Source organism: Astatotilapia calliptera, chromosome 6, assembly GCF_964374335.1.
Source record: "Astatotilapia calliptera chromosome 6, fAstCal68.1, whole genome shotgun sequence".
Lineage (NCBI taxonomy): Eukaryota > Metazoa > Chordata > Actinopteri > Cichliformes > Cichlidae > Astatotilapia > Astatotilapia calliptera.
Window position 1 is genome coordinate 44110884 of NC_137427.1, and position 70200 is coordinate 44181083.

Consider the following 70200-nt stretch of genomic DNA (forward strand, 5'->3'; position numbering starts at 1 on the left):
CAGGATGGGATGGCTGCTTGATCCAGTGAGAGGTTGAAGATTCTGGTGAAGATGAGGGTGAGCTGGTGGGCACATGCTCTTAGCACTTTACCACGTACTCCATCTGGACCGGCCGCCTTCCTGGGGTTCACTGCTAGGAACACACATCTGACATCGTGCTCCGTTACAGTGAATGGAGCGGTGCAGGAACCAGGTGAGGATGAGGATGGGAGCAGGGCTGAGGCAGATGAATGCTGCTGTTGTGGTGTTTCAAAGCGGGCGAAGAAGCTGTTTATGTCCTCTGCTAGCTGCACACTCAGGTTTTCTGTTTTCACAGTTCTGCCTCTGTGGTTTATGTTGTCTATTATTCCATGCCACACCTCTCGTGTGTTGTTGCTGGACAGGTGGGACCCCTTTTCAGGTCAGCTCGAGCAGCTCACCTGACCTAAAGTTGGCATTGTGGGCTTTGAGGAGTGTGCAGACCTCGCTGGTCATCCAGGGTTTTTGGTTTGGGAAAACCTGAATGCTTTTGTCCACAGTCACATTTGCAATACAGAACTTGATATAGTCCAGTACTGATCCTGTGAAAGTTTCTAATGCAATATATTATACTTTACTAATGTAACACTGCATGCCAAATCAATTTCGAAAATATCTGAATTTTGTATTGAAAAATGCAGGTTTCTTTCAGAATTTATTTTTATGTTATCAAAAATGTATTAAAAGTACAAGCATGTAAAATTACAAGAATGCAATCGAAAAAAATATGACCAAACAAGCTTAATTTACAGTTTACAGTTTGAAATACAGAACATAATGAAAATATATAAATAACTACCTATTCGTACCCTAAAGCAGATGACTCGTAAGCTGGAGAGGAAATGGCGTGTCACAAATTTAGAGGATCATCATTTAGCCTGGAGAAATAGTTTGCTGCTTTATAAGAAAGCCCTCCGCAAAGCCAGAACATCTTACTATTCATCACTGATTGAAGTAAATAAGAACAACCCCAGGTTTCTCTTCAGCTCTGTAGCCAGGCTGACAAACAGTCAGAGCTCTGTTGAGCCAACCATCCCTTTAACGTTAACTAGTAATGACTTCATGAACTTCTTCACAAATAACATTTTTATCATTAGAGAAAAAATTACCAGTAATCATCCCACAGATGTAATATTATCTACAGCTACTCTTAGTACCATTGATGTTAAGTTAGACTCTTTTTCTCTAATTGATCTTTCTGAGTTAACTTCAATAATTACTTCCTCCAAGACATCAACGTGTCTTTTAGACCCCATTCCTACAAAACTGCTCAAAGAAGTCCTGCCATTAATTAATTCTTCGATCTTAAATATGATCAACCTATCTCTAATGATCGGAGTCATTTTTGACCAGGACATGACCTTCAACGCACATATTAAACACATATGTAAGACTGCTTTCTTCCATTTGTGCAACATCTCTAAAGTTAGAAATATCCTGTCTCAGAGTGACGCTGAAAAACTAGTTCATGCATTTATTACTTCCAGGCTGGACGACTGTAATTCATTATTATCAGGAAGTCCTAAAAACTCCCTGAAAAGCCTTCAGCTGATCCAAAATGCTGCAGCAAGAGTCCTGACAGGGACTAGAAAGAGAGAGCAGATTTCTCCTGTTTTGGCTTCCTGTTAAATCCAGAATTCAAAATCCTGCTCCTCACATACAAGGTCTTAAATAATCAGGCCCCATCTTATCTTAATGACCTTGTAGTACCATATCACCCTATTAGAGCGCTCCGCTCTCGCTCTGCAGGCCTACTTGTTGTTCCTAGAGTATTTAAAAGTAGAATGGGAGGCAGAGCCTTCAGTTTTCAGGCCCATCTTCTGTGGAACCAGCTTCCAGTTTGGATTCAGGAGACAGACACTATCTCTACTTTTAAGATTAGGCTTCAAACTTTCCTTTTTGCTAAAGCATATAGTTAGGGCTGGACCAGGTGACCCTGAATTGTCCCTTAGTTATGCTGCAATAGACGTAGGCTGCCGGGGGATTCCCATGATGCATTGAGTTTTTCCTTTCCAGTCACCTTTCTCACTCACTATGTGTTAACAGACCTCTCTGCATTGAATCATATCTGTTATTAACCTCTGTCTCTCTTCCACAGCATGTCTTTATCCTGTCTTCCTTCTCTCACCCCAACCAATCACAGCAGATGGCCCCGCCCCTCCCTGAGCCTGGTTCTGCTGGAGGTTTCTTCCTGTTAAAAGGGAGTTTTTCCTTCCCACTGTCGCATGATTGTTGGGTTTTTCTCTGTATCTATTATTGTACGATCTACTGTACAATATAAAGCGCCTTGAGGCGACTGTTGTTGTGATTTGGCGCTGTATAAATAAAATTGAATTGAATTGAATACGTTACTCTCATTCAGTAACGTAACGAAATCTATTCTGTAATCTGTAGTGGAATACATTTTAAAAGTAACCTTTCCAACACTGCTTGTAGATCTGCCCCTGAACAATAGGATTTTACACCTTTATGATTAGAACTACAGTATGGGCAGAAATCTGTGCCATCAGAAACTGAATTTGAATAGTTACATTTGAATTGCTCAGATTGAACTCAATTCAATTCAACTGAATTCAACTTATGGTTTCTGAATGATCGTCACTAAATTGAAATTGAATTCAATTGCTTTGAAACTGTATTATATCCTTTAAAAATGTAGCTCTCGAATAATTTCAGTTTCACTTCTCACCATTCAGTTTCAGTTCCAAAATTCAGTTATTTGGAACTTACATCCGGTTCCGGTTCAAGACTAATCAAGCGGAGAGTAATCGAACTTCGTTTTACCAGCGGACCGAAAGTGGCAATCTTGAGCTGGACCTGGAGTTTCCGAACCATAAATTGAATTTCAAATTAGACTAATTCAAATTCAGTTTTCAAAAGCATTTATTCAAGTTACAATTCAGATTCAATCTGAGCCACGTGATGTTTCTGTTTTATTAGGAGACTGTCTCACCCCAACATCGTCAGACTCATGACAGTTGCCCGCACTGAGTCCTGCTTTTTGTTGGCAACTGAATACATTCATGGTGCAACCCTGCAGCAAGTGCTTCACACAGACAGCTGCTACTCTAATAGTCTGTGTTATTGAAGGATTCAGCACTTCTTTTGGGTTTTTTAATCCATTTTTAGACAGCGATGAGATCAGCTGCACACTCCACAGAGGCCCAGAGTTACTGTTAATATCAAAAATATAACGCTGTCCTTTGAGATTTTAACATAAGACTGTGAGTGTGATGGATCTAAAACTGTTTAAATCTCTACAGCCTGGTAACATGGAAACTTTAAAAACATCAGCAGAAGGTTTCAGTAGTGTAGTGTGAGTTGTTCTTTTTATTTAATAATAGTCTATATTATCTATAACAGCTACATTCACCCTGGAGAGAAACTAGTGAGGGAGACCATCAGGACCAAGCTGGGTTTCTGGGTCCAGAGGTTTGGAGAAACTTCTTCCCGTTCTTTCATCACAGCTGTCCTGTGCCAGAAGTTCTGTTGACCCACTGAAAGAGGCATCATTTCAGAAACACCAGGAACACTGAAGCTCATCGCATTGATCAAGCAGGACTCATGATCTTCACCAGCAGCTCCCTCACAGGGAAATCTTCAGAGCTCCTCTGTAGGCCCGCCCCAGGAGATGCATTTCATGAACACTGTGATGAGACCTTTGCTTTGTGTAATGTTATAAATACTCGGATACTCCCCAGAGGCTCCGGACTTTTACATAAAGATATTATATTCAGTCCTGTAGAAAGTTATATATTTAAAAAGATATGATCCTCTCTGGTTACTCTGGTATGAATAACTCTGCATCACTTTATGGTAAATAACACACTATCTGCAAAAAACTGTGAAAACTGTGACCTTTGACCTTCATCAGGTTTTATTTAATTGTGTTAGAGAAACTCAAACACGCTCTTCATGCAGCTGAGTACATCAAGTGTTTAAAACGGAAGCTGTGCAGGTCTGAGATACAAACTGAGGTCCTGTTAATGCTGATGTATAGTGACACAGTTACAGGGGTGATTAATCCTTTTGTTTTTTTGTCCTTAACTTTATCAATAAAACAGCTGCAGCTTTCACTACAGCACATGTGGTACTTTAACCTTTGTACCGTTTTCATCAGTTCATTTTGCAGTTAAAAATTTAAAGATGCCGAGGAGCAGCTCAGCAAAACCTTAAAAGAACTGAAGGCAAAAGAAAAGAAATCACAAAGCAGGAACTCCAGCAACACTTGAGGGAAGATGAACAACTTTAATAATAGACCACTGCGTTTCGGCTTGTGGCCTTCATCAGGGTCATAGTAGAACATTTTAAAATTGCTTAAATACAAGACAGGAAACAGAAAAAAATTCCAAATTAACCAGTCAAAACTTCATAGATAGGTCAGCTGACATATAATAGGTAGGTATTGGTTAATTGGCTAAGTCACGCCCAAGAAAATACCGGACTAGATCATTACTGATGAGGAGGAGGGGGGGTGACATAACCCCCATACGTCTGAAAATAACACATGCATGAAATGCATAAGGAGGATGCTATAAATATACACACAGGTTTAAAAAAAAAGGGGGGGGGGGGGGGGTTGAATGGTAAAAGCACGTTTGAATTAGAAAACAAGATTACATCATCACATGGGAACACATTTGTTAAAAGATCCTTATTTATGTCTCTAAAATGTAAAATATCTAAAATTTAGACTTGAATTGTAGACTTAAGATGAGATGTCTGAAGCGCTACTTCTTCTTTGGCTAAAATAATAAGATTAATTAAATAAATATTACTCACGTGAGAGTAATTTAACTGGTTAAAAAAAAGGGAGATGTAGCTCATAAAAACTCTTTGATAGAAAAATCCTCATTCATACCTCTGGGGTGCAGACTCTTAAAACGGAATATCCAAGATGCTTCTCTTTTTTTCCAGATAAAATTTATGTTGCCACCTCTTTGGTTTAGTTTAATGGCTTCTATGCCGGAAAAATAATGGTGAATTTGGATGTTTATCATTGAAGTGTCTTGCAACAGGGCTGGTTAAATCATTCCTCTTGATTGAACTTCTGTGTTCATTAATTCGATCTTTAAGAGGGCGGGATGTTTCTCCTATATATATTTTATTGCATGGGCACTGTATCATGTAGATTACATTGTTAGTTCTGCATGTGATAAAGCCCTTTATGGCAATGGTTTTGTCACCTATAGCGTCTTTGAATGATTTAACATTTTTGGTATATTGGCAATTAATGCATGCCCCACACTTGAAATTACCATGTAGGTTATGAGTTATCAGGGTTTTATCTGGAGTGATAGGGTCCTGGCAGGCTCTAACAAGCCTATCTACCTATTAAGACGCACTTAAAGAAATAGGAAAGCTCAAAAAGGAAGCTAAAGAGCTCCTCAAACACAAAGTGAAACTGGCCAAACAGCAGCTGAAAGAAACATTTAAAGATGCCGAGGAGCAGCTCAACAAGACCTTAAAAGAACTGAAGGCAAAAGAAAAGCAAGCCAAGGACAGGAGGGGATTCTGGAGCAGCCTGCTGAGAAAGAACTGACCCAGCAGCATCCAGTTTGAGGACATCAATAGTTTCTTCCTCCTCTCTCCACCTTTCTTTCTCCCCATCCTTCTTCTTGGGACGTTTGTTTGTTTTTTAAAAACTCTAATCTAAATACATGCACTGAAACACACAAATAAAATTGCCATAACTTGACCTCATGTTGCCTGCTTGTGTGTCTGTGGATGTAAAACAGTAACACACCTCCTGCTCTGTGTGTCTTTAATTGTAAATAAATGCAATATGTTTTCATTTTAAAATGCAGTGCCAAAAACTTCTGCTCCCACGTCTAACAGGCAAAGGAAGCTTTGGAGCACACTTGTAATCTTACGCTGTCAGAAGATAAACAAATGGAGAATGGTAAATTTACATGGACCTCACTCTAAATGGGTTTATATAAATCTCATATCTACTATGGCAGTGACAAACCTTAGCAGACTCTGTGGGTCCAGCTTGTGAAGCACGAGCGATTTGCTGCTGCACTGGGCTTTCAAATGTCCAATGTTTTTTCTTGAGAACTGAGACCTGACATTTTTTTGTCTGATACCTGACAAATTTTTTCTTGAGACCTGACGATGTCCTAAAATGTACACGGTACCAAAGGCATCCGCAGGTGACGACGTTTCGTCAACATTGTTGTTTGTTGGGGAGGAAACTTACAAACATACAGTACAGCACTTCAGAGTCACACTGCTAGCGATCGAAGATTTATGTAAATTTGACAATCTGAACACACTCTGTACTGTACAGGAGACACGGCATGAGATTGATTGACAATTGTCTACAGCCAATCAGGACGCAGAACACAATGCGCTGTTAAAAAATAAAACATAAAAAAAGCATGCAAAAAAATCCGCAAAACAGCGAGTCTGCAAAAGGTGAACTGCGTTATAGCGAGGGACCACTGTACTTAGAGTGGCTCTTATTTATGCAACACTGATCAAATGAAAGGAGGCTGTCCCACACATTTATTTACAGAGGGGTACATCCTGGAGAGGAGTGCACCAGGTCACCAGTCTACTGTTCAATACAAAGATAGCAGTACAACACTTTATTGTACACACAGTGCAGTTTGGGGTTTGGGTTTTTTTTGTTTTCATACTGGAGAACAATAGCATGTCACACCAGGTCTGTGGATGGTAATATTCAAATGAAATAATGATCTATGCCAATAAAGTTTTACACTGTATTTAGACATTACATGGACCACATCCTAAACATGGTGGCTGTGGCTACAATGTAGCTGCCATCACCAGTGTGTGAATGTGTGCGTGAATGGGTGGATGACTGGATGTGTAAAGCGCTTTGGGGTCCTTAGGGACTAGTAAAGCGCTATATAAATACAGGCCATTTTAAACATGGAAATTCAGCTGAATGTCCTCAATTTATCGAGTTTCGGAGAGAAAAAAAATCCTGATTGTGATTTGATTAAATGGTTTGATGAACATGTTGGCTGTTAGGTCTTCCGTACCTGAGGAAAATGGCTTCAAATAAGCGAGAACTTCAGTTACACCAGTTGTTTATCTTTAATCATCACTGAAAAATGGAGCACAGACTGGAGGTAGAGTTCAACAGGAGCACTGTTTCACACACCGTCACAGCAATCACCATCATCAGGTAGATCTCAGGCTTACATCAGCACCATTTAAACAAGACAGAATACTGTTGGCATATTGGGTAAATATTTACATTCATATAAAAATACACTGCGGGGTTTAGAACAAACAGAATAAATGTTTGTCACAGGCTCCCTGTTAGAGGTCCACCTGCAGAATCACTGAGTATGTTAGTCCTGCCGAAAAGTCACATTTCATCATGTAAGGTTGCTGAGCTATATAATCATGTCACATTGGTACAGTTGAACTGAAGAAATGCTGTATGAAACTAACAGTTATTCCATTTGTTTCCTGTAAATGAAGCAGAAGCACTAACTCACTAGTGTGAAAATCCAGGAGTCAAACCTGAGACAAACCCGTCAAAGCAGGGAAACACTGTTCACAAAACTCGGAGGCACTGTGGTCATCACTAACTCCAGAAGAATATTTGACACAAAAACCTTTTAGAGCACATCTATCAGAAAGCAACAAGCAGACTGAAAGTACACAATATAAACTATAAACAACGGTACCTTGTCACATATTCATCACCCAATCAGGTAAATCTGTGTTTTTCACTTTGGACTGCAACAATCAGCAGATGTGAGAACCAGTGAGGACAGACACAGTGAGGTTTGAACAGCTTTCAAAAGCTCATAAGACTCTAAAATGACTACAGAAATGTTAAAGTTCAAGTAAGAAAAGTTGAAATCGTCCCGTCGTCTTCAGCTCACAGGACCTTCTCCTCGCACTGACCGTCAGTCGCGTCCGGGCAGCGACAGGAGAGCCCTCCAAGCCGTGGCAGGCACAGGTGAGAACATCCGCCGTTGTCAGCGCAGTAGTTATACACTAAAGCATCAAAGGGAAGACAATGCAACAATGTCACAAAGGTCTTTACAGAAAGGCTCTTACTTTGACCGTACAGGATGTCTGAAAGGCCATGGTGGCAGAGGACTGATGATGTCACCCATGTGCACCACTGTTGCTGTCAAATGTCATTTTAGTTACATTGTATTCACATGTGTTCTCAAACTAAATGCAAAGAGAGCTTAGAGCAGCACAACAGTGTAAAAACAAAAACAGTAATGGGCAACAGAGCAGAGTTCTGATTGGCTGCTCTTTCATCGAGTTTGTGTGTGAAGGCCAGCAGTAGCAAAAAGAGATCTGTGTTACGTACGTGTTTGAAATAAAGATTTCACATCAGAGTTAGCGTGCCCGTCTTTTATACTGGGAAGAACCCATAATGTTTTCATGTGGACTGAAACAGCCAAAAGTGAAAATACCTCAGAGTTCTCATGTGTGTGTTAACAGAAGGGCCAGCTGGCGGGACGAGTGCATAAACATGACTATATGACTAGAGGATCTGCAGCCTCAGGAAGTGCCTGAACACTTCATCATCCGTTTGTGTTGCACCGAAACCAGCAGGTGAAGCAGTTTCTCATCGTGGCCTGTTGTACAGTTCTGGGCTCTGAGCCAGTCTCCATATCCACAGCTGGCTTCTCTGAGGTCATGTCAGCCTGAAATTCCCATGCTTCACATGCTATGGAATCTGGAATCAATTATTCCCACTATTCCCACTGCATTAAACTGCTGTGAAACAAACTCCACAGAGCTCGAAACTCTCAGCCCACAAAGTTCCAACGAACGGGAAACTTCTCTGCTTACAAAAAGACAACATGGGAAAATCACCACCACCTTTAGGGATGTAAGAAAATATCGATACAACCAAATATCGCGATATTTCGCGCAATGATACTGAATCGATATTTAAAATCACTGTTATCGATTTTTTTAATTGAAAAAGGACATGCATTTACTGTTTATTTCTTTTGTATGTTGGAATTCAAACTCCGGCCACTGGTTTGCAGTTTTCACCGCCTTTACTATGACGTAAAAACGAGGTCTCGCGATAACTGTAGAAGCGTCTAGTTTGCCAAAAGAACGAAGTAGAACAGTCAGTGGACGTGTGTGATGCTAGCTAACTGATGACTGAAGAGGAGAGGATACAGCCGGCCCCCGCAGCTTTCAAAGATGATGTGTGGACTTATTTTGGATTTAGGACAAAAGAAGGCAGTAAAGACTATGACAAGAGCTATGCAGTCTGTAAAATCTGCACCGCCAGAGTCAAATATTCCGGTAACACAACAAATTTACGAACACACGTGTCTAGACACCATAGCGACGTAGCGTCAAATGCTAATTTTAAAACGAAACGAGGTGATCCCGCTCAACGGACAATTGAAGAAGTTAACTTTTCGAAACTACCAGCAACTTCAACTCGTGCAACAAAAATAACGCGGTCAGTACTTGTTTTTATTTGCAAAGACATGCGCCCTCTGAGTGTTGTGGAGAATAAAGGATTTCGTAATATGATTAAAACGCTGGAGCCCCGTTACACCGTTCCTTCTCGACAACACATCACGGACATCGCTCTGCCAAAGTTGTACCAAGAAGTCAAAGCGACAGTGCTGGACTCTCTCAGCTCGGCTGAGACAGTTGCTCTGACATGCGACGCTTGGACTTCGAGAGCCACTGAATCGTACGTAACTGTTACAGCACATCACATAACGGACCAGTGGGACCTTCAGTCTCATGTACTACAAACCCGAGCCATGCATGACAGTCACACAGGTGAGCACATTGCAGCGTTACTAACTGACGCTGTGGCTGAATGGGGATTGAACGCAAAGGACCTTGTTGTTGTTGTTACCGATAATGCACCAAACATGGCTCTCGCGGCTAGACTTGCCTCAGCTATCCAAAGTAGCAAGGAGTTTCCTATGCATTCCTGGAACAAGTGTCTCTGCAGGGAGAGTTTTCTCCTCTGCAGGAGACATAGTAAATGCACAGAGAAGTGTCCTGAGAGCTGACCATGTCGACCAGCTTGTATTCCTTCACAAAAATCTGGAAATTGAAAAATAAACACTGAGAAAACACTACACATGTAAAATCTCTGATATGAGAATGTTTGACATTTTGGTTGAGTCTCATAAGCACTTATTTAGATGAGTAAATTCCTTTTTTCAGGTTGTACTAAAAGTGTTCCATTGATGGACACTGCAGAGCTGTACTTTATTTTATTAACACTTAATTGTAATAGCACTTTACATTTTTTGTTAATGTTTACTTGGATGGATTCTTCAAGCAATTTCATTTTTGATTTATATTTGTTTATGTTAAGGTCACATAAAAAGTACTTTGTTTTGATGCTCCATAGAGCAGTTTTTGGATAACTATTTTACAATCATAGTACTTAGAAAGACTTCAGTGTTACATGTTTACTTTTTTCATGTTAAAAAATACTTGATATTTCAGTAAAGTAGTTTTTGTTTGTTTATTTGACATGACTTCTAATAAGGCAGATGTTAATTTCTCCATTCATTTTGAACTTAGAGTGTTTTTGTTTCAGATGTTTCATGTCAAGCATTAAACAGTTTGGACTGTTTACTTGAGTTTTCCTAATTAAATTTAGTCCTACTAAACACAAATATCGTCTGGCTTTTAGTATTGCAATATATCGTATCGTCCACCCTGTATTATGATACATATTGTATCGCCAGATTCTTGCCAATACACACCCCTAGTTCCCTTATTTCCTGACGGTTTTATGACCTCTGGCAATATTTATTAATGTAAAAAACCAAAAAAACAATTAAAAACTAGTAACAACCAAACGAAACCAACCTTTTTCCCCTAATCTCAGTATTCATGCTAAGCTAAGCTAATTACACTCAGATGAGCTTTGCCCCCTTTTTAAAAAACCTTTGTAAACCTTCCTCCCACAGACTGTACTCTACAATTTCTCATCGTCCTTAGTCCCTACATTTGTCTCTCTGGTTTCAGTCACTGCTCTGGCTGATAGAAGTCATACCCTGTGGACACTGTGTTGCTGTTGTGGTGATGCCGTACAGGCGAGAGCGTTTCTGTGGCAGAAACTCTTCTGTCTCTTTCCCCAAGTGACGATCCACAGCCACCACGGCCTCCCTGTAAAACACCCACAACCTTTTAAATATCTCAGAGGCCACATAGTGATGTGTCAGATATGTCACATTAACACTGCCATTAGTCACAATGTAGTGAATGTAAGATACAAAGCACTTAAACATAGGAAAAGGGCTTGTGTAAATAGGTGAATGAGGCATGTTGTATAAAATGTTTTGACTTCTCCGTGAGAGTAGCTGACGTCATTAGCCACTTCCAGGTCCAAACTCCGCTTCAGGTCCCAAAGTCAAACGAACACTGCGACATCACTGAGAGTTACAAACTGTCTAAATTCTTTCATCTTTAATAAAATGATCAGTGTTGCTGCTTTACCAGGTGTAACTATGAAGTTTAACAACCGGTCGCAGCAGATGGCCCCGCCCCTCCCTGAGCCTGGTTCTGCCGGAGGTTTCTTCCTGTTCAAAGGGAGTTTTTCCTTCCCACTGTCGCCAAAGTGCTGCTCATAGGGGGTCATATGATTGTTGGGTTTTTCTCTGTATCTATGAGGCGCCTTGAGGCGACTTTTGTTGTGATTTGGCGCTATATAAATAAAAGTGAATTGAATTTAATTGAATTGAATTAACATGCAGGATGTTAACATGCAGGATGCTGTAAACGGACCAAACTTCAGCCAGGAGAACAACTGAGATAATCCATCCACAATACAGGTTAGTCATTCATATACTGCTGCATGGGCTGGGCTGTAGTTACATCCTAAGGTTTTAAAAACTGAGCTTTAAAATGAACAGTGGCAATAAAAACCGAGAGAGGCCGACAGCGATCACTGACTGTTTTAGTGATCACTAAACACTATGTAATCTGGCTTGTTCAGATTAAATAGAACAAGATACAAAACATTAAAACATGTTAAAAACACAACAGCCTTAATAAACTCAGAGCAGTTTGGACCCGGAAGCAGGGTTCATATGTCATCACTTAAAGACCGGATATAAGACTCAGTCCATGTACCATTTGACAGTTTTGAGCCAGGACTTTCTGGATTTAGATCAGCAGAGCTCTAAATAAAGAAAAATGCAAAGTAAATGTCTTAGTTGGTACCTCCTCCAGTCAGTGTAATACAGGTTTCTTCCAAAGGAAACCAGGGCAAACGGATACTGGATCCCTTCGACGATATTCCGCCTCAGTTGGCGGTGAGGATCCATACACTCCACCTTCCGAGTTCCTGCAGAGTCATTGGGATAAGTAATCCAGGAACACATTACCAGTAGGAGCTCTGAGTGCTGTGTGTGGATCTGAGGAAGGCTTTTTCCTACCTGCATCTGCCCAGCATAGCTGTTGGTTTTCATAGTCAAAGGTGAGACCGTTGGGAAGTGCTAGATTGTCTTTGACCAGGACAACTCGCCCAGTCCCATCCATGTTGGACATCTCAATTTTAGGCCCGTCTCTATTCCAGTCTGCCCAGTACAGCCGCCTGAGACCAACATCACAAAAACCAGTTACAAGAAACTGCTACTGCTGGGTTCATGATACAACTTCTGCTCTGATATTAATTTCACTGCTAGCAGACTCAAGCACATTAGCTTTCACCAAGAGTCCTGAAGTTATTGCTAGTAATTAGAATATATGGCATGTAGTAATGGATATATTGGACAAAGGATGCTGATTCATAGTGAAGGAGGACATGCAGAGGGTTGGAGTGACAGAGGAAGATGCTGGGAGGATGAGGAGGATGATAGAGGCATTGTGAGATAAAGGAACCTTCTAAAGGAAGCAACCAAAAGATGTAGTACACACAGGGTCAGTGCTACTCCTCGTTATACGATTACATAGTATTACTGCTAATACCTAGAGATGGCACGATACCACTTTTTTATGTCCGATACCGATACCGATATCATAAATTTGGATATCTGCCGATACCGATATGAATCCGATATAGTGTTTTTTAATCAACAAAACTGTTTTTTTAATATCTTGCTGCATTTTGTATAAGTTCATACTCAAGTTTAAAACAACAACTACACTAAAGCTATTCTGTTATACCTGTATGCAAAAAAAAATATTTCATAGTTCAGCAATACTGATCAATCTAATAAACTTAAACCTACACCATCCTCCCTATTCTGGTATTTTAAAGAGTACTTAGCATAAATATTAAGCAACCTAACTAATAGGGTTCCAACTCCCAGCAACAACAAAAATAAATAAATAAAAAATAGGGAACCACCCCTCACGCTCCACCTCATGATGCTTAATCGACGTAATCAACCTTAATTTGATGCAGTGTGAAAAAAAAATGCACAGAAATCAATTATTTTTCAAGAAATATTAAATAGATTCAACATCTTTCTTCAACAAAATTGCAGACTGCACAGATGGTACCTTCCCAAAGGAAAAAGTACTATAGCTTACTAGGGTATATATATATATATTAGACTTAATAGTCACTATATACAGTAATTGACTTCTATTCATTTTACATCAAATTAAAACTTTGGGTGTCAGATAATTATTTATTAAAAGCTCGACATTTTAAATGAGAATAAGAAAGAAAAGTATGTCTTTGTGCCCCTTTTCCCTGTTAATGCCCTATCGGCCCCCCTGGCTAAACTTTGCTAGATCCGCCCCTGCACAGTTACCAGCCGTCAGCTACGTAGAAAAGATCCTGGTGTAGAAAGTAATAATAAATAAATTCTAACAACAGCTGATCAAGCTTAAACGTGCTGCTGTTGTTCAGCCGCTGGTTTCCTCTTTCTGGTGCAAAGTGGGCCAAAAACAAACTAGAGACACGGACTCGCGACAGAAAAGCCGATCAGCTGATCGTTAAGCAGTTTCATGATTGAAGTAGCAGCAAGAAGAGGCAGTCGCTCCATATATCGCTCGTTAAGCTTAACGCAGGAATGCTTTACAAACATTCAGAGATGGACTTACACACTTGCTTTACTTCTCTCGGGGATAACTTTGTCGGAGATGAAATGCCGGGTTGCTAGCGAAGCTCCACATGCTATCCAGACCACCGACAGGTCCCGCATGCCACAGCCGCTCTATCACGTGATGCATACTGCTCCGACGTGCTAACGTTCTGAGGCGAGTTACGGCGTGTTGCAAGTTTTGTGAGGTGCTTTCGTGATATTTAATGGATCGGATTACATTTTTTATTTTTCTCCGATATCCGATCCAGTAATTTAGGTCAGTATCGGACCGATACCGATACGTAATATCGGATCGGTCCATCTCTACTAATACCAATACAAATACTATTACCCGTATGCTGGGTTGGTGACGATGGGTCGAGGGTTCACCAGGTCAGTGTCAAAAAGGACTCTCCGGTGACTGCCGTCCAGCTTTGAGACCTCTATGGTGTCTCGCGTGGAGTCAGTCCAGAATAGAAGGCGGGCCACGTGGTCAATGGCGATGCCTTCAGGACTCTGCAGCTCTGAGGAGGAGCAGACATACTTAACACTGAATACAGGGACTGATGGCACCACTGCACTTAACTGCCAAAGGCCGAAGAGCTCAACTTCATCAGGGGCCTGCAGGAACATCGAAAAAAAAACCTTAAACTACAAGTCACTAGCATACAGCTAAGAAGTACAGACCAAGAACATTCCTGTGGCCACACGAGCTGCTCAGCAACACCTGAAAAATACTGACCAGCCTTTTCAAAAGATTTTTGATGAAGCATCCACGGGATCTACCAGAAGGTTCCAGGAGTCGGATGTTCAATCCCTAATACTGGGACAGTTTGATCTTTGGTTTTGAGAATATAGTTTAGCTCTTGTGACAGCAGCTGCAATGAAACCATCCCACTGCTAGAACAAAGAAGTCCTGGGCATAACTTCTCCTGCACCCGAGTAATCAAACAAAGAACCACACAAGCTCCAGTCTCTCGTACAAGTTCAGCACAAAGTGGAGCCACATATAAAGCTGCTTCTGCTCAGTCGCGACACGTGCTGTACCTTTAGTAACAACTGGAACGATGTCTCCTCCAGTGAGGCTGGCCTTGCTGATAGCTGGTCCAGTGATGTCGGTCCAGTAAACCATCTTCTCCACACAGTCGTAGGCCACAGCGATCACCACTCGATCCTGGTCATGAAAGAAGAAAAAGATCAACCTTTCATTATTTTAACAGACAGCTGTGTGTTCAGCTGCAACACATTAATGCAGATGTGCCAGATGATTTCTAGACTTCATGACAGAGACGAAGAGCTCTGCAGCTGAAAACAGCTAAAGAACAACGTGAATGTGTGAGGACACAAAAATCATAATCCATGAACACATTCAGGCTCTTACAGACATCTTTTCAAAAGACCCTCATCCGAGTCTAGACACAGAGAGCATTGCAGTGATGTCACTATGGTACCACTCGCAGATAATTAAACTGGTGAGTAAAATATCACTGAAACACCAAGTCAAACAACCAAGTGGCATCTCTCTGAAGAGAATATCATTATGGCCACAACACATTCAATTCAGCACCAGATCACAGCAGCAGCTGTCTCAGGGTGCTTTACACTGTAAGGTAACACTAAAGCATGTCAGGCAGCAGGACGGGCTGATAAAGTCCAGACAAAAACACGTCAGTATCTGTGGAGGCTGTCAGCAGCAGCAGTGTCATTGTTCTTACAGGGACGTGCAGCAGAGGTTTGGCCTCCTCCCTCCTCATGATGTATCCATCGAGCGGCACATGTTCGATCTTCCCGCTTTGAGCGAACAGCAGGTATGCTCCAGGAGCGATGGGCTGGACATCAGGCCGCGGCGTGGGACCGATCGGAGCGGGAGTAACTGCCTGATCGATGCCTGTGTGGGAGAAGAGTCATGCTGGCAGTGGGCTTTGTGTGGAGATGTAACAATTAGCCTACAACCTTCAGTTCACCAAGATGATACTGGCCTCTCTAAGACATCACCTGACATGTCTGACACATCCAAGTTTATATAAAGGTACATGTACAGCATTACATGACACGCATACACCAGCTGGACTCTGCGATGCTCTGCACAGATTAAAACTATATATGGCCACGGTATGCTGTGATTATGTTTCTAATCACGGACTGATTTCATCTTTTGGGTATTTAGATATTTGAATGCTGCCATTTATTTTTCTATTAAGGTAGTGGGAGTGTCAGGTGGGGTCACTCTGGTGTGAGTGGGTATGATTTTCATGTGGCCACAAGTTTGAGTGGATGGACTGCGCCTGGGAAACTGATCAGCATCGTGGGTTTATTGGGTGTTTCTAGATCTATTTGTATTCTATTGTATATATTATTCTATTTTACTCGATTGTATGTAGTATTTTTATTCTATTCCAGTGTCTTCTAATTTCTGCTACATAACTTTGCACTTTTGCTGTATCAAAAACAAATTTCCCACGTGTGCGCCTAATAAAGGTTATCTTATCTATAATTATTTTCAGTGCTTCAATCAAATGGATGTTTTTATTGTGTGTAACCTTTTACCTGTGTGTGGTGTGCAGCTGTGCCGTCCCTTTTCCCTTTGATGTTTTTGTAGTTGGGCTTTAGTTACTCTGCTCAGCTGTGTACGCCATGAACAACTGGGAGGAGCCTTGTAAAGACGGACCAACCTGTTTGTTTGTGCCACTTCCCCTGTAAACCCATTACAGGTCACACACAGCACTGACTCCCAGCTGTTTGCAGTGCTGTGCTATGAGTTTAATGTATGAATTTATTATTACCAAGCAGTGGTATGGGTATATTTCTTACTTTTTACCGTTTCTTCCTGCAGTAAATATAAACAACGACAGTATTCAGGAAGAAAAACAAACACTGCAGATATTTTATCATAACTCTGGTTTTACGTGGCCGATCAACACAATTTAAAAACTGGTATAAAGTCCACACTTTTCCCGTCACTTGTTCCGTCTGTTTTGCTCACATCTCCAATGGTTGTACACGTTGTCATTAACGTGGCTTCACTCCACATCAGCCGCTTTGCTAAAACACCGGTGTCGCAGATAAGGACGCTGTCATAGCCTGTCAACCACGTTGATTAGCTGCGTATATACGAATGTGAATCGCGTGATTGGCTGGACTGTGGGATAATGTGGCATCGTTCTGATCCCATACAGGAGCAGCCAGTCACTGACTCACACTGCAGAACAGAATCGTTAAAGTATTAATTTTAATTTCAATTCAGGTTTTTTTTTGTGTGCAGAGACGTGCCAGCAGCTTAGAGGGAACATTGCAGCCTGGCTACAGAGCTGAAGAGAAACCTGGGGTTGTTCTTATTTTCTTCAATCAGTGACGAATAGTAAGATGTTCTGGCTTTGCGGAGGGCTTTCTTATAAAGCAGCAAACTATTTCTCCAGGCTAAATGATGATCCTCTAGATTTGTGACACGCCATTTCCTCTCCAGCTTACGAGTCATCTGCTTTAGGCTACGTGTTTGAGAATTATACCACGGAGTCAGGTACTTCTGATTAGAGACCTTAGTTTTCACAGGAGCTACAGTATCCAGAGTCGTACGTAGTGAGGAGGTGAAATTATTAACAAGATAATCGACCTCTGTTGGGGTAGCGTTCAGATAGCTGCTCTGCTCTATGTTGGTACAGGGCATTGAAGATGATAACAGTGGGTGGATTATATTCTTAAACTTAGTTACAGCGCTTTCAGAAAGACATCTACTGTGATAAAGTCTACTCTCCACCGCTGTGTAATCAATTATTGTAAATGTAAATGTTATCAGGAAATGATCAGACAGGAGAGGGTTTTCAGTTATATAATGCTCGACAGTACATTTATCATGTGCAGCTTCAGGCAGAAAAGAAATCATATTTAAATTGAAATGAACCTCATATGAGTAAAAAGTTTAATATATCGATAGAATGACACGATAAAATGTTTGTTTTCCGATAGCACAACATCAATAAGCAGAAACAGAGACTCACAAAGAGGAGGGCTACTGTGAGGTCCTGTGCGGGTGTTGGGGACCTCCTGCCCGTTGGCGTCCACACACCAGCACTGCCCAATGCTTTGGTGGCACTGCGTGGGCTCGTAAGCTCCGCGCTCGTCACACCGGGGAACGTACCGACCGACAGTCGGACGAGGACGGAATGAGAAGGGAACGTCAGAGTCGGCTACGGCACTCGCTCTCTGCTGCTCACACAGGGTTTTCTCACGCTCTGAGGACACACGAGAACGAAACACGTTCACAGAGTGATGGTCGCGCCTACGGAGACGTACCAGTGTCCCGCTCCTTAGAGAGTCACATGTTCACAGTCACACAGTAGTAGCATCTGATGACATTAGCATTAATGCATCCACAGGGTCACAGGGAACAGGAAGAAAACATGAGGCTCCAACACCTGTCAAGTTAAACCTGCTCTTGATCTGTTATTGACATCACTAGCCCCGCCCCTTTCTTTCTATTTAGCATCCAAGCAGTCAGACTTCTGCAATACCTCCCCAGGCCTTTCTTTGGACGCTGGCTGCTTTTATCCATGTACCAGATGACTTTCAGATAATTTTTTATGTGTTTGTTACTTAAACCACATCACTTTGACCTCTGAATCACTAAAGCATAAAAGGGTCAAGATCTGCGAGGCAGATCGTCAGGAGATGAGAAGTGTGGACCCAAGTGCAAGCGCTGACAACTGAGTAAATGAATGAGTTTTCTTTTCAGGGAAAGGTGAAGCACAAACAAAAGCAGAGCATCGCAGGGAACTAAACCAAACAAAGGCTAAACTGGAAGCAGCTACAAAACAATAACACAGAGGAACAAAAACCTGCGAAACCTGAAACGTCCAACAGGAGACGATACACAGACGAACCAGCAACTAACAGAGGCAGACACAAGGCTTAAATACACAGAGGGACAACGAGGGAATGAGACACAGCTGGGAGTAAGACATGACGAGACCATGGGGACGCAAAACTCAATACACTGACATGAGACACAGACCTTCACTATAAAACAGGAAATGCACGAGGGCGAGCACAGACACGACGAGCTGCAGAGACATGGAATAAAACACGAGGGGGAAACCCAGTAAACTAATCTGAAGAACTTAGGACTGAGAATAACTCCAAGAACAACAAATGAACGTAAGATGATACAGAAACGCAAGGAAACAAAGAACGCCGGGTCAAATGACCCAAAGGAGCTGTTTACTAAAGGGACGAACCAGTCAGCACATAACAGACAACCAAAGAACACATACAAGTGTATCTTTGTTAAAAGCAGCATGTTGCACTGCAGGGCAACCTGCTTGTGACAAATAAAGCTTTGAGTGATTGATTGATGTCGAAAAACACTCCATACAAATGATTTTTGCACCAACAGCACGATTCCCAAAGACAACGACGTGACACGGTGTCTGTAGGACGTCTGAGGAAACTGGAGGCTAAAAAACCTGATCAGCAGGTGATCAGGAACTGAAACGATGCTGCAGTGTTAGCATTGAATCAGGAGGAAGACGTATGGTGTCCTGATCAGGGTGCATTTGTTTGTATGGACTGTGAGTCTGGAATGAATCACTATTAGAAACAAAGGATTCGTCATTTTCAAATGCATCAAACTTTAATGACTGGGTCATTTGGAAAAACAAAACACATGTGACACGTGGCTTATTTCAAAGGTCCGTGCTCCTGAGCAGACTTCAGCACGTGGCAGCTGCAGATACAAAGACTGAGTGATTAAAGCAGCAGGCTCTTCATCTCTGTGGTCCCACAGCGAGTGTCCTCAAAGACAAACCACAAGCCAGCCACAACAGTGTCATCGCACACGACAGCAGGCTGTCCTCACAGCGCCACATCTGCCCCCAACAGTCCAACGGGACAAAGGATCCCTGATGGCGGCGGAGACGATCAAAGCCCCGCTGTCGACACTAGAGGCATTTAAAAGATGCTGCTGACATTAAGAGTCACGGACATGTTTTGACACGGGACACTAAATGATGCCTTCAGAGGCAAGACAGGTCATAATAAAGGATGGAAATATGACAAAACTGTGGTGCAGAGGAGTAAAGCTGTAATTAGCTGTGCGCCTCCAGCTGCTGACAGCTGGAATCAGTATTACTCTGACTGCTGGCTGCGCTTCTGTTTGTCTTCTTTTAGTAACACACACACTTTCAGAAAAAGAAAGAAAACATGAATCAGGAACAAAAAACGCTGCTGTTTCCTCAACACTAACTGTACTTGAATGCGTCACATGTTGAGTTAGATCAGACAGAGAATGTGCTGCTGTGCTCCGAGCAGCATCAGAACCATGCAGCTGGAGCTGCAGGACGACACTCTTACTGGAACGCACAAATCAAAACACTCTCATGGGTCTCAGTGTCTCCGTTTACAGTGATACATGCATGGCTGGGGTGTTTAAACAGACTCCTCCAGGATGACCTGTTTCACGATTAAAACAATGAATGGGGGCAGTCACTCTGGAACCAGCAACCCTCTGTCTGTAAACCTGTGAATGTGCTGGTTACCCACCTGAGAACGTGGGACTGCAGTGGAAGCCATCTCCGTGGAAACCAGGACGACACTGACAGGTAAAGGAGCCCTGTGTGTTGGAGCAGGAGGCCTCGGCGTGGCATCGATCCTGCTGCTGGCACTCATCCACATCTGAACAGGCAGAAAAAACAGAGGCTCCTCACATTCTGGATCTTGCAGTACCAGTAATGGCCACCAGATGGTGAAAAGTTTGAAGGTAGATCTTTAGTTGAATGCTGCAAATAGACTATGTGCGCCTTAGCATGTGCTACTTCCGGCACTCCTGCAGAGCGCTTCGTTTCCGGTGTGATATTCGTGCCTTGTTTATGCTCGGGTTTTCTAAAACAAGTCAACCAAATTGACGATTTACATTTCTCAAGGTGTCTTGGGCATTTACCAAATATATCTGTAGATGTTCGTCAACTTGTCGATATTTCTTCCTCCGCGCCTCAGAGCAAAAGAGAGGAAGGATTCTAATTTTATATTTCTCAGTATCTGTATACAACGGTCCCTCGTTTATCGCGGGTGTTATGTTCTAAAAATATCCCACGATAAGTGAAATCCACAATGTAGCCACCTTTATTTTTTGCATGTTTTAAGGCTGTAAAACCCCTCACTGCACACTTTATACTCTTTTCTCAGGCAGGCATGAACATTTTCACACTTTTCTCTCTTGTTTAAACTCTCAAAGTTCAAACCTTTGTAGAAGAATAAGTCGAGTATAAACCAAAGATCAAACCCTGTTTTCAGCTGCAAGAGAATTCAACATTAATGAATCAGAAGTCCAAGTTTTAGTGTGATGGTCAGCATCTTCCTCTGCCTTCTGGGTGCTACCGCAGGTGCCTTTGACGGTGCAGAACGTTTTGTCGACGTTGTGTTTGTTGGGGGAAACGAACATACAGTACAGCAGAGTCACACTGCCGGTGATCGATGGAGAACCGTCCAGTAGATCACAGGAGAGACGGCACAGAGGAGATCGTCTGCAGCAACCAGGACGCAGGAAAGTGAGCCGCGTCATAGAGAGGGACCGCTGTAATTTTGAAGGTACGTCACAACATACTCGTTGTAAATACTCATGTATACAGACCCTAACCAGCAATCAAGCAGTGGGCAGCCACCAATGCAGCACCCGGGGAGCAGTGTGTAGGGACGGTACCTTGCTCAGGGGTACCTCAGGGTGGCCGTTCAGTGGAGTCGAACCCCCGACCTTCCGGTCATGGGGTGTCAGGGCCACCACTCTACCTACTGAGCTATCCCTGTTCACCTGTGGCTTGAATGCTGAACATTTGCCTGTTTAAATCATAATAACTGTCACTATACAGAGATGTGTCTTCTGCTGCAGTGATGCAGTTCTGCTTGTGTTGAGTGATGTAAACAAACAATCGATCTGCACGCTTCAAACGTCAAAACTGATCATTTGACTTTTTTGACACAGCAGTGGTGAGTGTTCCCACCTTCTGCTCTTTGTAACTTAACGCCATCTTTCCGTTTTCGTGTTTGGATATGACTTTGGAGTCCACTTTCGCAGTAGCGATTGACCGCAAAATAAAGCTACTTTACATCCGGTCTTAAAACAGGAAGTTAGCATTTTCCCGTGCACAGGGTCTATTGTAATGAAGCCATAACGCCAGAGTTCCCGGGCGCGACAGCCTGGCAGGCTCCCGCAGCAGCAAAATCCTCCTAAACCTGTTTGGTCGTGTCTTTGAGAGCAGCTGTGTTATCACTGCTTGCGAATATGGACCCGAACACAAACAGCCGATGGACACTGAGCAGTCGTACGTCTGTGGGCAGAATTTAGATGACTATGTGCATCACAGACTGAATTTAAAGATAAATCACCCAAATGACCCCCTGGTGGCTGGGTGAGGTACAGGTTTTAACATAGTCCCTTTTTGCAGCTGCTAATTATGGGCTCTGAGTAGACTCTTCTTCAGCCAACGTTGAATCGACAAAGCATGCTGACAGACCCGTCTCTTTAACCAGACGGTGTATTTATAGCAGCAATAGTTTTGTCCTCCTGTCTTGCAGCCCTCTGTCCACAGAGGCTCAGATCCAGCCAGCGGTCATAAGTCTAGTGGCTCGACGGCTGAGTTAGTGACAGGTAGCATAAACGCTATGAGAGGAAAGCATCTTCATTGCATTCTGTAGCCCAAACATCCAGCCGGTCATCACGAGCCATCTCCAGCCACAAGAACAAAGAGTCCTGCCCCACAGAGCCCTGATCGAAGCAGCCAGTCTGAGACAGGGCTGAGCACTATCAGCCCACAGCGCTGTGAGGCGTGGCTGCATGTTTCAGCACGTCGATCAACGGTTAGATAACAGGAGCTAAAGGTGTCAGACCCGAACATCGTGATGTTTGTAACTGTAAGTACACTGATTCTGAAGCACTTCACAGTCTGTACCATTAGCACTGGAGCATGGTGTACGTTACATGCTGTCTGCGAGCACGACAAACATCTCCAGACTCAAGGACACACAGTTTTACATGGAGGACGACAGACATCCAATCAGCTTACAGATATTTAGAGCAATGTGCTGAAAATGACTCTGAAACCTAACAGCAAACTAGAACGCATTATTACTCGAGCCACGAGTGTCAGCGTGTTAATCCATCAAACCCATAAAGATCCAGCTCTTCAAACAGGCTGTAAGAGAGCGTTGAGATGGGCCTGAGCCCCGTGGTGACCTTTCACCCCCAAACACCTGTAATCTGAGTAAACTGATGACACACAGGTCCTGGCTGTGTTGAACATTTCACACACAGAGCCTTTGAAAGGTTTCTGTCATGTAGCTGGAGAGAGGTGCAGAACTGTGGATTGCATGAGGCTGTGCTGAGCCTCACTTGTAAAAGCTCGACCTGCAGTTACCACTCAGTAGCTGTGACTGTGGACAGACAGAGGTCTGTGGTAAAGGACTGACTGCTGTGCAGCACACACTGATACGAGCCTGTAAAGCTGTGGAGTGACTCTTCATTCTGTGACAGGTGAACATACCTGTCAGGCATACGATCCCAAACATTTGTTGTATTCATGCAGCAGTGTCTCTTACATTTACAGTGCATCTGTTTATTAAGGATGAGACATCAGCGAGCACCGTGAACTCACCCCGACAGCCCCGGCCGTTACCCTCAAACCCCGGCAGACAGGAGCAGATGTAGGCTGAACCTCCGGTGTAGCGGCACAGTGCTCTCTGTGGAACATCGCAGTCATGAGAGCCTCTCTGGCAGTGATCTACTGGACGGTTCTCCTCTGCAGGACCAGAGAGAAACATGTTTTGATGAACCTGTCCCAAACTACACGTCCCCATTCATCAGAATCAGAATCAGAATCAGAATCAGAATACTTTATTGATCCCTGGGGGAAATTATTTAGTATGATAATAAAGACCAGTGGTGTCTATCTAGCCATCCATCTTCTTCCCCCTTATCCTGGGCCGGTCGTGGGGGCAGCAGCCTACGCAGAGAAGCCCAGACCTCCCTCTTTCTGGCCACCTCCTCCACCACCACCTCCATTTCCTCCAAGGCATTCCCAGGACACGCTGTCCTGGGTCTGCCCCGGGGCCTCCTCCCGGTGGGACGTCTCACCCGGGAGGCGAACAGGAGGCATCCTTATCAGATGCCCGACCCACCTCACCTCTTTTCAATGTGGAGGAGCAGCGGCTCTACTCTGAGCCCCTCCCGGATGGCCAAACTCCTCACCCAGTCTCCAAGGGAGAGGCCAGCCACCCTTCAGAGGAAGCCCATTTCTGCTGGTTGTATCCGCGAGCTCGTTCTTTCGGTCACTACCCACAGCTCGTGATCACAGGTGAGGGTAGGGACGTAGATGGACCGGTAAATTGAGAGCTTTGCTTTTACACTCAGCTCCCTCTTCACCACGACGGACCGGCGCAGCGTCCGCATTACTGCAGCTGCAGCACCGATCCGTCTGTCGATCTCCCGTCACTCGTGAACAAGACCCAGAGACATTTCAAATCCTCCACTCGGGGCAGGAATGTACTGCCCCGGTGAAACTTCCAGGCCTTTAGTTTTTGAGATCACCTCAAAGTGCCCTGCTGTAGGTGGGTGGACAGGTCGTTTTGAAAAAAAGATTAATCTTGAAGAGTATTTGACTTATGAAGCTAAAATTCCACAGCACTCATTAACCATCCAAACTATTATATTTAAACACATCCTACATTACAACATCCCATCAGAGGGACGAGGTCCAACCAACGAACCCGACAGCATCTTCATTTTAGGTTGAAGCAGTCACATCTCGTCACTACAGACCAGGCAGGAAACATCTCGTCTGTGCTGCACAGATCGTTATTGTTTATGTCCGCTGTCAGCTTTAGGTGCAACAAAGTCATACTCACCCACAGGAACCAGATACCCCCCAGCTGTCAACACACACACACACACACACACACACACACACACACACACAACCCACCGACACACGTCTTTCCATCACTGGCGAACACAAAGCCGGCGGAGCACTCGCAGCGCAAACTTCCAGGCTGATTACTGCAGACGGCGTTGGGTCCACACACTGAAGGAGTCTCCCTGCACTCGTCAATATCTGCCAACAACATACATGTAATGTTACTGCACATTACATGATCTCTGCTCCATGTGCTGCTTGTAGACGCTCAGATTAAATGTAATCCAGGTTCAGATCATCATTTTACTACTATGGAGCGTTTCCACGTGACTGTCACATTTTTGAAATTATTCTCTCATCTGTTCTTTCCCATTTTCACCATGTGACCAAGTGTGGGTTTGTTACCGTGGCAATATCGTCCATCTCCAGCGAAACCAGCTGTGCATTCACAGCTGAACCGGACGCCCTCGCCAGGTGTACAGACAGCGTTAATGTCGCAGCCGTGTCGGCCGCTGAAGCACGGATTCTGCTCCAGAAGACTGCCTGTCAGAAAATTAGACACACCTCCAGTCAGAAACAATGTGACTCTTCACAGCACACAAACGCAGAACCGAGCAGAAAAGATTGTGCAGTTTGGCAACAAACCCTGGAGGTCAACCAGATAATGATAACCCTGAAAATAGATCCAGTGTCTCCAGAAAGTAGCACTCACGGTAAACCACCAGCACAGCAAGAAGCGAGGCAGCGAGAGAGAACAGTGAGCTGTGTCACCTGCACGTTGTTTACCAATAAAATCTAACCGTGAAGAACAACAAGCATCATGTAAATGTGCAAACACACATATGCACACATATGTTACATGTGTTGGTGTTAGAAAGCTCTCCCATCCAGCTCTTCAGCTGTTACAGTTTCACTTTGTCACAGTTGTTGTTCGCCTGGAGACACGCTTAGTTTCCATCGTCAGCAACACAAACATCTATAGACTGTATAGAAAAGATGGACCTAACCACCGCGACGTCACCACTCATTAGTGACTTCCTGAGTGCTTCTTCCAAAGCCACCATGGTTCTTGATATTTGATGTGAATACACGAAGTACAGCTGCTGTGTAACATCAGAGCTGCTCTGTTATTCAAGTATTTAAGGAAAATCTGCGTTTGTCTGTCGAGTTTGCAGAAATGAGAATTTAAATATTTGGGGATATTTTGGTGGAATATCGAGACATGCATGTTGTAGGCGACTGCTGCTCCTTCTTCATGATAAAAGGATTAATGGATAAAAGCGAATCTGTGGTTCACTCACTGACTGCTTTCTGCTCGTGCAGCTGGGCGGAGCTCCTGGCAGGAAACATGTCCCAGATGCTCTGCTGTTTGCCAACAAAGCCCAGCTCAGTGTTGTTTGCTTGTATAACTCTAAACCCCCCGAGCTTCTCCAACCAACCTCACCTGCATATTTACCTCAAATCCTGCCCCTCCCCCAACCCCCACCCCCAGCCCGGGTTGGTATCTTGTTGACATCAGCCGCTGATCTTCGCCCCCTGCCTGCAGCACTCTCACTCTGATTGCAGCTGAGGAAACAGAGCCAGGCTCAGATTACTGTTTACCTTCCTCCGATGTCCCACTGCAACACCGCTGAGGGTTTAAACTATTGGATATGTGTTTCCGAACATTCCTCGGAGTAACAACACGCACCGCTTCGCTGTGACTGTCCCTGACAATGTGGGAAACCTTCTGTGACCTTCAGCATGAGTCTGCTCCCTGACCTGTGCCGTCTGCATCTGTGACACATGTGGAACTAAAATAAATACACCACACATTCACAGAGGCAGATTTTTACATCACTGCTGTTTGTGCCAAGAACTCAAGTACTAATAATCACAGCCTCCAAATGCTGTTCGGTTAAATATGTGGAGGCTAAACTTGGAGCCTCCTGTAGGGTCCATCCACAAACGAGACGTCAGGTCGGCTGTAAAATAAAACAAACTCTGTGGCAGGTTTAACACATTTGACAAAGACTGTGGCCTCGTCCTTCCAGGTTACATCAGCGATATTTTTACAGCCCATTTCAGCTGGAAAGATTCGTGTCACCTGTGTCTCTGATTGCTATTACACACTTTCAAACATGAAAGACTTATTCTGGTTTGTTAAATACAACAACAGTGCGACGGCCACCTTTTTTCTACTGTTTGTGCTTTTGGTTCATTTCCAGTATTTTAATGGGACCTCACCTCACCTCACTACAGGCCTTTGAAGACGTTTGTTTCATTTCGCTCAGTCAGATTCTAGTTTTGTTTGTCTGTTATGTAGCACTAACTCATGGCATCTGTACATCTTACTGAGTAACTTCTTAACCAAATCCACCCATCCACCCACTTCTGGTGGAGGCAGGGTACACAATGGACAGGTCACCAGTAGAGTCACTAGTGACTCAAAAATCAATGCAATTAGTGGTGGCGCTCCAACATACACACTCACAGACACACACACGGATACATATGTGGACGTGTAACATACTGTGGATGGGACCAATTTTGTTGCTCATGGCGTAGCGGATAAGGTGGTTGTTAGCGTCAAACATCACAAAGATTTGGTCTACACTGAGCTGCTGGGTGGTCAGCGTTGCCCCCGCCCACCCAGCCTCATCATACGGGCAGGTCTGAAAGATGATGGACTGACGCCACTGGTAGCTTCTAGTCTGGACGTCTCCATCAGGGGAGGTGATGGTGTAGTTGCAGCTGGAGGAGGAGATGATGACTAGAAAGAGGAGGAGAAATACTTTAGCATTGAGCTACCTTCAGTGGGAAGTGAATCTTTTAATGTCCTAAAACATTGATTTGGCTGAAATATTTACACAGAAAGATTGAAAACAGAAAAACGGACTGTTAGGCCCTGACTGCGTGACGAGCTTAGTGTCAGAGCTGCTGGCCTTACAGTTTCTGCTGTACTGGTGAATCTCCTTGTATGGCTTGATCTGGACAGTGGAGCCTAACGGGACAGCCGGCAGACGTCCATCCAGGTCTGTGCTCATCACCAGGTGGTCGTGTTCATCGATGCCTTTAAACTCTTGCTTGATGGTCAGATGCTCGTTGCCCGGCTGGAAGACCACCTCGGCCTGTCGGGAAAACACGCCGCCTACAGGAATGTGAAAACACACGTTTTCAATGCATTTAGGCAAAGACAACCTACTGAGTGCAATGTGCATTAAGTGCAAACTGAGCGTCAGAATGAAGAAGACTGTCTGATGTGTGGTTGTTGGTGCCAGACAGGCTGGTCTGAGTGTTTGGAAGCTGCTGATCTGCAGGCATTTTCCCACATAGCCATCACTGAGGTTTGCTGCTTCCAGCTCACAGTGAGCTCAGCATGAATGGAATCATTTCTGAATCTGTTTTGGACTTTCTGCATACAAACATGATAAACATTACAGTTACAGTATTTAACTGTTCCCAGGCTCTAGAGGCCCAGAGTCTTTGCAGTTCTGAGCAGTTTTGTGAGCACACGAGGGACAAATTGATGCAGCTTTACACAACAATCATCATCAACCTGCAGCCTTACCAATGAGACTGAATCCATTCTCGTAGCCGGGCTGTTCCAAGGCAAAGGCCCAGCCGATGACGCCCCCCAGTGAGGACAGAAGCTGCAGGGAGGGCCCCACGCTGTCGGGGATGTTGCTGATGGCCACATAGGCCCGTCCATCATTGGCTACCACGTACGAGTGCAAATCATTGTTAGTGAGCCTTATCGGTGAAGGTAAGTTTCCCACAAACACTTGGCCGTTCACTTTTCCGTTCATCCTCTGGGGTTTGCCTGAAAAACAACTTCTCCATTAAATCATTTTATTGTTTCTTTTATCTTCAGTCATCTTTTTTCCTACGAAAACTCCTGATAAATATAGACAAAGGGAATAATATTTACATGACATTTACCAAGTTTTAATGCTTTTAAAGAAGCTTTAATAGAAGAAAAGTTTGGATAGTTTTGACTACACTGTCTTACACAATAAGAAATGACCAAAGCTGCTTTCCTGTTATTAAAATAATCCACAGCTTCACTGATAAGGAACTCAGTTCTTCTTACCTTCTGCAACACAGTCCTTCCCATTCCCATAATAACCAGGCCTGCAGTGGCAGCAGTACCCCCTGCTGTGATCTCGGCAGTCAGCAAAAGCTGAGCATTTGTGCCTGTTGTGGGCACACGTCTCCAGGTTGTATGCAAACACTGTGAAAGGAACAAAAGAAGGCAGGCCGGTAGCTTCAGAATGAAACTATGACAATCTCACCCAAAGAAAAATAAAACACAAACGTCCTGTTATTGAAATCTACCGTTCACATCCAAATCTTCATCGACCACAACGATCTGAGGATGCTGTGGAGCTGAACGCGGTGGTGCTGGTACGTGCCGCTGTTGCAGCCCCGGCTTCTCTGAAGTGTATCTGGGTTCACTGGGCGTGGGAGTGGTGTGTCTTGGTTGCAAAGTCTCAGAGGTGGTGTATCTGGTTTCAGTCTCATGTTGCTCGGTTGGATGTATTCGTTGAATTGTCCCAGTGCTGGTGGGTGCTGGTGCAATAGTGTCTGATTCCACAAAGTGTGGCTCCTGAGTTTTCAGCGTTGCGTTTCCTGGTGTGACGGTTTCTGGATAACCGGTTTGGAAGCTGCTGGGGGTCTCAGATGGCTGCTCATGCTTTTCCTCCGGTACTGTTCCAGCTGTCTTTATCCCCTGGGTTGTATAGGTCAAGAAGTCCACCCCCACATGATCAGCAGTCTGTGTTGGTAACATGGTCACAGGAGGCTCAGTAACACCCTCATTCTCAGGAGAGCTAGTCACTTTCCCCGGTTGGATCTCAACGAAGAACGGGGAGGATCCAATCTTGTACACCCAAACTCCACTGCGTGCTGCGTTGGTCTTTCTGGTTGGATAAAGAATAACATGAAATGTTTCCAAAGTGGACGACAGTGAAAATCAAACTAATGAAGTGGAAACTAGAAATGACAGACAGCATTTCTAAGATGTGTTGTAGCAAAAAGAATCGTGAGCGTCTCCAGTCAGTCCAGAATGCTGCAGCAAGGCTTTTAACAAAGACATGAAAAGAGAGCACCAGCTCATTACACTGGCTTCCAGTACATCTCAGAATTCATTTTAAAATCTTGGTACTGACTTTTAAAGCTCTGAATCATGACGCTCCTGCCCATATTTCTGAGCTCTTAGAACGCCACGCTCCCTCTCGCAGCCTGAGATCGTCTAATCTAAGGCTGCTGGTAGTTCCCCGAACACGTTTTAAAACCAGAGGTGATCTTTCAGAGCGGCGGCCCCAGGTTGTGGAACGCTCTCCCTCCATCTCGACGTTGCCTGGATTGTATTTGTTCTTTTAAACATCATCTTAAGACTCATTTATTGAGACTGGCTTTTAATCCGATTTGTGCTGTATGTTTGACTGTACTGTTTTATATTATTGTGAAGCACTTTATCCTGTGAAGAGTGCTATACAAATCAATAAAGTAAAGTAAGTGTATTTCAGAACTTAATTACAAGGACTACTGGAACTTTGATTTTGCTTAAATAAAGGCGTTTCCTGTCTTGTGTGGATGCACGCTCAGTCATCAGTCAAATGGATTCTGTTCACGTCACTCTCAGCACATTGTTCCTTCAGTGGTGCTGGTTTCAGTCATTGTGCAGATGTCCTGTTTATATGGTTGGTCTGGGGCTGCCTGCTGCTTCAGGACCTGCTGTCATTGATGAATTCTGCTCTCTGCCAGAAAGTCCTGACGGAAAACATCCGATCATCGTTTACCGAAGCTCGAGCACATTTGGGTTTCGCAACAATGATGCAAAACACAGCAGCAAGTCCACCCGTGAATGGCTCCAAACAAAAAACCTCAAAATGAAGGTTTTGAAGAGGCCTGATGAACGTCTGGACTTGCTGTGCTATGACCTTAAGACCATGCTGAAAAACCCTCCATTGTGCCTCAAGTCAAACAATCCTGCAAAGAGTGGGACTAACGATGTTTCAGACATTTGATTAAGGCGCCACAGCCATGACTCCTTTTTCACACACAGTAGGTTTGGACAGCTTCTTTAACAGGACTTCGGATTTACTCAGGTTTTCTGTGTCAAACATTAAAACTTGTTTGTTCAGAAACATTAAAGTGACAAATACACCAGGAAGGGAGCGGGCACTTTATCACAGCACCACGTACAAACACAGACTTCATATTTTCAGTTCCACTATAGCAAAAGCATCAGCAGCAGTCATACTTGGTAAGTTGGCTGATGGAGGCCTCGTCATCAGAGGTAATGTTGAAGTACAGCCCCTGTTTTTTCCAGAACCAGCCCACCAGGCCTTCGTTGAAGCCTGACTCGAGCAGCTTTCTTTCTCCTCCTATTGATGTGTAGAGAAACTGCAGGCCGTTCCTGGGGTACAAGAGGATGGCCCAGGCAGATGATGCTGTGTAGGCTACAACCAGCTGGAAGGTGATTCTCTGAAAGTGCAAGATAACATGTTTATATCCACACCACTGCTTATTTTTCATTCTGGGTGGGTTTGTGTGTGTTTTTGCTCACTGTGTGTTTATACACCACTCTACATTTAATCATCACTGATATTCCACACCATGTCCTGTCTCTCCCATCATGGCCCCGCCCCTCCCTGAGCATGGAGGTTTCTTCCTGTTAAAAGGGAGTTTTTCCTTCCCACTGTGGCCAAAGTGCTGCTCATAGGGGGTCATATGATTGTTGGGTTTTCTCTGTATGTATTACTGTAGGGTCTACCTTACAATATAAAGCGCCCTGAGGCGACTGTTGTTGTGATTTGGCGCTAATAAAACTGACTTAGGGTAGAATGAGTGTTTATGCCGTAGAACTAAAAAATAATCCGTTTTTCTGCACTAAGGAAAATACACTCAGAATAAATTAGTAAATAAAAGTATATAATATATATAAAAAATAAATACATACTATCTAATTGAGAGAAATTGAAATCCTCACCTTAGTGTCCAGTTGGTCTCCTCGTCCAGATGTCCCCTGGGCAGCCATGTTCTCCCAGGTAACAATGAAGGTGTTGGTGGGCTTCTCTACCTTACCATCTGGGAAACCCTGCCTGATGTGGTCAGCGGCTCGACCCAGGATATTGGGGGTGCTGTCGTGCCTGAAGTACACCTTGCCTTGTCCGTCACTGTTGTCCAGGTCTCCCAGAAGGACTGCAATCATTTTAAACTCACTGGGCGTCTTCCCCAGGTATTTCTCCTCAGCGGGAGGCTCGGCAACAGCCACAAACCCATTGGTGTTGATCTGAAACAGGAGGATCAGGTTCTTTGGTTAATGAACAGACACCTCATATTTCATGTGAAATCACACAGTGCATTTATGCACCTCAGATTTTAGTAATTGTGAGAATGTATCATTTTATTTTAAGGTTAAATGTTTTTACTGATGACCAATCTGGACATTTCCCACAATCCTGAGGTCTGAACTATAAATGTGGTCCAGTACTGTCTGATTAAATTTCATGAGCCAGTAACTGACGTGAGATAAAGTGAGGACTGTTGATGCTCCGTCATTATCATAAGTTTCTCAAAGCTAGGACAAACAAACCCTGCGCTACAGTTATTCTCAGAATGATAACTTATTATTTAAATAAATGATTTGCTTATTCAGCACAAAGTGTAAGCAGAGTGCACAAAGTCCTCTTGCTGCTATTCTGTGCTCTGTCAGCTCCAGGAATTCCACACAAATAATTCACTCAGAAAAGAAAGATCTCTTTAAGCTGGGCAGACACTGGGCGATTTTTTCAGTCGTGCGATTCAGCTGCTGCTCAAACTGTACGATTGACTCGCAGGGGTGAGAAGTTCATAGGTCACGATGCAGGTCACACACTATACGGCCGATGCTCTGATGCGACCTGAGTCACACTGTGCGTCCATAACATGAAGGTTATAACAGAAAATCTGTCGCTCTCTCCCTCTCTGTCTCTCACTCACACAGACACACCACCACCATCAACTTTGCTAAATTGCTAATGAAAAACATGATCAGGCAGCTGTGATTGAGCAGCAGTGTAGATCCAACTATTCACGGTTGTTGTGGTCGTGATGATTTTGTGAGGCCACATCGAAAAGGCTCGGATGAGCTCTCTACAAGTTGTGCCTCCATCGCTTGTGTCCGGATCACACGCTGCACTGCTGCTCCGTCTTTTTCAACGACCTTTATGTGTTTGCGCGTGCGCAGTGTGAGAAGCTGCGGTGATAACCTCACGACGGTCCTCACGACCAAGCGATTGATGATCTGGAGCTGGTCGTGAGGTGTTAATCGCTTCTCGTTACCCCACGTATACTACACGATGCACGACGCACGATGAAGGCCAAATTCGGGCCGATCACCAAAACGGTCGCACGACTGAAAAATCGGCTCAAAATGGGCCAAAAATCACAGAGTGTAAGCCCAGCATTAGCCCATCATTACCCCAGCATTAGCCCAGCTTAAGCCCAGCATTAGCCCAGCATTAGCCCAGGTTAAGCCCAGCATTAGCCCATCATTAGCCCAGCATTAGCCCATCATTAGCCCTTCTTTAGCCCAGCATTAGCCCAGCTTAAGCCCAGCATTAGCCCAGCATTAGCCCAGCATTATCGCAGCATTAGCCCAGCATTAGCCCATCATTAGCCCAGCTTTAGTCCAGCATTAGCCCAGCTTAAGCCCAGCATTAGCCCAGCATTAGCCCAGGTTAAGCCCAGCATTAGCCCATCATTAGCCCAGCATTAGCCCATCATTAGCCCATCTTTAGCCCAGCATTAGCCCAGCTTAAGCCCAGCATTAGCCCAGCATTAGCCCAGTTTAAGCCCAGCATTAGCCCATCATTAGCCCAGTTTAAGCCCAGCATTAGCCCATCATTAGCCCATCATTAGCCCATCTTTAGCCCAGCATTAGCCCAGCATTATCGCAGCATTAGCCCAGCATTAGCCCATCATTAGCCCAGCTTTAGTCCAGCATTAGCCCAGCTTAAGCCCAGCATTAGCCCAGCATTAGCCCAGGTTAAGCCCAGCATTAGCCCATCATTAGCCCAGCATTAGCCCATTATTAGCCCATCTTTAGCCCAGCATTAGCCCATCATTAGCCCAGCTTAAGCCCAGCATTAGCCCAGCAATAGCCCAGTTTAAGCCCAGCATTAGCCCAGCTTTAGCCCAGCATTAGCCCAGCATTAGCCCATCATTAGCCCAGCATTAGCCCATCATTAGCCCAGCTTTAGCCCATCATTAGCCCAGCTTAAGCCTGACTCGAATCGTGACCGTGTGAAGCCACACCACCATGAACTGAGTGCAGTCTCCTTTCAAGGACAAGGCAGTAAATGCAGACAAAATAGCAAAAATATGTCATAATAATCAACTTCTTCAGTTCAGATAATGAGACAATCATTCATTTGTTTAGGTTTCAAAATATGAGCAATGGTGGTGACTGACGCAGGATTTCTACAACAGGAGATAAACCTAGACATGCCCCGCTGTGACTGAGCTTTAATACGCATCGTATGCCTTCTGCATATTATATGACAAGACATAGACAGAGAGAGGTATGCAAAGCAGTTTGTGCTCTAAGTTATTTGGTAATATTCACTTGTCAAACATCCAGTACACACTGCGCGCTTCATATAAAGTTGTCCTGTTGCTCTGTGATTTTATCTCATTCTCACAGTTAAACCTTCCCAACCTCGTGTCTCACAGGCTGTTCATCATCTGTTTAGTGTCACAGATTCAGATTCTTTCCCAAACCTGATGATCAGTCACTAAACCACCGTCACCTTTAGCATTTTTAACAAAGCAAAGCAGAATTTCACCGTAGCTGTGCCACGACACAGGTTTACATTCACCGTTGCATACAACAATGAGACAAACCAGATCTGTCAGCTGTTTATCAAAGGCTTTACAAACATGCATCTTTCATGTGTCAGCCAGCATGCAGCCTGTTTCAGTGTTAGTTACTGTTCTTACTGTCCGGGAGGAACTTTGACCACATCATTGCCTTGGCACTGATAAAGTATTCTGATTCTGAGATGCTCACAGCTGATGATGTGCGACCCAAAAGCAAACTAATTCAGTTCAATTCAGTTTAATTTATACAGCACCAAATTACAACAACAGTCGCCTCAGGGCGCTTTATACTGTGAGGTAAAGACCCTACAGTAATACAGAGAAAACCCAACAATCATATGACTCCCTATGAGCAAACACATGGCGACAGTGGAGAGGAAGAAACCTCCGGCAGAGCCAGGCTCAGGGAGGGGCGGCAATAACTGGCTGGGTATGAGTGGAGGACGAAGGCAGACTGTGGAAGAGCCAGACAAGAGCCTCACTTAGTGCAGAGAGCCGTCTGAACAGAAGAAGCACTGAGTGCATCATGGGAAACACTCAGCAGCAAAACTAAGCAATCCAGAACTTTATCAGACATGAGAGGGAAAAGACTGCTGAACATTTGGGTAATTATATTAAATGAAACGAAATCATGATGATTTTCATTCATGGTATTAGTCTTGTTTCTGATGTTATGGATTATTTTAATGTTTAATCAACAAGCTGACAGTAAAAATCCCTCAAAAACACACTGATCTTGTCTGTTTTTACACACTCACTGCACCAGAAATAAACTGTACGAGTCGCTCATCATACCTCCATGTGTACCACACACACACACACACTCACACTCCTAATGTCATCTTCATGTCCTGCTTTCATCTTTAACGTTTGAGCTAAAGCTGACACTAAATTTGTAGAAATCTCAGAGGTGTACAGCAAATATGTCCCCAACTATAATAAATCCTACCTGTGCTTTCTATACTCTGAAATAGGGCTGCTCGATTATGGCAAAAATGATAATCACGATTATTTTCACTGAAATTGAGATCGATTATTTGACGATATTTATTTAACCCTTTAAGACCTACTATAGAACCAAGTCCGCCAGAGCTTTTTTTTTTTTTTTTTACATGCTGTGGAGCCATTTTTGGGAGCATTTCAAGTTGCTATATATCAATACAACTGTTATAGCCCATATTTTAATAATATGTATTCATTAAGTCCATAGTAACTACATTAATTGCAAAAAAGTGCAATAAACTACAAAAAAATTGAAAATCGTTTTTGTTTTGTTTTTTACATATATTTCTACTTGGAGAAATTTAAGAGGTTTATCCCTCAAAACTTTAAATACAAAAAAGTTGCAAAAAAATAGTTTACAGCAACAGGAAATTTATTTTGAGTGTCTTCATAGTTTTATTTTGGAGATACACCAATTTTTATATACTGCAGGAAAAACAAAAAAACAATCCTATGATGCAAATTTGCAAAGAAAACAGCAGGTGCATCAAAATAAACTATTTCCAGCAGTGCAATTCGAGTCCTAAGCATCCCAGCAACTATTCAGAAAAGTCAAACATGACTTATAAAAACACCAGTATAGGCTTTTAAGGCCTACAAGTAAAAAACTACATTTTCCGCGAAAATGACGTCACTTCCGGTTTCGGACAGGAAATGAAATGAAAGCTTTATGTGGAAGGAAACCGTGACAAGCTGATGGCATCAGATGTAAGTACAACTCCTCCGGTTTCATATGCAAAACAAATTATTGCGCTAGCTTACACGGTTCCAGTTCTACAGGGATTTAAAGGGTTAACAATAACAATGTATTGAATAATGACTTTAAAAAATAATATAAAATAGTGCAAATACTGATAACAGTGCAAATGTTTGCAATATAAAAAATAAATAAAAAATGTAAACATCTATGTTTAGTGAACTTTGCAGTGTTGCTCTGTGGTGCAGCTACGACACTGTAGCAAAGTTCACACACTGTGTCCACTTGATCCACGTCTGACTGAACCCACAATGTTTCCACACCACTGAAGTTTTTTTACCTCTCTTTTCAACCAACGGCAGTCACTCTCCTCTCCAAATAACTTCTGCTTAGCTTTCCGAGCTTTCCGAACTTCCCTCGGGTCCTCTTAATTGTTGTGACGTATGTTCGAAATGCAGAGAGGTGCGCTCGATTTGCCACACGGAGCAGCGCGAGAGTAAAGCACGAGGGAGGGGCTAATAATCGGCTCAGTCATTTTTAATGATCGTTGAAAGCCCAGATCGTAATCGTGATTAAAATTCGATTAATTGAGCAGCCCTACTCTGAAAGTAACACACCATTGATTAATGCTTCAATATTAAATATGATTGCTACCGAAACACAGGCCCTTAAATAGTTAAATGATTACTTAAAAAGCCATCACCCGGCCGTCTTAGCTAATCATAGGCCCATCACCAACGTCCTTATATTTCCATAAATCATAAAAGAGTAGCTGTCAAACAGCTAACTGATCATCTGCACAGATAAAGGTCCCAAGTTCGACTCCCCCCTCTGACCTGTCAGTGTGGAGTTTACTCATGGCAGTGACATGGTCTCGTACTGTCACATTCCCAGTAAAGAGTGATTTATTTTAACTGGAACATTTTGGGCTGCAGGTAGTTTTTCTGCATCTTTATGCAGAAACAATCCAAAAACTAAGAATGGAAACTATCCATTTCTCTACTGCTTTGTGACCTCTGGGATTGAGATAACTGGAGCTGAGTCGAACCTAAACGTGTGTTTGTGAGCAAAGACATTCTTAGCTTTGAAGGTCACATAATCATCAAAGCACAGCAGAGACAAAACACATACTGAGCAGGCACGTCTGATATCTTTACAAGCAGCCAGCATCAAAAATGTTGAAAACATATCTGCAACCTTGAGATGAGACAGGAAGAGGAGAGGAAACATGAGACAAAGAGGAAAGCCACATTGCTCGAGTGCCTCTGTAAAGAGGGTCTCAGCAAAGTCATGTCTTCAGGGGAGCTTTCCCCCACCCTCCCCCATCACACCCTCCTCCCAGAGACAGGCTTCCTTCAGAGAAATGCATGAGCGGCTCGAATGGCTGCTCTCCCAGCCGGTATCTGACACTGCAGAGCTGAAGAAGCTCCACCTTCATCACAGAGCAGACAGCAACACACTGCAAAGGAACACGGCTGATGAGAAACTCTACCAACAGCTGTGTGTCCAGTTCAATGAAATGTGCTTCATGCTCACTGGTTAGCTAACAGGACTTAGTGTTAGCAGCAATCAACCAACCCACTGATGTCATATTCCTGACTTTATTCTGATGTAAACACTGTAACTAAAAGCAATGTTTTAGGTGTTAGACCTGCATCAGTTTTTCCGCGGGGGCTTCATACATGTAGTTTTTTCATGCCCACTTTAATATGAGCAGTACACGATTTAATGTTTTTAAAAGCACAGCGCCTGGACAGCAACTCTCTTAATAATTCTGATTTCATTTCTACTAGTGGAGCATTAAGGAAAATACTGGTAATTTTTTATTTAAAGATTATCATATGTTCAATTCAATTTTATTTATATAGCGCCAAATCACAACAAAAGTCGCCTGAAGGCGCTTCATAGGTACTTGTAAGGCCTCTTTATCAGAATATTAAAATTCTGCTCACAAAAACATTGAGAATTGAGATATTTTATGCAGTTTCCCTTTCTTACGTGTAGTGTACAGGATGATGGTGGAGGTAGTGTTTTTACTGGACACTGGTGATGCTGGTGCAAAAGTACTTATGGGGCCTGACATGTGCCCAGATGATCTACAGCCCGGGTAGAATAGAAAGCCTCACAGCTAGTAACGTCCTGATGTGTGGTGATTTCCTGAATCTACTAATGAACTTTGAGAAGACACCTCTCCTGACTTTAACACTATGCTATTTAAAAGCATGTCATGGACTTGCCAGTGTCAAGCATGTTGGTGGTAGCACTGTGCTCTGGGACTGGTTTGCTGCCACTGGTACACTGTGCAGTAACAGAATAATGAAGGAGCACTATCTTCAAATTCACCAACTTCACCTCAAATCAACAGTTAGACGACTGAAACTTGGACACAGACGGGAGTTCCAACAGAACAACGATCCCAAGCACACAACACTGTTTTTGGAATGGATAAAGCAAGCTAGCATTAAGGTTCTGGAACGTCCCTCTGGACGCCCCCAAACTCGGGTCTTCTGCCCAGAAGACTCATCACATATCTGGGTTGAAATATGCAGAAGCTTGTTGATGGCTACATGTGCAACGTGCTAAGAGATGTTTAACCCAATATTAGTGGGGGTGTATGCATCTATTTGAGCCGTATATACACTTTTGACCCGGTTTGGATTAGCGAAACTCCAAATTTTAATCCAACTCAAGCATTTCAAAGTAATTAATGATGCTGTACAATCACTCCACCGTAGAAAATGAACAGTTCAAAGAAACTGACAATCACGCAGATGATGAGTGTATGTATGTATGTAATCATTAGTGTATTAGCTAAAATCATATGCCATATTGTATCAGTGTACACAAAATGCTACCTGTAGTGAGCACACCGCCTCTTCCAGGCTATACCAAGACATCTGCATCACCCGAACCACAGGACAAGACTGTTTTCGATGTGTGTTACACTGAGGCAAAGCCCAGCGATGGAAAATCAAGGGTGAAAATGGCTCTTCAAACTGTCACTGATAAAATGCTGCATTTATAATTTGCATCTCACTAATAAACCATTTGTTACATAAAGACAAGGCGAGCAAGGGATTAAACCGGCAGCTGCCTGGGTCTCATCATCGTAACAAGCGGTCAATGTTGGGCCAAAACACGTGACCCGGCTGCTGCAGCCTTTGTAGAGCCTACGATGTAACCTAGCTAACTGTCCAATGCCGCTGTCAGCATCCATGCTTGTGTGTAATGATGTGTTCATGTGTGGTCGTCTCCCGGGGTTTCGTACGTGGTGCCAGCAAAGAGGAAAAATAAAACGCTGGGATTGTTTTTCCTTCTCGCTAGCTTCCACCTAAGCATGATATAGCATGTTCTGACTGAGAGATTTCTGAACAAATTCAAACGTACAGCTCTGTTATCACTTCCAGCATAAATGAAGACAGAAAACTAAACAGCAGTGACGTTTGTAGGGTTACTGAAGTTGGGCTAGCTGGTATATAATGATGTGCTATGTGATCGCTAGCGACACAGCTATGTTAGGTAAACACAGTGAAGCTGGAGGATGAACGCTAACTTTCTTCCACTCGATAAAAGTTAACGTGAAGGTTCCTGATGGTTAGAGACAAATGCAATCGCATGGCAGGATGCTGTAAACGGACCAAACTTCAGTCAGGAGAACAACTGAGATTATTCAGCCACAATACGGTGGCTGTAGCTCAGGTGGTAGAGCAGGTCATCTACTGATCGGAAGGTTGGTGGTTCGATTCCTGGCTTCCCCTAGTCTGCATGCCAAATATCCTTGGGCAAGATACTAACCCCAAATTGCTCTCCGATGCATCCATCGGAGTATGTGTGTGTGAATGTTAGCTATAAAGCACTTAGAAAAATGTGCGAATGTGTCAGGGTCCTGGGTCTGAGCGACCCAGGATCCCTGTGCAGTTATGAATTATATTATTATATGTATTTTGGTGTTGCTTCCCTTCTCTGTGCTTGTGTGTGTGTATATATATATATGTGTGTGTGGCTGAGCACCTGTTTATAGGCGGCGTCAGGCCTGGAGGGTGTGGTCCTGCAAGGGGACTGGCCACACCCGAAGCCACACACCTGCTGCTGATCAGGCCTCGTCGGGGGAGCTACTTAAGAGAGTCTTGGAGCTCCCACCGACGCGGGATCATTCCATGAGACTCCACGTTAGTCTTCTGCTTAGTTAAAGTCTGAGTGTATGCCTACTGGAATTAAGTGTCTTGACGGCTGCCTCTGTCATTTTCCTCTCAGGAGGAGCGTGGAACATCGGAGGGCAGCAGGCACGGGGTGTGTGTGGACACACGAGAGTGGAGAACACGGAGCACGGACTTTTTGGGAAGACACGACACGGGAGTCACGGGAGAGCACGGGGATTTACTGTTATTGTTTCCATCACTGTAAATAAACGCACTGTTTATACACAGAGTACCGCGCCTGGGTCCTCCTTCCCCACTCCTTCCACGGTGTGCCATGCCGCACCGTGACAGAATGGGTGAATGCACAAGTTGTGTAAAAAAGCGCTATATAAGAACCAGTCCATTTACAATACGAGGTTAGTCATTAATATACTGCAACAACATGGGAATAGAGCAGCTGTGAGAGGATTCAGCATTAATGAATCAATGGTACAGAAGTGGAGGAAGCAAGAAGAATGAGTTTAATAAAGTTTTATCCAATTTTGTTTCGCTTAATGCGCCTTATAATCCGGTGTGCCTTATGTATGAAAACAGACCCGTTCATCAACAGTGTGCCTTATGGTCTGAAAAACACGATATGTTGGATGACACTGTGTGGAGCTGTTAAAAGCCTGGCTCAACATGCAGTACTGCATGTACTGTTTAAGGAGCTGTAGCAGTACCCCGGGCAAACTTGCCAGGACGTTGCTGACATCACACATGTCTGACCCCTGAGATCATCATTATCAGTGTGAGAACAACACAGGGAGGAAACACCCTGAGACGTGACATCTGGTTTGGGAGGACAAATGTGTCATTCTTCCATGTTCCAGATGTGCCGGCTCTCCAAAGAGCCTCCATTTACTGTCAAGGATCAAACTACAACCCAGATAACCTCCTCAGCAGCAAACCCTGGAGCTGAGCCAGGAGACTGCATCTTGTGGTTTTCAACCCGGGCATCATATTAAATGTAAAGGACTCATAAACACTGGTGAAGCACAAAGCAGCAGGATATTACTCGCTCTGACGCGCTACGGGGTGGGACTGGTGATGGATAGATGGAGATGCTTGAAAAAGAGCTGGTGGGGGCCGACTACACACTTACTATTAGATCTTCACACTGAGTGAAACCCAGCAGCAGAGGCTGAGAGCAGCTTTTAGTTTCATGCTTTCACCCTGAAACTCTGTTAATACAAATTCATAATGTTTAAATGACACACAACACACAACCTTTGCTTGATATTCTATCATCTGCATGAAAATGGAACAACCACAAAATCAAAGACTTTTCTCTGGAAGTGAGAAAACACGTCCTAACACAGCACATTTAAAAAAGGAATATAGTTTGGAAAGCACACCCCGACTTTCAATCTCCACCAGCACCTTGAAGCTTTTCCACTCGAGCCTCATGTCACCCACCCACCCACCCACTCGGACTCGACGTAATGATGAACACATCACGGTTCACTATCTCACCCAGTGACACACTGATGTGCAGACCGGCGTGGCCGGGGCTCAAACCACAGCTCCTTAAAGCTCTTTGACTGTTAGCTTTACCTGTGGGTTCAACAGGAAACCAACATTCATAGATTTCCTGTCCTATATGCAAATAACTCGTTCTACCCCCAGTAACAGCTCTGTGTCTGAAATAATGTGAAAAGACAGGAGTTTACTGGAGCTGGACCTTGACTGTGTCTCATCAACTTCCTGTTGAGCCAGGGAGATGTGTGTGGTCTTTTTGTTTTAACAGGGGGATGGAAAGCAAACAGTTGTGGGACAGAAGAGCAGTGGACATGGATGCGTGAGGAGAGCGTTCAGCAGGTGTGCAAATCTGAGCACATCAGTCTAAAAGTGTGTGACCGAGCTCTGTGTGTCATCCACACTGGACGTCTCTCTGTGGAGACGACTGCAGTAACATGTTTACAGTAAGCTACAGTCAGCAACTCTGACCATCCCGCTTTCTGAGCTATTTTGCCCCGCCCCCCAAAAAAGCCACAAACGATATTGAGGCTGACACAGTCTATGACGTGTATGTACTCTGCACTGAGCTAATGATAATAATTGGTATTAAATATTTAATACTTACTTTGTTACTATAATACTATAGTTTCTGTCACAGTTCATTTTACCTGTTATAGAGTGAAATAATGTGGAGCTTTGGACACGAGCGAGCTGGGAGCAGCCTGGCTTTGCTCCGGACTTTAACTGTGTCAGTAACAGCTCACATTTAAATTCACATATTCACAAAGAGTCGAGCACCTGTGTCAGACTGAGCCAATCCAATCGCACACCTGTCTGTTCACACATGTCACACAAACCCACAAATCAAACAACGAAAGTCAGAAAGCAGCAGGAGGATGGACAAAGGTATAGCGCCAATAAAAAAGCTCATCAGGTGACAAACAGACAACGACTGCACTGAGAAAGGAATTCACTCCTCAGGTAGGTGCGAGGAGCCTGAAACGAAGGCAGAGCTGCATTTGCAAAGTGAACTAAGTTTGAATCATGAAGAGTGAGCGAAAGACAGAGCTGAGTGTCCTGGAGCTGAACGAAAGGATGAGGAGCTGTGAGACTTTACTGAAAAAGTCACTTAAACATGTGATCAGCGCCAAGAAAGATGGAGGACATCCTCACCTCTCTGACCACACACCTCTGAAAGCAGTTCCCAGAAATGTTGCGCTAAACTTCAGCGTTCAACATGCGCACGCAGCGCACTGAACCTGACCATGAGCAGATCCTACAGGACACAAAACCGCACAGCCCTCAGCTTTGTCCTTAGAAATTCTAATAAATCAGAAATGATTTCTCCCACTGAGACTCTCAGTCTTTACCAGCTTCACTTCACTTTGGTTTTTGATGCTTTGAAAGGTGACAAAAAGCTGATTCTGGATTTTTTTTTTCTGCGTACTCCTCTTTTTACGAAGAAACTTTAACACATCATCATCATCCTCTAGATATGACACTCACATAAACTGTGTCGTATTTTTCCTCCAAGTACACCAGTGACCCTTTCAGAGGCAGCTTTGCCGTGGAGTCGGAGCCGGGTGGCAGCTGCAGGTCTCCGGCTGCTTCTCCAAACTCAAACAGCTCCTCCAGCTTCAGAGCCCGAGTCACAGCACCCAGACCCGCCAAGTACCAGCAGAGCCACCAGCAGAGTCGGGACACGGCCTTCATCTCCATCTTCACCTGAGGATTCCCACCGACCTACGAGCTGAGCGCAGCGGCGGAGTGACACCGGCGGGAGGACGGGCGCACGGATGGATGGATGGAGAGCGATGGGAGTGACGACCGCACAACTTCCGGAGACTTTTTCAAAATAACGTGAAGTAAAGCTAGAAGTTAGAACTTTTTAAAAGATAAAAAACTGAGTGAGGGACAGCTTTAGAAATGCGCGCCATCCTTTTTTGCTTTTAGCCTTTACACGTGACGTGTTGTCTAAGTTGAACTTGTGTCTGTAAAATATAAGTTTGTCACACAGTGCTCCGTTGGTCCCATGCATCACTGCCATCTACCGAGCGCAGTCTGTAACTTCATACAACCACAATCGGACTTGTTCGGAAACCCGAGAAGATGATGAGCTGATTTGTGCTGCTGGGGTCAGCGGGGGGTCAGGTGTGCAGCTACCTGAGGTGTTCCGGGGCCTGTGAGGGAATGAAGCTTGTGATGACGTCACTACAGCGTGCTGCTTTCATCACTGGCATAGGGTCTCTGACTGATATAAATGAAGACATTTGGTCTGAGTTGTTGGACCCCATGAAAAGGCCAGTTTACACAGGAGCATCGTCACAGGAACCTTTTTTGAAAAAGGTCACAGATTTGAATCTGGTGTGAGGTGTGATGCAGGCAACATCCAATCAGCTGCAAAATATTTTTTAATCCTTCAACAGATTAATTTTCCTTACAAAGCCTGTATATAAAGGGTGGAAGTAACAGCTGTTGCTTATTGTTTTCTGGACTCATTTCTGTTTTCAAGGTTCAAGGTTTCAAGGTTCTTTATTTGTCACATGCATAGTTATACAAGTATAACACACAGTGAAATGTAACCTGACACGCTCCTCGACATGTGCAAAAATGGGGGGGGGGGGGGGGGGGGGGTAGAGGAAGAACATTATATATATATATATATATATGTAGTATATACACTGGGTGAATGTGCAGTAGTAGCAGCAAGCAGGTGAATTCTGTACATTAATATGAATAGACATCTGACTATTTTACAGGATAGACAATATAAACATATTTAAAATTAAAGGAATTGAAATGTACATTGTGCCTTGGTTTAGTGTCTGGAAGAGTCCTGACTCAGTCAATTATAGATGATGTGAGAGGGCGGGTGTGTGTGTTTAGGGCACGGATGGCTTGGGGATAGAAGCTCCTCTTGAGTCTCTCTGTCCTTGCCCGGAAGATGCGGAACCTTCTACCAGATTGCAGAAGTTGGAACAGTTTGTTGCCAGGATGGGACGGGTCCTTCAGTATCTGCGCTGCTCTAGTCCGGCATCTCCTGGTGTAGGTGTCCTGAAGCGGGGGGAGAGCAATCCTGCAGCAGCGTTCTGCTGTACGGATCACTCTCTGGAGAGCTTTTTGGTCCTTCACACAGCTGTTCCCAAACCATGATGTCATGTTCTGTGTGAGGATGCTCTCCACAGCACCGGTATGTTTTTTTACAAACCATGTAGGTAGAAGGATTTTAAGCTTTGTGGACAGACTGCAGCACTCAGCAAGTTGTGTTATTTGTATGAGGTGCCGTAAGGGACATTACTACTGAAACGCTCTCACACACACTACTGAAAAACCAAGGCGTTTCAGTTGAACAGGAAGTTAATTCTTGACAAGGAAACTGAAGGAAAAAGTGGTAGATTTCAAACAAACCACTACACAGATGTCTACTCAGCAACCTGCTAGTTAGGGGTGGGTTTTTATAATCGATTTATCAATTAAAATCGATTCTGGCTTGGATAACGTGAAATTGATTCATTAAAATCCTGAATCAATTTTTTTATTTAAATTTATTTTGCCCGAAATGCCAAAATCTCTGGTTAAACCTCACAAAATTTCAACAACCACCAAACAGCTAAGACAGTAAATGAGAGCAGGAGATTGTGCACAAAGACGTAAACACAAAGCTCGACCCACCGACGGATCAGGATCAGTGAGATGTCGCCTTTCTCACCGACGGCACGGACACGGTCGGGGCTGAAAGCCGACAGCTCGCTGATTCTGATCCGTCGGTGGGTCGAGCTTTGTGTTCACGCCCTTTTTGCGCTGATTCTGAAGCTGTTAGTTTGATCTCTCTCCAAACATTTGTGACCGAAACAGCAGCAAAAGAAGATCCAAACTGTGCTTCACATAAACATCGTCATGAATTCACTCTGACTTTTACTGTTTTGCTTCCACCACGATGCACAGCTCTCTCTCTCTCTCTCTCTCTCCAACAACAGTTTCCCGTCTAAAAATCTGTTTTCTGCATTATTCGCTTGCTTGTTACGCACAAGTCTACCGTTGTTTACAGCCTGTCGGACGCTGTTTTTTTCCTTTTACTTACTTCCGAAAAGAAAACCTAATTTCTGCCGTTCAATACTGAACAAATTTAAACTTTTTAAAATTATGCAAAATTGCAAAACGCTGTGTCTCTAAAACCTCTGTAACTTCAGAGGTAATGTTCATATGTTGATTAATGGTTTTCTTTCATTTGTGATGTACTGCAGAATATTTTTATAAAATCCCAGAACAGGAAAATCTCCTTCATGTTTTTCTGTTTTATCTTCAGCTACTTTGACACAAAGGCCTCTGCTGTGATGCTCACACCTTTGATAAAGTCTTGCGTGTGTCAGCTTCCTTTTTATAGATACAAAAATATGTAAATGTACTGATCTGAATTATAATATTTCTGACTGTCAAATTTTCCCAGAATCAAATCGAATTGAATCAAATCAAATTGAATCGAATCGATTCTGGACCTTAGTGAGACAGCTGCATTACTTAACAATATGTTAGCCTCAGCATAAGTCAAAATTTAGAATATGGTTTCTATGGGTTTTTTTTGGCATATGTGCTTTTTGTGTTTTTTAGCAAAGAAAAAAATATCTTAAAATCATCAATAAAACCAGGGAGAGAAGGCTTAGCGTTCCTCCATTTAGCACAATGGATATGATATTTACTCAAAAGTAAAAAGCTGACATTGCCCTAGCAATAAATTTGGGAGCACTGATGAGAAATTATTGTATATCATAAAAATATTAATCAAATGAAGCAGAGGCAGTGGGACCAGTTCACAAAATATGTTATATTCTCTTTGAGAACAGTTTAGACATTGACTTATTTTGAAGTCTTTCTTAAAAATTGATATTCCTTGTATGTCGTTAGAATTTTTGATGTGTTAACAACTGAGTTGCCAATATAAAAAGCTTAGGGGAAACAGGACATACTTGCCGAATTCCCTGTTTCACCTTGAATCCATTCCTTGATTCAAAGAAGCTAAAATATTGTTAAGTAATGCGGCTGCTTCACTTAGGCTACAAGTACAGCAGTCCCCAGCCCCCAGGTCCTGGACCAGTACCGGTCTGTGAGTCGTTTGGTACCAGGTCGCAAGAGTTGAGGCTTGAGTTTGAAATGTATGGTTTTCAGGGTATTTATCGTTTTTTTATTTTTATGTCGTTTACGTGGCGAAAAAAAGGTTGGGGACCGCTGTACTGGCAGGTTGCTGAGTAGACATCCTTGTAGTGTTTTGAAATATACCACTTTTTCCATCAGTTTCCTTGTCAGGAAATAACTTCCTGTTCAGCGGAAATGCCTCTGGTTTCAGTGGAGTGTGTCAGAGCGTTTCAGTTGTGCGTGTGAGAGCGTTTCAGTTGTGCGTGTGAGAGCGTTTCAGTAGTGTGTCAGAGCGTTTCAGTTGTGCGTGTGAGAGCGTTTCAGTTGTGCGTGTGAGAGCGTTTCAGTAGTGTGTGTGAGAGCGTTTCAGTTGTGCGTGTGAGAGCGTTTCAGTAGTGTGTCAGAGCGTTTCAGTTGTGCGTGTGAGAGCGTTTCAGTAGTGTGTGTCAGAGCGTTTCAGTTGTGCGTGTGAGAGCGTTTCAGTAGTGTGTGTGAGAGCTAAAATTTCAGTAGTGTGTGTGAGAGCGTTTCAGTTTTGTGTGTGAGAGCGTTTCAGTAGTGTGTGTGAGAGCGTTTCAGTTGTGCGTGTGAGAGCTAAAATTTCAGTAGTGTGTGCGAGAGCTAAAATTTCAGTAGTGTGTGTGAGAGCGTTTCAGTAGTGTGTGTGAGAGCATTTCAGTAGTGTGTGTGAAAGCGTTTCAGTAGTGTGTGCGTGATTGTTTCAGTTGTGTGTGTGAGAGCGTTTCAGTAGTGTGTGTGAGAGCGTTTCAGTAGTGTGTGTGAGAGCTAAAATTTCAGTAGTGTGTGTGAGAGCGTTTCAGTAGTGTGTGTGAAAGCGTTTCAGTAGTGTGTGTGAGAGCGTTTCAGTAGTGTGTGTGAGAGCGTTTCAGTAGTACGTGTGAAAGCGTTTCAGTTGTTTGTGTGAAAGCGTTTCAGTTGTTTGTGTGAAAGCGTTTCAGTTGTACGTGTGAAAGCGTTTCAGTAGTACGTGTGAAAGCGTTTCAGTAGTACGTGTGAAAGCGTTTCAGTTGTGTGTGTGAGAGCGTTTCAGTAGTGTGTGTGAGAGCGTTTCAGTAGTGTGTGTGAGAGCTAAAATTTCAGTAGTGTGTGTGAGAGCGTTTCAGTAGTGTGTGTGAGAGCGTTTCAGTAGTACGTGTGAAAGCGTTTCAGTAGTACGTGTGAAAGCGTTTCAGTAGTGTGTGTGAGAGCGTTTCAGTAGTGTGTGTGAGAACGTTTCAGTAGTGTGTGTGAGAGCGTTTCAGTAGTGTGTGTGAGAACGTTTCAGTAGTGTGTGTGAGAGCGTTTCAGTAGTGTGTGTGAAAGCGTTTCAGTAGTGTGTGTGAAAGCGTTTCAGTAGTGTGTGTGAGAGTGTTTCAGTTGTGTGTGTGAGAGCGTTTCAGTAGTGTGTGTGAGAGCGTTTCAGTTGTGTGTGTGTGAGAGCGTTTCAGTAGTGCGTGTGAAAGCGTTTCAGTAGTACGTGTGAAAGCGTTTCAGTAGTGCGTGTGAGAGCGTTTCAGTAGTGTGTGTGAGAGCTAAAATTTCAGTAGTGTGTGTGAGAGCGTTTCAGTAGTGTGTGTGAAAGCGTTTCAGTAGTGTGTGAGAGTGTTTCAGTTGTGTGTGTGAGAGCGTTTCAGTAGTGTGTGAGAGTGTTTCAGTTGTGTGTGTGAGAGCGTTTCAGTAGTGTGTGTGAAAGCGTTTCAGTAGTGTGTGTGAGAGCTAAAATTTCAGTAGTGTGTGTGAGAGCGTTTCAGTAGTGTGTGTGAGAGCGTTTCAGTAGTGTGTGTCAAAGCGTTTCAGTAGTGTGTGTGAAAGCGTTTCAGTAGTGTGTGTGAGAGTGTTTCAGTAGTGTGTGTGAGAGGGTTTCAGTAGTGTGTGTCAAAGCGTTTCAGTAGTGTGTGTGAAAGCGTTTCAGTAGTGTGTGTGAGAGTGTTTCAGTTGTGTGTGTGAGAGCGTTTCAGTAGTGTGTGTGAGAGCGTTTCAGTAGTGTGTGTGAGAGCGTTTCAGTAGTGTGTGTGAGAGCGTTTCAGTTGTGTGTGTGAGAGCGTTTCAGTAGTGTGTGTGAGAGCGTTTCAGTAGTGTGTGTGAAAGCGTTTCAGTAGTGCGTGTGAGAGCGTTTCAGTAGTACGTGTGAGAGCGTTTCAGTAGTGTGTGTGAGAGCGTTTCAGTTGTGTATGTGAGTGCTAAAATTTCAGTAGTGTGTGTGAAAGCGTTTCAGTAGTGCGTGTGAGAGCGTTTCAGTTGTGCGTGTGAAAGCGTTTCAGTAGTGTGTGTGAGAGCGTTTCAGTAGTGCGTGTGAGAGCGTTTCAGTTGTGCGTGTGAAAGCGTTTCAGTTGTTTGTGTGAGAGCGTTTCAGTAGTGTGTGTGAAAGCGTTTCAGTTGTGCGTGTGAGAGCGTTTCAGTAGTGCGTGTGAGAGCGTTTCAGTAGTGTGTGTGAAAGCGTTTCAGTTGTGCGTGTGAGAACGTTTCACTAGTGTGTGTGAGAGCGTTTCAGTAGTGTGTGTGAAAGCGTTTCAGTAGTGTGTGTGAGAGCTAAAATTTCAGTAGTGTGTGTGAGAGCGTTTCAGTAGTGTGTGTGAGAACGTTTCAGTAGTGTGTGTGAGAGCGTTTCAGTAGTGTGTGTGAAAGCGTTTCAGTAGTGTGTGTGAAAGCGTTTCAGTAGTGTGTGTGAGAGTGTTTCAGTTGTGTGTGTGAGAGCGTTTCAGTTGTGTGTTTGTGAGAGCGTTTCAGTAGTGTGTGTGAGAGCTAAAATTTCAGTAGTGTGTGTGAGAGCGTTTCAGTAGTGTGTGTGAGAGCGTTTCAGTAGTGTGTGTGAGAGCTAAAATTTCAGTAGTGTGTGTGAGAGCGTTTCAGTAGTGTGTGTGAAAGCGTTTCAGTAGTGCGTGTGAGAGCGTTTCAGTAGTACGTGTGAGAGCGTTTCAGTAGTGTGTGTGAGAGCGTTTCAGTTGTGTATGTGAGTGCTAAAATTTCACTAGTGTGTGTGAAAGCGTTTCAGTAGTGCGTGTGAGAGCGTTGCAGTTGTGCGTGTGAGAGCGTTTCAGTAGTGCGTGTGAGAGCTTTTCAGTAGTGTGTGTGAAAGCGTTTCAGTTGTGCGTGTGAAAGCGTTTCAGTTGTGCGTGTGAGAGCGTTTCAGTAGTGTGTGTGAAAGCGTTTCAGTAGTGTGTGTGAAAGCGTTTCAGTAGTCCGTGTCAGAGCGTTTCAGTAGTGCATGTCAGAGCGGTGTGTGTCAAAGCGTTTCAGTAGTGTGTGTGAAAGCGTTTCAGTAGTGTGTGTGAAAGCGTTTCAGTAGTGCGTGTGAGAGCGTTTCAGTAGTGTGTGTGAAAGCGTTTCAGTAGTGTGTGTGAAAGCGTTTCAGTTGTGCGTGTGAGAGCGTTTCAGTAGTGTGTGTGAAAGCGTTTCAGTAGTGCGTGTGAAAGCGTTTCAGTTGTGCGTGTGAGAGCGTTTCAGTAGTGTGTGTGAAAGCGTTTCAGTTGTGCGTGTGAAAGCATTTCAGTTGTGCATGTGAGAGCGTTTCAGTAGTGTGTGTGAAAGCGTTTCAGTAGTGTGTGTGAAAGCGTTTCAGTAGTCCGTGTCAGAGCGTTTCAGTAGTGTGTGTGAGAGCGTTTCAGCAGTGCGTGTCAGAGCGTTTCAGTAGTGTGTGTGAGAGCGTTTCAGTGTTGGGTGTGAGAGCGTTTCAGTTGTGCGTGTGAGAGCGTTACAGTAGTGCGTGTGAGAGCGTTTCAGTATTGCATGTCAGAGCGGTGTGTGTCAAAGCGTTTCAGTTGTGTGTGTGAGAGCGTTTCAGTAGTGCGTGTCAGAGCGTTTCAGTAGTGTGTGTGAGAGCGTTTCAGTAGTGTGTGTGAAAGCGTTTCAGTAGTGCATGTGAAAGCGTTTCAGTAGTGCGCGTGAGAGCGTTTCAGTTGTGCGCGTGAGAGCGTTACAGTTGTGCGCGTGAGAGCGTTACAGTAGTGCGCGTGAGAGCGTTTCAGTAGCGCGTGTGAGAGCGTTACAGTAGTGCGTGTGAGAGCGTTTCAGTAGCGCGTGTGAGAGCGTTACAGTAGTGCGTGTGAGAGCGTTACAGTAGTGCGTATCAGGGCGTTTCAGTAGTACGTGTGAGAGCGTTTCAGATATGCGTGTGAGAGCGTTTCAGTAGTGCGTATGAGAGCGTTTCAGTTGTGCGTGTGAGAGCGTTTCAGTTGTGTGTTTGAGAGCGTTTCAGTAGTGTGTGTGAAAGCGTTTCAGTAGTGCGTGTCAGAGCGTTTCAGTAGTGCTTTTGAGAGCGTTTCAGGAGTGCGTGTGAGAGCGTTTCAGGAGTCCGTGTGAGAGCGTTACAGTAGTGCGTGTGAGAGCGTTTCAGTAGTGCTTTTGAGAGCGTTACAGTAGTGCGTGTGAAAGCGTTTCAGTAGTGCGTGTGAGAGCGTTACAGTAGTGCGTGTGACAGCGTTTCAGTAGTGCTTTTGAGAGCGTTACAGTAGTGCGTGTGAAAGCGTTTCAGTTGTGCGTGTGAGAGCGTTTAAGTAGTGCGTGTGAGAGCGTTACAGTAGTGCGTGTGAGAGCGTTTCAGTAGTGCTTTTGAGAGCGTTACAGTAGTGCGTGTGAAAGCGTTTCAGTTGTGCGTGTGAAAGCGTTTCAGTAGTGCGTGTGAGAGCGTTACAGTAGTGCGTGTGAAAGCGTTTCAGTAGTGCGTGTGAGAGCGTTACAGTAGTGCGTGTGAGAGCGTTTCAGTAGTGCGCGTGAGAGCGTTTCAGTAGTGCGCGTGAGAGCGTTTCAGTAGTGCGTGTGAGAGCGTTTCAGTTGTGAGTGTGAGAGCGTTTCAGTAGTGCGTGTGAAAGCGTTTCAGTAGTGCGTGTGAGAGCGTTACAGTAGTGCGTGTGACAGCGTTTCAGGAGTCCGTGTGAAAGCGTTTCAGTTGTGCGTGTGAGAGCATTTCAGTAGTGCGTGTGAGAGCGTTACAGTAGTGCGCGTGAGAGCGTTTCAGTAGTGCGCGTGAGAGCGTTTCAGTAGTGCGCGTGAGAGCGTTACAGTAGTGCGCGTGAGAGCGTTACAGTAGTGCGTGTGAAAGCGTTTCAGTAGTGCGTGTGAGAGCGTTACAGTAGTGCGCGTGAGAGCGTTACAGTAGTGCGCGTGAGAGCGTTACAGTAGTGCGTGTGAAAGCGTTTCATTAGTGCGTGTGAGAGCGTTTCAGTTGTGCGTGTGAGAGCGTTTCAGTAGTGTGTGTGAAAGCGTTTCAGTTGTGCGTGTGAGAGCGTTTCAGTAGTGTGTGTGAAAGCGTTTCAGTAGTGCGTGTAAAAGCGTTTCAGTTGTGCGTGTGAGAGCGTTTCAGTTGTGCGTGTGAGAGCGTTTCAGTAGTGCGTGTGAAAGCGTTTCAATAGTGTGTGTGAAAGAGTTTCAGTAGTGCGTGTGAGAGCGTTTCAGTAGTGTGTGTGAAAGCTTTTCAGTTGTGCGTGTGAGAGCGTTTCAGTAGTGTGTGTGAAAGCGTTTCAGTAGTGCGTGTGAAAGCGTTTCAGTAGTGTGTGTGAAAGCGTTTCAGTAGTGTGTGTGAGAGCGTTTCAGTAGTGCGTGTGAAAGCGTTTCAGTTGTGCGTGTGAGAGCGTTTCAGTAGTGCGTGTGAAAGCGTTTCAGTTGTGCGTGTGAGAGCGTTTCAGTAGTGTGTGTGAAAGCGTTTCAGTAGTGCGTGTAAAAGCGTTTCAGTTGTGCGTGTGAGAGCGTTTCAGTAGTGTGTGTGAAAGCGTTTCAGTTGTGCGTGTGAAAGCGTTTCAGTTGTGCGTGTGAGAGCGTTTCAGTAGTGTGTGTGAAAGCGTTTCAGTAGTGTGTGTGAAAGCGTTTCAGTAGTCCGTGTCAGAGCGTTTCAGTAGTGCATGTCAGAGCGGTGTGTGTCAAAGCGTTTCAGTAGTGCGTGTGAAAGCGTTTCAGTAGTGTGTGTGAAAGCGTTTCAGTAGTGCGTGTGAGAGCGTTTCAGTAGTGTGTGTGAAATCGTTTCAGTACTGTGTGTGAAAGCGTTTCAGTTGTGCATGTGAGAGCGTTTCAGTAGTGTGTGTGAAAGCGTTTCAGTAGTGTGTGTGAAAGCGTTTCAGTTGTGCGTGTGAGAGCGTTTCAGTAGTGTGTGTGAAAGCGTTTCAGTTGTGCGTGTGAAAGCATTTCAGTTGTGCATGTGAGAGCGTTTCAGTAGTGTGTGTGAAAGCGTTTCAGTAGTGTGTGTGAAAGCGTTTCAGTAGTCCGTGTCAGAGCGTTTCAGTAGTGTGTGTGAGAGCGTTTCAGTAGTGCGTGTCAGAGCGTTTCAGTAGTGTGTGTGAGAGCGTTTCAGTTTTGTGTGTGAGAGCGTTACAGTAGTGCGTGTGAAAGCGTTTCAGTTGTGCGTGTGAGAGCGTTACAGTAGTGCGTGTGAGAGCGTTTCAGTATTGCATGTCAGAGCGGTGTGTGTCAAAGCGTTTCAGTTGTGTGTGTGAGAGCGTTTCAGTAGTGCGTGTCAGAGCGTTTCAGTAGTGTGTGTGAGAGCGTTTCAGTAGTGTGTGTGAAAGCATTTCAGTTGTGCATGTGAGAGCGTTTCAGTAGTGTGTGTGAAAGCGTTTCAGTAGTGTGTGTGAAAGCGTTTCAGTTGTGCGTGTGAGAGCGTTTCAGTAGTGTGTGTGAAAGCGTTTCAGTTGTGCGTGTGAAAGCATTTCAGTTGTGCATGTGAGAGCGTTTCAGTAGTGTGTGTGAAAGCGTTTCAGTAGTGTGTGTGAAAGCGTTTCAGTAGTCCGTGTCAGAGCGTTTCAGTAGTGTGTGTGAGAGCGTTTCAGTAGTGCGTGTCAGAGCGTTTCAGTAGTGTGTGTGAGAGCATTTCAGTTTTGTGTGTGAGAGCGTTACAGTAGTGCGTGTGAAAGCGTTTCAGTTGTGCGTGTGAGAGCGTTACAGTAGTGCGTGTGAGAGCGTTTCAGTATTGCATGTCAGAGCGGTGTGTGTCAAAGCGTTTCAGTTGTGTGTGTGAGAGCGTTTCAGTAGTGCGTGTCAGAGCGTTTCAGTAGTGTGTGTGAGAGCGTTTCAGTAGTGTGTGTGAAAGCATTTCAGTTGTGCATGTGAGAGCGTTTCAGTAGTGTGTGTGAAAGCGTTTCAGTAGTGTGTGTGAAAGCGTTTCAGTAGTCCGTGTCAAAGCGTTTCAGTTGTGTGTGTGAGAGCGTTTCAGTAGTGCGTGTCAGAGCGTTTCAGTAGTGTGTGTGAGAGCGTTTCAGTTTTGTGTGTGAGAGCGTTTCAGTTGTGCGTGTGAGAGCGTTACAGTAGTGCGTGTGAGAGCGTTTCAGTATTGCATGTCAGAGCGGTGTGTGTCAAAGCGTTTCAGTTGTGTGTGTGAGAGCGTTTCAGTAGTGCGTGTCAGAGCGTTTCAGTAGTGTGTGTGAGAGCGTTTCAGTTGTGCGTGTCAGAGCGTTTCAGTAGTGCGTGTGAGAGCGTTTCAGTAGTGCGTGTCAGAGCGGTGTGTGTCAAAGCGTTTCAGTTGTGTGTGTGAGAGCGTTTCAGTAGTGCGTGTCAGAGCGTTTCAGTATTGTGTGTGAGAGCGTTTCAGTTTTGTGTGTGAGAGCGTTTCAGTTGTGCGTGTCAGAGCGTTTCAGTAGTGCGTGTGAGAGCGTTTCAGGAGTGCGTGTGAGAGCGTTTCAGTTGTGCGTGTGAGAGCGTTTCAGGAGTCCGTGTGAAAGCGTTTCAGTTGTGCGTGTGAGAGCGTTACAGTAGTCAGTGTGAAAGCGTTTCAGTTGTGCGTGTGAGAGTGTTTCAGTAGTACGTGTGAAAGCATTTCAGTTGTGCGTGTGAGAGCGTTACAGTAGTGTGTGTGAAAGCGTTTCAGTTGTTTGTGTGAGAGCGTTTCAGTTGTGTGTGTGAGAGCGTTTCAGTAGTGCATGTCAGAGCGGTGTGTGTCAAAGCGTTTCAGTTGTGTGTGTGAGAGCGTTTCAGTAGTGCGTGTCAGAGCGTTTCAGTAGTGTGTGTGAGAGCGTTTCAGTAGTGTGTGTGAAAGCGTTTCAGTAGTGTGTGTGAGAGCGTTTCAGTATTGTGTGTGAAAGCGTTTCAGTAGTGTGTGTGAAAGCGTTTCAGTTGTGCGTGTGAGAGCGTTTCAGTAGTGTGTGTGAAAGCGTTTCAGTAGTGCGTGTGAAAGCGTTTCAGTTGTGCGTGTGAGAGCGTTTCAGTAGTGTGTGTGAAAGCGTTTCAGTTGTGCGTGTGAAAGCGTTTCAGTTGTGTATGTGAGAGCGTTTCAGTAGTGTGTGTGAAAGCGTTTCAGTTGTGCGTGTGAGAGCGTTTCAGTAGTGCGTGTGAAAGCGTTTCAGTTGTGCGTGTGAGAGCGTTTCAGTAGTGTGTGTGAAAGCGTTTCAGTAGTGCGTGTAAAAGCGTTTCAGTTGTGCGTGTGAGAGCGTTTCAGTAGTGTGTGTGAAAGCGTTTCAGTTGTGCGTGTGAAAGCGTTTCAGTTGTGCGTGTGAGAGCGTTTCAGTAGTGTGTGTGAAAGCGTTTCAGTAGTGTGTGTGAAAGCGTTTCAGTAGTCCGTGTCAGAGCGTTTCAGTAGTGCATGTCAGAGCGGTGTGTGTCAAAGCGTTTCAGTAGTGCGTGTGAAAGCGTTTCAGTAGTGTGTGTGAAAGCGTTTCAGTAGTGCGTGTGAGAGCGTTTCAGTAGTGTGTGTGAAATCGTTTCAGTACTGTGTGTGAAAGCGTTTCAGTTGTGCATGTGAGAGCGTTTCAGTAGTGTGTGTGAAAGCGTTTCAGTAGTGTGTGTGAAAGCGTTTCAGTTGTGCGTGTGAGAGCGTTTCAGTAGTGTGTGTGAAAGCGTTTCAGTTGTGCGTGTGAAAGCATTTCAGTTGTGCATGTGAGAGCGTTTCAGTAGTGTGTGTGAAAGCGTTTCAGTAGTGTGTGTGAAAGCGTTTCAGTAGTCCGTGTCAGAGCGTTTCAGTAGTGTGTGTGAGAGTGTTTCAGTAGTGCGTGTCAGAGCGTTTCAGTAGTGTGTGTGAGAGCGTTTCAGTTTTGTGTGTGAGAGCGTTACAGTAGTGCGTGTGAAAGCGTTTCAGTTGTGCGTGTGAGAGCGTTACAGTAGTGCGTGTGAGAGCGTTTCAGTATTGCATGTCAGAGCGGTGTGTGTCAAAGCGTTTCAGTTGTGTGTGTGAGAGCGTTTCAGTAGTGCGTGTCAGAGCGTTTCAGTAGTGTGTGTGAGAGCGTTTCAGTAGTGTGTGTGAAAGCATTTCAGTTGTGCATGTGAGAGCGTTTCAGTAGTGTGTGTGAAAGCGTTTCAGTAGTGTGTGTGAAAGCGTTTCAGTTGTGCGTGTGAGAGCGTTTCAGTAGTGTGTGTGAAAGCGTTTCAGTTGTGCGTGTGAAAGCATTTCAGTTGTGCATGTGAGAGCGTTTCAGTAGTGTGTGTGAAAGCGTTTCAGTAGTGTGTGTGAAAGCGTTTCAGTAGTCCGTGTCAGAGCGTTTCAGTAGTGTGTGTGAGAGCGTTTCAGTAGTGCGTGTCAGAGCGTTTCAGTAGTGTGTGTGAGAGCATTTCAGTTTTGTGTGTGAGAGCGTTACAGTAGTGCGTGTGAAAGCGTTTCAGTTGTGCGTGTGAGAGCGTTACAGTAGTGCGTGTGAGAGCGTTTCAGTATTGCATGTCAGAGCGGTGTGTGTCAAAGCGTTTCAGTTGTGTGTGTGAGAGCGTTTCAGTAGTGCGTGTCAGAGCGTTTCAGTAGTGTGTGTGAGAGCGTTTCAGTAGTGTGTGTGAAAGCATTTCAGTTGTGCATGTGAGAGCGTTTCAGTAGTGTGTGTGAAAGCGTTTCAGTAGTGTGTGTGAAAGCGTTTCAGTAGTCCGTGTCAAAGCGTTTCAGTTGTGTGTGTGAGAGCGTTTCAGTAGTGCGTGTCAGAGCGTTTCAGTAGTGTGTGTGAGAGCGTTTCAGTTTTGTGTGTGAGAGCGTTTCAGTTGTGCGTGTGAGAGCGTTACAGTAGTGCGTGTGAGAGCGTTTCAGTATTGCATGTCAGAGCGGTGTGTGTCAAAGCGTTTCAGTTGTGTGTGTGAGAGCGTTTCAGTAGTGCGTGTCAGAGCGTTTCAGTAGTGTGTGTGAGAGCGTTTCAGTTGTGCGTGTCAGAGCGTTTCAGTAGTGCGTGTGAGAGCGTTTCAGTAGTGCGTGTCAGAGCGGTGTGTGTCAAAGCGTTTCAGTTGTGTGTGTGAGAGCGTTTCAGTAGTGCGTGTCAGAGCGTTTCAGTATTGTGTGTGAGAGCGTTTCAGTTTTGTGTGTGAGAGCGTTTCAGTTGTGCGTGTCAGAGCGTTTCAGTAGTGCGTGTGAGAGCGTTTCAGGAGTGCGTGTGAGAGCGTTTCAGTTGTGCGTGTGAGAGCGTTTCAGGAGTCCGTGTGAAAGCGTTTCAGTTGTGCGTGTGAGAGCGTTACAGTAGTCAGTGTGAAAGCGTTTCAGTTGTGCGTGTGAGAGTGTTTCAGTAGTACGTGTGAAAGCATTTCAGTTGTGCGTGTGAGAGCGTTACAGTAGTGTGTGTGAAAGCGTTTCAGTTGTTTGTGTGAGAGCGTTTCAGTTGTGTGTGTGAGAGCGTTTCAGTAGTGCATGTCAGAGCGGTGTGTGTCAAAGCGTTTCAGTTGTGTGTGTGAGAGCGTTTCAGTAGTGCGTGTCAGAGCGTTTCAGTAGTGTGTGTGAGAGCGTTTCAGTAGTGTGTGTGAAAGCGTTTCAGTAGTGTGTGTGAGAGCGTTTCAGTATTGTGTGTGAAAGCGTTTCAGTAGTGTGTGTGAAAGCGTTTCAGTTGTGCGTGTGAGAGCGTTTCAGTAGTGTGTGTGAAAGCGTTTCAGTAGTGCGTGTGAAAGCGTTTCAGTTGTGCGTGTGAGAGCGTTTCAGTAGTGTGTGTGAAAGCGTTTCAGTTGTGCGTGTGAAAGCGTTTCAGTTGTGCATGTGAGAGCGTTTCAGTAGTGTGTGTGAAAGCGTTTCAGTTGTGCGTGTGAAAGCGTTTTAGTTGTGCATGTGAGAGCGTTTCAGTAGTGTGTGTGAAAGTGTTTCAGTAGTGTGTGTGAAAGCGTTTCGGTAGTCCGTGTCAGAGCGTTTCAGTTGTGCGTGTCAGAGCGTTTCAGTAGTGCGTGTCAGAGCGTTTCAGTAGTGCATGTCAGAGCGGTGTGTGTCAAAGTGTTTCAGTTGTGTGTGTGAGAGCGTTTCAGTAGTGCGTGTCAGAGCGTTTCAGTAGTGTGTGTGCGAGCGTTTCAGTAGTGTGTGTGAGAGCGTTTCAGTTGTGCGTGTGAGAGCGTTACAGTAGTGCGTGTGAGAGCGTTTCAGTTGTGCATGTCAGAGCGGTGTGTGTCAAAGCGTTTCAGTTGTGTGTGTGAGAGCGTTTCAGTAGTGCGTGTCAGAGCATTTCAGTAGTGCGTGTCAGAGCGTTTCAGTAGTGCATGTCAGAGCGGTGTGTGTCAAAGCGTTTCAGTTGTGTGTGTGAGAGCGTTTCAGTAGTGCGTGTCAGAGCGTTTCAGTAGTGTGTGTGAGAGCGTTTCAGTTTTGTGTGTGAGAGCGTTTCAGTTGTGCGTGTCAGAGCGTTTCAGTAGTGCGTGTGAGAGCGTTTCAGGAGTGCGTGTGAGAGCGTTTCAGTTGTGCGTGTGAGAGCGTTTCAGTAGTACGTGTGAAAGAGTTTCAGTTGTGCATGTGAGAGCGTTACAGTAGTGTGTGTGAAAGCGTTTCAGTCGTTTGTGTGAGAGCGTTTCAGTTGTGTGTGTGAGAGTGTTTCAGTAGTGCGTGTGAAAGCGTTTCAGTTGTGCGTGTGAAAGCGTTTCAGTAGTGCGTGTGAAAGCGTTTCAGTTGTGCGTGTGAGAGCGTTTCAGGAGTCCGTGTGAAAGCGTTTCAGTTGTGCGTGTGAGAGCGTTTCAGGAGTGCGTGTGAGAGCGTTTCAGTTGTGCGTATGAGAGCGTTTCAGGAGTCCGTGTGAAAGCTTTTCAGTTGTGCGTGTGAGAGCGTTTCAGTTGTGCGTGTGAGAGCGTTTCAGTAGTGCGTGTGAGAGCGTTTCAGTAGTGTGTGTGAAAGCGTTTCAGTAGTGCGTGTGAGAGCGTTTCAGTAGTGTGTGTGAAAGCGTTTCAGTTGTGCGTGTGAGAGCGTTTCAGTAGTGTGTGTGAAAGCGTTTCAGTAGTGCATGTGAAAGCGTTTCAGTAGTGCGCGTGAGAGCGTTTCAGTTGTGCGCGTGAGAGCGTTACAGTTGTGCGCGTGAGAGCGTTACAGTAGTGCGCGTGAGAGCGTTTCAGTAGCGCGTGTGAGAGCGTTACAGTAGTGCGTGTGAGAGCGTTTCAGTTGTGCGTGTGAGAGCGTTTCAGTAGTGCGTGTGAGAGCGTTTCAGTAGCGCGTGTGAGAGCGTTACAGTAGTGCGTGTGAGAGCGTTTCAGTTGTGCGTGTGAGAGCGTTTCAGTAGTGCGTGTGAGAGCGTTTCAGTTGTGCGTGTGAAAGCGTTTCAGTTGTGTATTTGAGAGCGTTTCAGTAGTGTGTGTGAAAGCGTTTCAGTAGTGCTTTTGAGAGCGTTTCAGGAGTGCGTGTGAGAGCGTTTCAGGAGTCCGTGTGAAAGGGTTTCAGTTGTGCGTGTGAGAGCGTTTCAGTAGTGCGTGTGAGAGCGTTACAGTAGTGCGTGTGAGAGCTATTCAGTAGTGCTTTTGAGAGCGTTACAGTAGTGCGTGTGAAAGGGTTTCAGTTGTGCGTGTGAAAGCGTTTCAGTAGTGCGTGTGAGAGCGTTACAGTAGTGCGTGTGAAAGCGTTTCAGTAGTGTGTGTGAGAGCGTTTCAGTAGTGCGTGTCAGAGCGTTTCAGTAGTGTGTGTGAGAGCGTTTCAGTTTTGTGTGTGAGAGCGTTTCAGTTGTGCGTGTGAGAGCGTTACAGTAGTGCGTGTGAGAGCGTTTCAGTATTGCATGTCAGAGCGGTGTGTGTCAAAGCGTTTCAGTTGTGTGTGTGAGAGCGTTTCAGTAGTGCGTGTCAGAGCGTTTCAGTAGTGTGTGTGAGAGCGTTTCAGTAGTGTGTGTGAAAGCGTTTCAGTTGTGCGTGTGAAAGCATTTCAGTTGTGCATGTGAGAGCGTTTCAGTAGTGTGTGTGAAAGCGTTTCAGTAGTGTGTGTGAAAGCGTTTCAGTAGTCCGTGTCAAAGCGTTTCAGTTGTGTGTGTGAGAGCGTTTCAGTAGTGCGTGTCAGAGCGTTTCAGTAGTGTGTGTGAGAGCGTTTCAGTTTTGTGTGTGAGAGCGTTTCAGTTGTGCGTGTGAGAGCGTTACAGTAGTGCGTGTGAGAGCGTTTCAGTATTGCATGTCAGAGCGGTGTGTGTCAAAGCGTTTCAGTTGTGTGTGTGAGAGCGTTTCAGTAGTGCGTGTCAGAGCGTTTCAGTAGTGTGTGTGAGAGCGTTTCAGTTGTGCGTGTGAGAGCGTTTCAGTAGTGCGTGTCAGAGCGTTTCAGTAGTGCTTGTCAGAGCGGTGTGTGTCAAAGCGTTTCAGTTGTGTGTGTGAGAGCGTTTCAGTAGTGCGTTTCAGAGCGTTTCAGTAGTGTGTGTGAGAGCGTTTCAGTTTTGTGTGTGAGAGCGTTTCAGTTGTGCGTGTCAGAGCGTTTCAGTAGTGCGTGTGAGAGCGTTTCAGGAGTGCGTGTGAGAGCGTTTCAGTTGTGCGTGTGAGAGCGTTTCAGGAGTCCGTGTGAAAGCGTTTCAGTTGTGCGTGTGAGAGCGTTACAGTAGTCAGTGTGAAAGCGTTTCAGTTGTGCGTGTGAGAGCGTTTCAGTAGTACGTGTGAAAGCGTTTCAGTTGTGCGTGTGAGAGCGTTACAGTAGTGTGTGTGAAAGCGTTTCAGTTGTTTGTGTGAGAGCGTTTCAGTTGTGTGTGTGAGAGCGTTTCAGTAGTGCATGTCAGAGCGGTGTGTGTCAAAGCGTTTCAGTTGTGTGTGTGAGAGCGTTTCAGTAGTGCGTGTCAGAGCGTTTCAGTAGTGTGTGTGAGAGCGTTTCAGTAGTGTGTGTGAAAGCGTTTCAGTAGTGTGTGTGAGAGCGTTTCAGTAGTGTGTGTGAAAGCGTTTCAGTAGTGTGTGTGAGAGCGTTACAGTTGTGCGTGTGAGAGCGTTTCAGTAGTGTGTGTGAAAGCGTTTCAGTAGTGCGTGTAAAAGCGTTTCAGTTGTGCGTGTGAGAGCGTTTCAGTAGTGTGTGTGAAAGCGTTTCAGTTGTGCATGTGAGAGCGTTTCAGTAGTGTGTGTGAAAGCGTTTCAGTAGTGTGTGTGAAAGCGTTTCAGTAGTCCGTGTCAGAGCGTTTCAGTTGTGCGTGTCAGAGCGTTTCAGTAGTGCGTGTCAGAGCGTTTCAGTCGTGCATGTCAGAGCGGTGTGTGTCAAAGCGTTTCAGTTGTGTGTGTGAGAGCGTTTCAGTAGTGCGTGTCAGAGCGTTTCAGTAGTGTGTGTGAGAGCGTTTCAGTAGTGTGTGTGAGAGCGTTTCAGTTGTGCGTGTGAGAGCGTTACAGTAGTGCGTGTGAGAGCGTTTCAGTAGTGCGTGTCAGAGCGTTTCAGTAGTGTGTGTGAGAGCGTTTCAGTTGTGCGTGTCAGAGCGTTTCAGTAGTGTGTTTCAGAGCGTTTCAGTAGTGCATGTCAGAGCGGTGTGTGTCAAAGCGTTTCAGTTGTGTGTGTGAGAGCGTTTCAGTAGTGCGTGTCAGAGCGTTTCAGTAGTGTGTGTGAGAGCGTTTCAGTTTTGTGTGTGAGAGCGTTTCAGTTGTGCGTGTCAGAGCGTTTCAGTAGTGCGTGTGAGAGCGTTTCAGGAGTGCGTGTGAGAGCGTTTCAGTTGTGCGTGTGAGAGCGTTTCAGTAGTACGTGTGAAAGAGTTTCAGTTGTGCGTGTGAGAGCGTTACAGTAGTGTGTGTGAAAGCGTTTCAGTTGTTTGTGTGAGAGCGTTTCAGTTGTGTGTGTGAGAGCGTTTCAGGAGTGCATGTGAAAGCGTTTCAGTTGTGCGTGTGAAAGCGTTTCAGTAGTGCGTGTGAAAGCGTTTCAGTTGTGCGTGTGAGAGCGTTTCAGGAGTCCGTGTGAAAGCGTTTCAGTTGTGCGTGTGAGAGCGTTTCAGGAGTCCGTGTGAAAGCGTTTCAGTAGTGCGTGTGAGAGCGTTTCAGTTGTGCGTGTGAGAGCGTTACAGTAGTGTGTGTGAAAGCGTTTCAGTAGTGTGTGTGAAAGCGTTTCAGTAGTGCGTGTGAGAGCATTTCAGTAGTGTGTGTGAAAGCGTTTCAGTTGTGCGTGTGAGAGCGTTTCAGTAGTGTGTGTGAAAGCGTTTCAGTAGTGCATGTGAAAGCGTTTCAGTAGTGCGCATGAGAGCGTTTCAGTTGTGCGCGTGAGAGCGTTACAGTTGTGCGCGTGAGAGCGTTACAATAGTGCGCGTGAGAGCGTTTCAGTAGCGCGTGTGAGAGCGTTACAGTAGTGCGTGTGAGAGCGTTTCAGTAGCGCGTGTGAGAGCGTTACAGTAGTGCGTGTGAGAGCGTTACAGTAGTGCGTATCAGGGCGTTTCAGTAGTGCGTGTGAGAGCGTTTCAGTTGTGCGTGTGAGAGCGTTTCAGTAGTGCGCGTGAGAGCGTTACAGTAGTGCGTGTGAGAGCGTTTCAGTAGTGCTTTTGAGAGCGTTACAGTAGTGCGTGTGAAAGCGTTTCAGTTGTGCGTGTGAAAGCGTTTCAGTAGTACGTGTGAGAGCGTTACAGTAGTGCGTGTGAAAGCGTTTCAGTAGTGCGTGTGAGAGCGTTACAGTAGTGCGTGTGAGAGCGTTTCAGTAGTGCGCGTGAGAGCGTTTCAGTAGTGCGCTTGAGAGCGTTTCAGTAGTGCGTGTGAGAGCGTTTCAGTTGTGCGTGTGAGAGCGTTACAGTAGTGCGTGTGAAAGCGTTTCAGTAGTGCGTGTGAGAGCGTTACAGTAGTGCGTGTGAGAGCGTTTCAGGAGTCCGTGTGAAAGCGTTTCAGTTGTGCGTGTGAGAGCATTTCAGTAGTGCGTGTGAGAGCGTTACAGTAGTGCGCGTGAGAGCGTTTCAGTAGTGCGCGTGAGAGCGTTTCAGTAGTGCGCGTGAGAGCGTTACAGTAGTGCGTGTGAGAGCGTTTCAGTTTTGTGTGTGAGAGCGTTTCAGTTGTGCGTGTGAGAGCGTTACAGTAGTGCGTTTGAGAGCGGTGTGTATCAAAGCGTTTCAGTTGTGTGTGTGAGAGCGTTTCAGTAGTGCGTGTCAGAGCGTTTCAGTAGTGTGTGTGAGAGCGTTTCAGTTGTGCGTGTCAGAGCGTTTCAGTAGTGCGTGTCAGAGCGTTTCAGTAGTGCATGTCAGAGCGGTGTGTGTCAAAGCGTTTCAGTTGTGTGTGTGAAAGCGTTTCAGTAGTGCGTGTCAGAGCGTTTCAGTAGTGTGTGTGAAAGCGTTTCAGGAGTGCGTGTGAGAGCGTTTCAGTTGTGCGTGTCAGAGCGTTTCAGGAGTCCGTGTGAAAGCGTTTCAGTTGTGCGTGTGAGAGCGTTACAGTAGTGTGTGTGAAAGCGTTTCAGTTGTGCGTGTGAGAGCGTTTCAGTAGTACGTGTGAAAGCGTTTCAGTTGTGCGTGTGAGAGCGTTACAGTAGTGTGTGTGAAAGCGTTTCAGTTGTTTGTGTGAGAGCGTTTCAGTTGTGTGTGTGAGAGCGTTTCAGTAGTGCATGTCAGAGCGGTGTGTATCAAAGCGTTTCAGTTGTGTGTGTGAGAGCGTTTCAGTAGTGCGTGTCAGAGCGTTTCAGTAGTGTGTGTGAGAGCGTTTCAGTTGTGCGTGTCAGAGCGTTTCAGTAGTGCGTGTCAGAGCGTTTCAGTAGTGCATGTCAGAGCGGTGTGTGTCAAAGCGTTTCAGTTGTGTGTGTGAAAGCGTTTCAGTAGTGCGTGTCAGAGCGTTTCAGTAGTGTGTGTGAAAGCGTTTCAGGAGTGCGTGTGAGAGCGTTTCAGTTGTGCGTGTCAGAGCGTTTCAGGAGTCCGTGTGAAAGCGTTTCAGTTGTGCGTGTGAGAGCGTTACAGTAGTGTGTGTGAAAGCGTTTCAGTTGTGCGTGTGAGAGCGTTTCAGTAGTACGTGTGAAAGCGTTTCAGTTGTGCGTGTGAGAGCGTTACAGTAGTGTGTGTGAAAGCGTTTCAGTTGTTTGTGTGAGAGCGTTTCAGTTGTGTGTGTGAGAGCGTTTCAGTAGTGCATGTCAGAGCGGTGTGTGTCAAAGCGTTTCAGTTGTGTGTGTGAGAGCGTTTCAGTAGTGCGTGTCAGAGCGTTTCAGTAGTGTGTGTGAGAGCGTTTCAGTAGTGCGTGTGAAAGCGTTTCAGTAGTGTGTGTGAGAGCGTTTCAGTAGTGTGTGTGAAAGCGTTTCAGTAGTGTGTGTGAAAGCGTTTCAGTTGTGCGTGTGAGAGCGTTTCAGTAGTGTGTGTGAAAGCGTTTCAGTAGTGCGTGTAAAAGCGTTTCAGTTGTGCGTGTGAGAGCGTTTCAGTAGTGTGTGTGAAAGCGTTTCAGTTGTGCGTGTGAAAGCGTTTCAGTTGTGCATGTGAGAGCGTTTCAGTAGTGTGTGTGAAAGCGTTTCAGTAGTGTGTGTGAAAGCGTTTCAGTAGTCCGTGTCAGAGCGTTTCAGTAGTGCGTGTCAGAGCGTTTCAGTTGTGCGTGTCAGAGCGTTTCAGTAGTGCATGTCAGAGCGGTGTGTGTCAAAGCGTTTCAGTTGTGTGTGTGAGAGCGTTTCAGTAGTGCGTGTCAGAGCGTTTCAGTAGTGTGTGTGAGAGCGTTTCAGTTTTGTGTGTGAGAGCGTTTCAGTTGTGCGTGTGAGAGCGTTACAGTAGTGCGTGTGAGAGCGTTTCAGTTGTGCATGTCAGAGCGGTGTGTGTCAAAGCGTTTCAGTTGTGTGTGTGAGAGCGTTTCAGTAGTGCGTGTCAGAGCGTTTCAGTAGTGTGTGTGAGAGCGTTTCAGTTGTGCGTGTCAGAGCGTTTCAGTTGTGCGTGTCAGAGCGTTTCAGTAGTGCATGTCAGAGCGGTGTGTGTCAAAGCGTTTCAGTTGTGTGTGTGAGAGCGTTTCAGTAGTGCGTGTCAGAGCGTTTCAGTAGTGCATGTCAGAGCGGTGTGTGTCAAAGCGTTTCAGTTGTGTGTGTGAGAGCGTTTCAGTAGTGCGTGTCAGAGCGTTTCAGTAGTGTGTGTGAGAGCGTTTCAGTTTTGTGTTTGAGAGCGTTTCAGTTGTGCGTGTGAGAGCGTTACAGTAGTGAGTGTGAGAGCGTTTCAGTAGTGCATGTCAGAGCGGTGTGTGTGAAAGCGTTTCAGTTGTGCGTGTGAAAGCGTTTCAGTTGTGCATGTGAGAGCGTTTCAGTAGTGTGTGTGAAAGCGTTTCAGTAGTGTGTGTGAAAGCGTTTCAGTAGTGTGTGTGAAAGCGTTTCAGTAGTCCGTGTCAGAGCGTTTCAGTAGTGCGTGTCAGAGCGTTTCAGTTGTGCGTGTCAGAGCGTTTCAGTTGTGCGTGTGAGAGCGTTACAGTAGTGCGTATGAGAGCGTTTCAGTTGTGCATGTCAGAGCGGTGTGTGTCAAAGCGTTTCAGTTGTGTGTGTGAGAGCGTTTCAGTAGTGCGTGTCAGAGCGTTTCAGTAGTGTGTGTGAGAGCGTTTCAGTTGTGCGTGTCAGAGCGTTTCAGTTGTGCGTGTCAGAGCGTTTCAGTAGTGCATGTCAGAGCGGTGTGTGTCAAAGCGTTTCAGTTGTGTGTGTGAGAGCGTTTCAGTAGTGCGTGTCAGAGCGTTTCAGTAGTGCATGTCAGAGCGGTGTGTGTCAAAGCGTTTCAGTTGTGTGTGTGAGAGCGTTTCAGTAGTGCGTGTCAGAGCGTTTCAGTAGTGTGTGTGAGAGCGTTTCAGTTTTGTGTTTGAGAGCGTTTCAGTTGTGCGTGTGAGAGCGTTACAGTAGTGAGTGTGAGAGCGTTTCAGTAGTGCATGTCAGAGCGGTGTGTGTGAAAGCGTTTCAGTTGTGCGTGTGAAAGCGTTTCAGTTGTGCATGTGAGAGCGTTTCAGTAGTGTGTGTGAAAGCGTTTCAGTAGTGTGTGTGAAAGCGTTTCAGTAGTCCGTGTCAGAGCTTTTCAGTTGTGCGTGTCAGAGCGTTTCAGTAGTGCGTGTCAGAGCGTTTCAGTTGTGCGTGTCAGAGCGTTTCAGTAGTGCGTGTGAGAGCGTTTCAGGAGTGCGTGTGAGAGCGTTTCAGTTGTGCGTGTGAGAGCGTTTCAGGAGTCCGTGTGAAAGCATTTCAGTTGTGCGTGTGAGAGCGTTTCAGTTGTGTGTGTGAGAGCGTTTCAGTAGTGCGTGTCAGAGCGTTTCAGTAGTGCATGTCAGAGCGGTGTGTGTCAAAGCGTTTCAGTTGTGTGTGTGAGAGCGTTTCAGTAGTGCGTGTCAGAGCGTTTCAGTAGTGTGTGTGAGAGCGTTTCAGTTTTGTGTTTGAGAGCGTTTCAGTTGTGCGTGTGAGAGCGTTACAGTAGTGCGTGTGAGAGCGTTTCAGTAGTGCATGTCAGAGCGGTGTGTGTGAAAGCGTTTCAGTTGTGCGTGTGAGAGCGTTTCAGTAGTGTGTGTGAAAGCGTTTCAGAAGTGTGTGTGAAAGCGTTTCAGTAGTCCGTGTCAGAGCGTTTCAGTTGTGCGTGTCAGAGCGTTTCAGTAGTGCGTGTCAGAGCGTTTCAGTTGTGCGTGTCAGAGCGTTTCAGTAGTGCGTGTGAGAGCGTTTCAGGAGTGCGTGTGAGAGCGTTTCAGTTGTGCGTGTGAGAGCGTTTCAGGAGTCCGTGTGAAAGCATTTCAGTTGTGCGTGTGAGAGCGTTACAGTAGTACGTGTGAAAGCGTTTCAGTTGTGCGTGTGAGAGCGTTACAGTAGTGTGTGTGAAAGCGTTTCAGTTGTGCGTGTGAGAGCGTTTCAGTAGTGTGTGTGAAAGCGTTTCAGTAGTGCATGTGAGAGCGTTTCAGTTGTGCGCGTGAGAGCGTTACAGTTGTGCGCGTGAGAGCGTTACAGTAGTGCGCGTGAGAGCGTTTCAGTAGCGCGTGTGAGAGCGTTACAGTAGTGCGTGTGAGAGCGTTTCAGTAGCGCGTGTGAGAGCGTTACAGTAGTGCGTATCAGGGCGTTTCAGTAGTACGTGTGAGAGCGTTTCAGTTGTGCGTGTGAGAGCGTTTCAGTAGTGCGTGTGAGAGCGTTTCAGTTGTGCGTGTGAAAGCGTTTCAGTTGTGTGTTTGAGAGCGTTTCAGTAGTGTGTGTGAAAGCGTTTCAGTAGTGCGTGTCAGAGCGTTTCAGTAGTACGTGTGAGAGCGTTTCAGTTGTGCGTGTGAGAGCGTTTCAGTAGTGCGTGTGAGAGCGTTTCAGTTGTGCGTGTGAAAGCGTTTCAGTTGTGTGTTTGAGAGCGTTTCAGTAGTGTGTGTGAAAGCGTTTCAGTAGTGCTTTTGAGAGCGTTACAGTAGTGCGTATCAGGGCGTTTCAGTAGTACGTGTGAGAGCGTTACAGTAGTGCGTATCAGGGCGTTTCAGTAGTACGTGTGAGAGCGTTACAGTAGTGCGTATCAGGGCGTTTCAGTAGTACGTGTGAGAGCGTTACAGTAGTGCGTATCAGGGCGTTTCAGTAGTACGTGTGAGAGCGTTTCAGTTGTGCGTGTGAGAGCGTTTCAGTAGTGCGTGTGAGAGCGTTTCAGTTGTGCGTGTGAAAGCGTTTCAGTTGTGTGTTTGAGAGCGTTTCAGTAGTGTGTGTGAAAGCGTTTCAGTAGTGCTTTTGAGAGCGTTTCAGGAGTGCGTGTGAGAGCGTTTCAGGAGTCCGTGTGAAAGGGTTTCAGTTGTGCGTGTGAGAGCGTTTCAGTAGTGCGTGTGAGAGCGTTACAGTAGTGCGTGTGAGAGCGTTTCAGTAGTGCTTTTGAGAGCGTTACAGTAGTGCGTGTGAAAGCGTTTCAGTAGTGCGTGTGAGAGCGTTTCAGTTGTGTGTGTGAGAGCGTTTCAGTTGTGCGTGTGAGAGCGTTACAGTAGTGCGTGTTAGAGCGTTTCAGTTGTGTGTGTGAGAGCGTTTCAGTTGTGCGTGTGAGAGCGTTACAGTAGTGTGTGTGAGAGCGTTTCAGTTGTGCGTGTGAAAGCGTTTCAGTAGTGCGTGTGAGAGCGTTACAGTAGTGCGTGTGAGAGCGTTTCAGTAGTGCGTGTGAGAGCGTTTCAGTAGTGCGCGTGAGAGCGTTACAGTAGTGCGTGTGAGAGTGTTTCAGTAATAATGTCCCTCACGGCACCTCATATATTTGCTCCCAGATACAATAACAATAGATTCTTATGTTTACACAGCAACTTTCCAGCCTGAAAAAAAACCCCTAAAAGTTTATTTTGTGATCCAGAAAGAGTAATATTTAAAACGCCGCGTTCCTCTGCAACTGCCTCGTTTGAGTTTCGGACAAAATGCATTCTGGGATTATTGCCTGGGTTTGGCTACAGGAGCCAGCGAGCTGATTGGAGACTGTAACAGCCAGTCAGTATTGTTTGCATCCAAGTCTGTGATTGGTTGGTTTTGTGGCACACTTGTAACGGTGTACAGAGAGTGGAGCGCGCAGTGAGCAGAGATGTTGTGACCGCGAACGACACGCTGAGAGCAAGTCTGCAGATGTCTGTGAGCACACAGAGCAGAGAACAGAGGGGCTGTTATTGTATGTGTATATGGATAATTGCAAACACTGAAATACATTTCTTGGATGCAGAAATAAATTTGTTCGCTCAAATTAAACTTTTATTCTGCTCAAAATAACTTTCTCCTCAACACGCAACATTTGTGCTTGCAAAACTTTTTTGAGTGCGCTCAGAATAGAAGCACTAAAGTAACACCATAGAGTCCCAGTTTAGTGACTGGTGTGTACTTAAACATCCCCGGACATGGTTAAGCAAACAGTTCCCTGAAGAGGTGCCCCTGGTACAGTTCATTTGGACTTAGTTCATATGCAACTTAATCGTAACACGATGGAGCACAAAACTCTTCCTCAACTAAAGCTGCTCTGTGAACACTGTCATGTAAATGAAAATAACAGGTGTTGGGTCTGTGTTTCCACAAACCCCGCTAATTCTAGAGACTTATTCATCATGAAGAAAACAAGACAGTCGATTGATCGATTATTTGCGCAAGGGAGGCCTCGTCTGTGTCCACCACGAAAATGACCCCCAGATCTGACCTCCTCCTGCTACCTTTTATTGAGAGACAGTTCACACAAAACACGTCAGAACAAAGCCACGCCCACATGGTCCTAAGATGTGTGAACTTCTGTATTTAAGTAAGAGTGTGTGTGTGTGTGTGTGTGTGTGTGTGTGTGTGTGTGTGTGTGTGTGTGTGTGTGTGTGTGTGTGTCAGACCTCCTGCTGACCAAAGGGTCGTAAACCCAGGAAGTTTACATCAAAAGAAACAGATCTTTCAGATAGGATGTATCTACAATAAAACCTCCCCCAGCACAGAGTGGTTGGAGAGGTGGTCAAGATCAAAGGAATGGCTTTGATCCTACTGCTTGAACTAAGACTGTACAAATTTAAGAAACACAATGGCAACATTCAACAATTAGACTTAACAACAGGTGTGTAAGCCATGTAAGAGGCATGTTCTGCTTCCCCAGTAAAGCCACAATACATGTAAACTATAAACCTAATTCTGCTGTGCAAGAGTGTCCGTGTGTGTGTGCTCAGATGACCTGAAGTCTACTTGAGATCATCAAGTAGAGTGTGCATTCACCCTGAAATTAGTAGAGGGGGTTACGTATTAGCTATATTAGCTATTTTCTATCATGTTCATACATATATGTATATATTTCAATACTTTTGATTATTGATATTGAAGCAATTTGTCTTTTTAGCCAAGTTGGTGCAGTCGTCGTTGTTTTAGTTTCACAGCAGTCCAGCATGTGACAGTTTGTAAAGCGGGCGGGCACTGGCACTTTGTCAATACAATTATGCAGGCTATGGACTGACTCAAAGAAACCAACATTCTATTGGCCCACAGTTGCATCAGCCCATTGGGCAAAGGCCCAATAAGCCAGATTACCACTCAAGGGCTGAATGTGCAGCTATAGTCGTGGTCTACTCATCTGGAGCATCCTGCCATGGAAATTTGGGGGTTTCTAATAATTACTTTGAATCAT

General features: G+C 45.0%; 1 protein-coding gene across 3 annotated transcripts; it reads right to left on the bottom strand.

Moving 5' to 3' along the window:
* Positions 1-7067: 7067 nt before the first annotated feature.
* Positions 7068-43957, bottom strand: LOC113024813 (nidogen-1-like). 3 transcript variants are annotated; one of them, XM_026172157.2, is made up of 20 exons: positions 43598-43957; positions 31881-32183; positions 31152-31375; positions 29222-29805; positions 28977-29117; positions 28455-28706; positions 27834-28034; positions 27417-27656; positions 25310-25447; positions 24974-25102; positions 23648-23791; positions 20544-20675; positions 18005-18238; positions 15725-15897; positions 15057-15183; positions 14362-14533; positions 12411-12568; positions 12196-12319; positions 11027-11139; positions 7068-8004 (listed from the first exon to the last, which is right to left on the bottom strand). In XM_026172157.2, the coding sequence occupies exons 1-20, from the start codon at positions 43808-43810 to the stop codon at positions 7886-7888; spliced, it is 3921 nt and encodes a 1306-aa protein (XP_026027942.2). In that variant the 5' UTR covers positions 43811-43957; the 3' UTR covers positions 7068-7885. The 3 variants fall into 3 exon arrangements, with proteins under 3 accessions (XP_026027942.2, XP_080158659.1, XP_080158660.1); XM_080302533.1 differs by lacking the exon at positions 23648-23791; XM_080302534.1 differs by lacking the exon at positions 18005-18238.
* Positions 43958-70200: the final 26243 nt, after the last annotated feature.

Excerpts from the sequence above, each read along its gene's own strand:
- LOC113024813 (XM_026172157.2), bottom strand. The coding sequence starts at position 43,810 with ATGGAGATGAAGGCCGTGTCCCGACTCTGCTGGTGGCTCTGCTGGTAC. Across the intron at positions 27,657-27,833 it reads TCACCAGTACAGCAGAAACT|TCATCATCTCCTCCTCCAGC; the intron begins GTAAGGCCAGCA and ends TCCTCTTTCTAG. Across the intron at positions 11,140-12,195 it reads TATTACACTGACTGGAGGAG|GGAGGCCGTGGTGGCTGTGG; the intron begins GTACCAACTAAG and ends GGTGTTTTACAG.